The 72,089-nt window shown below is 43.9% G+C and overlaps 5 protein-coding genes and 1 pseudogene across 5 annotated transcripts; all 6 read right to left on the reverse strand.

Annotated features, from left to right (window-relative positions):
- Window positions 1-22,626: 22,626 nt before the first annotated feature.
- LOC124695253 lies at window positions 22,627-25,409 on the reverse strand (annotated as a pseudogene).
- A 659-nt stretch (window positions 25,410-26,068) lies between these two features.
- Window positions 26,069-26,893, reverse strand: LOC124702027 (17.9 kDa class I heat shock protein-like). Its single transcript, XM_047234118.1, has one exon. The coding sequence runs from the start codon at window positions 26,840-26,842 to the stop codon at window positions 26,354-26,356; it is 489 nt and encodes a 162-aa protein (XP_047090074.1). The 5' UTR covers window positions 26,843-26,893; the 3' UTR covers window positions 26,069-26,353.
- A 2,977-nt stretch (window positions 26,894-29,870) lies between these two features.
- LOC124702026 (17.9 kDa class I heat shock protein-like) lies at window positions 29,871-30,495 on the reverse strand. Its single transcript, XM_047234117.1, has one exon. The coding sequence runs from the start codon at window positions 30,399-30,401 to the stop codon at window positions 29,913-29,915; it is 489 nt and encodes a 162-aa protein (XP_047090073.1). The 5' UTR covers window positions 30,402-30,495; the 3' UTR covers window positions 29,871-29,912.
- Window positions 30,496-38,647: 8,152 nt separating this feature from the next.
- LOC124702028 (17.4 kDa class I heat shock protein-like) lies at window positions 38,648-39,103 on the reverse strand. Its single transcript, XM_047234119.1, has one exon. The coding sequence runs from the start codon at window positions 39,101-39,103 to the stop codon at window positions 38,648-38,650; it is 456 nt and encodes a 151-aa protein (XP_047090075.1).
- A 25,885-nt stretch (window positions 39,104-64,988) lies between these two features.
- On the reverse strand, window positions 64,989-66,538 carry LOC124702023 (lecithin-cholesterol acyltransferase-like 1). Its single transcript, XM_047234115.1, has 2 exons — window positions 66,039-66,538; window positions 64,989-65,949 (listed from the first exon to the last, which is right to left on the reverse strand). Exons 1-2 carry the CDS (start codon window positions 66,464-66,466, stop codon window positions 65,031-65,033), a joined length of 1,347 nt encoding a protein of 448 aa, XP_047090071.1. The 5' UTR covers window positions 66,467-66,538; the 3' UTR covers window positions 64,989-65,030.
- A 1,559-nt stretch (window positions 66,539-68,097) lies between these two features.
- On the reverse strand, window positions 68,098-69,005 carry LOC124702025 (17.9 kDa class I heat shock protein-like). The gene has a single exon (XM_047234116.1). The coding sequence runs from the start codon at window positions 68,812-68,814 to the stop codon at window positions 68,326-68,328; it is 489 nt and encodes a 162-aa protein (XP_047090072.1). The 5' UTR covers window positions 68,815-69,005; the 3' UTR covers window positions 68,098-68,325.
- Between the last annotated feature and the right edge of the window lie 3,084 nt (window positions 69,006-72,089).

Raw genomic sequence — 72,089 nt, forward strand, 5'->3', positions numbered from 1 at the left:
ACAACCTTAGAACTTTCTGACACTGTCCCAGATTTAATGGAGGCATGAACCCACTATCGAGCATAAATACTCCCTCTTGGAGTCACAAGTATCAACTTGGCCAGAGCCTCTACTAGCAACGGAGAGCATGCAAGAACATAAATAACATATATGATAGATTGATAATCAACTTGACATAGTATTCAATATTCATCGGATCTCAACAAACACAATATGAAGGATTACAAATAGATGATCTTGATCATGATAGGCAGCTCACAAGATCTAACATGATAGCACAATGAGGAGAAGACAACCATCTAGCTACTGCTATGGACCCATAGTCCAGGGGTGGACTACTCACACATCGATCCGGAGGCGATCATGGCGATGAAGAGACCTCCGGGAGATGATTCCCCTCTCCGGCAGGGTGCCGGAGGCGATCTCCTGAACCCCCGAGATGGGATTGGTGGCGGTGGCGTCTCTGGAAGGTTTTCCGTATCGTGGCTCTCGGTACTGGGGGTTTCGCGACGAAGACTACATGTAGGCGGAAGGGCAGGTCAAGGGGCGTCACGAGGGGCCCACACAATAGGGCCGCGCGGCCAGCACTTGGGCCGCTCCGCCCTGGTGTCTGACCACCTCGTGGCCCCACTTCATCTCTCCTTCGGACTTCTGGAAGCTTCGTGGAAAAATAGGACCCTGGGCGTTGATTTCGTCCAATTCCGAGAATATTTCTTTACTAGGATTTCTGAAACCAAAAACAGCAGAAAACAGCAGCGGCTCTTCGGCATCTCGTCAATAGGTTAGTGCCGGAAAATGCATAATAATGACATATAATGTGTATAAAACATGTGAGTATCATCATAAAAGTAGCATGGAACATAAGAAATCATAGATACGTTTGAGACGTATCAAGCATCCCCAAGCTTAGTTCCTACTCGCCCTCGAGTAGGTAAACGATAACAAAGATAATTTCTGAAGTGACATGCTATCATAATCTTGATCATACTATTGTAAAGCATATGAGATGAATGCAACGATTCGAAGCAATGATGAAGATAATGAGTAAACAAATGAATCATATAGCAAAGACTTTTCATGAATAATACTTTCAAGACAAGCATCAATAAGACTTGCATAAGAGTTACTCATAAAGCAATAAGTTCAAAGTAAAGGTATTGAAGCAACACAAAGGAAGATAAAGTTTCAGCGGTTGCTTTCAACTTCAACATGTATATCTCATGGATAATTGTCAACATAAAGCAATATAACAGGTGCAATAAGTAAACATGTAAGAATCAAGAGGCAATTACACTGGAAGTACATTAAGTTGGCTTGCGGGAACACTTTCATACAACAACATGTAAAATGTAATCAAGCGAACACTAAACTTGGCTTGCGGGTTCAGATTCGTCCAAATCTCTCTTGTCCAGCAAAATTGCGCCATCGTGGCACGCCACATCACCCGAGCCCTCACCCGAGGCGCACGTAAGGACCCAGGCACATACAGGGTCGATGACGTTTTTATGTTTATGTCCCCATTTGTTTTTCAGTGTTCTCTTCCGGCCCCTCTCCTCTAAATCCCTAAGCTGCCATGAATTGGGGTTCGACGGCGGCAGCCGCGTGTTTGGTCGTTTTCTGCGGTGTGTCTGGGTGTTGAAGGTTGCGAGCTGAGGGGAGGTGGAGGCGGCGTGGTGGGGGCGCCCGAGGTTGTTGCTCGACGGCGTGCTAGGGGGTGCCTAAGGTCGTTGCTCGGTGGCGTGGTGGAGGAGATACTAGTAGAACTGGGTGCCGGCGACGGGGGCGAAGGTCACGTCGGTGGTCTACTTCGTTTGCGGCAAGAAGAGTAACGCGAGCACGTCAAGGAAGTCAAGCAAGCCGCCGGTGAGTACTTCTATGCGCTTGACTTACTGGGGCAACAATGGTTGTGTACCTCTGCATTTTGGGGACTAACTCGATTTTTGTCAGGCAAGCACCTAAATGAAGTCAAGAAAGCTTGAGATGGAAATTAGAGAACGGGAGAAGAAAGGGACGCTGATGGGCATGATCCAGAAGGAACAGCTCAATGCAAAGGAAAAGATCTTAGGTTCAGTAGCGATGATGTGTTGTATGGTGTTAGCTGTCTTGTGTAATATGTAACTGCGATGAAATCTTGTCAGTGTTTTTGCTTGATAATATGATCAGTTCTGACAGATTTTTGGCATTACTTTGTCTGACAAAATCAGTGTATTGTACAAAACAAATGTTGGATATATTGTTGCCAAAATAGATATATTGCTGCCAAAATAAATGAGAAACTTAGCTATATTACTGCAAAAATAGTGCATAATCCTAGTGCATTGCTACATTGAACCAGACCAAATTAAAGGCATCAGTGCCTCATCACAGTAAGCTAGAGGATCTAGTTGATTACATGCATATAGATTTCCAAAAAATAAAAAGCATAGTATACTAGAGCACACCATCTTCAGTAGATGGTGCATTCTGGGTAAACTCAACTTCTTGAGTTTCCGCATTCACAAAGTCATCTCCAAAGAGCATGTAATAAGTTGACCCTGGCCCTGTTGCATATCCCCTTCCCCTGCCAGTTTCTATAGGTTGTTGTGCTGCCTCAACTCTTGGACCTATCCCTGCTGCATATCCCCTGCCCCTTCCAGTTGCTGCAGGTTGTTGTGTTGCATCAGTTCTTGATCTACCAACTATGCCTCTTCCCCTGTTACTGCCCCTGCCCCTGCCAGTTGCTACATCTTCTTCTCCATGTGCATCTGCTCCCTCTCTTGTTCTTTTGTTTCTTTTGGTTCCTCTTTCCCTGCCCCTGGTAGCACTAGTTTCCTGTGCATCCTCTTCTTCTCTCCCTCTCCCCCTTCCTCTTCCAGACCCTCTTCCCCTTGCCATTGTTGTTGTAACTCTGCCATGTGGTATTGACTCTCTATGAGCTGCAATGAACGATGATTCTGGCAATGGACCATGGTCTGCCTGTCTTGGTTGCCTAGTAGCTCCCTATTAAGCATTAATCCAAGTTACAAATGAAGCATAATTTTTTTAGGAATTTTAAAATGCAATCCTCGAAACGATGACTACTTCAATGGCATCCTCGGAATGAAGATTATTACAATTGTCAAACCAATCAGTACTATAGTCGAAATAGCTCCTGTTGATTCCCAATCCACAAAAAAAACCACCGTGATGTATCTCCACAGAAAAAAGTCCATCATTAACACCTGCATTGCCCAAATCAACTGTCTGTTTCAATATACATTGTCATATGATCCAACGCAGAAAAAAATTCAGTCCGTATCGACTTAAAAATAGAAACTTTGTAGTTCCAGTCATAGCTATACAATTCATGTGAACATATTACACAAAGTGAATTGCACACATGATCCCTAACTACCTAAAATCATTTAAATCAAACCTAAATTCATCGGCCAACCTAGCTGACACCGCACGTAGACATGATCTGGCGAAAAATCAAGCCCAACAGTATAAAAGCATGTGAAGGACTACTGCTAACCTAGAACACATGATAGTATCTGCATCACCCAGGTTATCATACGAGGCCTCTAAATAGATTGCACAAGACCATTACCGAAACCCCATAAGTTCTGCTCAAACCCTTGATAATTTCGGACAAGAACTCACTGTAGTCAGGTGCAGGCTCTCCCCTTATGCGACGCTCTGGGTCCTTCATCACTCCTCCGTAGAGGTCAACAATACGGTCCAAGTCACCGGCGCCGCCGCGATCGCCACAGCCGCGACGTCCTCGTGAGAGAGAAACCGTTTGGGAAAGAACTGGTAATGGAGATTCTAGTAAAACAAGGACCTAAACGAATTAATTCCATCCAGCCCGTGCGTTTCATGGTCTTCACGTGAGCCGCACGTGAGGACTCAGGTAACGTGGCATGCCAACCTGGCGCAGTTTTGCTGAGCAGATGTGATTTGGACGAATCTGAACCCACGGGCCAAGTTTAGTGTTCACTTGATTGCATTTTATAAGTTGTTGTATGAAAGTGTTCCCCCAAGCCAAGTTAATGTACTCCCTGTGCAATTGCCTCAAGAATCAATGCACACAGTTGATACAAGTGTTTGCTTCTAAGATAGAAAGAATAGGCAAACTGACTCAACAATAAAGTAAAAGAATGACCCTTCGCAGAGGGAAGCATGGATTACTATATTTGTGCTAGAGCTTTTCATTTTGAAAACAAGAAACAATTTTGTCAACGGTAGTAATAAAGCATATGTGTTATGTATAAGATATCTTATAAGTTGCAAGCCTCATGCATAGTATACTAATAGTGCTCGCACCTTGTCCTAATTAGCTTGGATTAACACGGATTATCATTGCATAGCATATATTTCAACCAAGTGTCACAAAGGGGTACCTCTATGCCGCCTCGTACAAAGGTCTAAGGAGAAAGCTCGCATTGGATTTCTCGCTTTTGATTATTCTCAACTTAGACATCCATACCGGGACAACATAGACAACAGATAATGGACTCCTCTTTAATGCATAAGCATTCAACAAAAGTTAATTTTCTCATAAGAGATTGAGGATTAGTTGTCCAAACTGAAACTTCCACCATGAATCATGGCTTTAGTTAGCGGCCCAATGTTCTTCTCTAACATTATGCATACTCAAACCATTGGATCATGAAAATCTCCCTTATTTCAGACAAGACGAACATGCATAGCAACTCACATGATATTCAACAAAGGTAAAAGAGTTGATGGCGTCCCCAGAAAACATGGTTACCGCTCAACAAGCAACTTATTAAGAGATAAGACACATAAGTACATATTCTTCACCACGATAGTTTTTAAGGCTATTTGTCCCATGAGCTATATATTGCAAAGGCAAAGAATAGAAATTTTAAAGGTAGCACTCAAGTAATTTACTTTGGAATGGCGGAGAAATACCATGTAGTAGGTAGGTATGGTGGATACAAATGGCATAGTAGTTGGCTCAAGGATTTGGATGCATCAGAAGAATTCCTCTCAATACAAGGCTAGGCTAGCAAGGTTGTTTGAAGCAAACTCAAGTATAAAAGGTGCAACAAATCTCACATATGAACATATTGTAACTATTATAAGACTTTACATTGTCTCCTTGTTGTTCAAACACCTCAACCATAAAATATCTAGACTCTAGAGATCAATCATGCAAACCAAATTTTAACAAGCTCTATGTAGTTCTTCATTAATGAGTACAAGGTACATGATCCAAGAGCTTAAACATGATCTATATGAGCACAACAATTTCCAAGTATCACATTATTCAAGACATTAAACCATTTACCACATGCGGCATTTTCCGTTTCCAACCATATAACAATGAATGAAATAGTCCAACTTTCTCAATGAACATTAAAGATAAAGCTAAGAACATATTTGTTCATACGAAACAGCGGAGCGTGTCTCTCTCCCACACAAAGAATGCTAGGATCCGATTTTATTCAAACAAAAACAAAAACAAAAACAAACAGACGCTCCAAGTAAAGCACATAAGATGTGACGGAATAAAAATATAGTTTCACTAGAGGAACTCGATAAGTTGTCGATGAAGAAGGGATGCCTTGGGCATCCCCAAGCTTAGACGCTTGAGTCTTCTTAAAATATGCAGGGATGAACCAAGGGGGCATCCCCAAGCTTTGACTTTTCACTCTTCTTGATTATATTGTATCATCCTCCTCTCTTGACCCTTGAAAACTTCCTCCACACCAAACTCGAAACAAACTCATTAGAGGGTCGAGTGCAAAATTCATATATTCAGAGGTGACATAATCATTCTTAACACTTCTGGACATTGCACAAAGCTACTGAAAGTTAATGGAACAAAGAAATCCATCAAACATAGCAAAACAGACAATGCGAAATAAAAGACAGAATCTGTCAAAACAGAACAGTTCGTAAAGAAGAATTTTAAAGTGGCACCAGACTTGCTCAGATGAAAATGCCCAAATTGAATGAAAGTTGCGTACATATCTGAGGATCACGCACGTAAATTGGAAGATTTTTCTGAGCTACCTAAAGAGAGGCAGGTCGAAATTCGTGACAGCAAGAAATCTGTTTCTGCGCAGTAATCCAAATCTAGTATTGGCTTTACTATCAAAGACTTTACTTGGCACAACAATGCAATAAAATAAAGATAAGGAGAGGTTGATACAGTAGTAACAACTTCCAAGACTCAAATATAAACAAAGTGCAGAAGTAAAATAATGGGTTGTCTCCCATAAGCGCTTTTCTTTAACGCCTTTCAGCTAGGCGCAGAAAGTGTGTATCAAGTAACATCAAGAGACGAAGCATCAACATCATAAGTTGTTCTAATAATAGAATCATAAGGCAACTTCATTCTCTTTCTAGGTAAGTGTTCCATACCTTTCTTGAGAGGAAATTGATATTTAATTTTACCTTCCTTCATATCAATGGTGGCACCAACAGTTCGAAGAAAAGGTCTTCCCAATATAATGGGGCAAGATGCATTGCATTCAATATCCAAGACAACAAAATCAACGGGGACAAGGTTATTGTTAACCATAATACGAATATTATCAATCCTCCCCAAAGGTTTATTTATAGCATTATCAACAAGATTAACATCCAAATAACAATTCTTCAATGGTGGCAAGTCAAGCATATCATAAATTTTCTTAGGCATAACAGAAATACTTGCACCAAGATCACATAAAGCATTACAATCAAAATCATTGACCCTCATCTTAATGATGGGCTCCCAACCATCTTCTAACTTTCTAGGAATAGAGGTTTCAAGTTTTAGTTTCTCTTCTCTAGCTTTTATGAGAGCATTTTTAATATGTTTTGTAAAGGCCAAATTTATAGCACTAGCATTGGGACTTTTAGCAAGTTTTTGTAAGAACTTTATAACTTCAGAGATGTGACAATCATCAAAATCTAAATCATTATGACCTACATCAATGGGATCATTGTCCCCAACATTTTGAAAAATTTCAGCAGTTTTGTCAATTTCAGCAGTTTTAGCAGTTTCAGGTAATTTTGCACGCTTTGCACTAGGAGTAGTAACATTGCCAACACCAATTATTTTACCATTGATAGTAGGAGGTGTAGCAACATGTGAATCATTAACATTACTAGTGGTGGTAATAGTCCAAACTTTAGCTACATTATTCTCTTTAGCAAGTTTTTCATTCTCTTCTCTTTCCCACCTAGCATGCAATTCGGCCATCAATCTAATATTCTCATTAATTCGAACTTGGATGGCATTTGCTGTAGTAACAATCTTATTATCAATATCCTCAGGTTTAGCAGCCATTTTATTAATTAAAGAGGATTGTGACGCAGACAGGTATGAGATTCGGTTTTCGGCATTTGAAATCTTAGTTTGCAAACCCGAAATCCCCATATTCAAATTTTCAAGTTGATTTCCTATATTTTTCAACAAGGTAGATTGTTCATTCATAGTTTTAGTAAACAATTGATTTTGCTCATATTGTGATTGCATAAAGCTCTTAGTTGATCTTTCAATTTCTAGCATCTTTTCCTCATATCTACCGTAAGAATGATCATTACCACTAGCAGGATATGTCCTATAGTTGTTACCCAAGTTATTCCTATAAGCATTGTTGTTGAAATTATTATTTTTAATGAAGTTCACATCAACATGTTCTTCTTGGGCAACCAATGAAGCTAAATGAACATTATTAGGATCAACATTAGATCTACCATTCACAAGCATAGACATAATAGCATCAATCTTATCACTCAAGGAAGAGGTTTCTTCAATAGAATTTACCTTCTTACCTTGTGGAGCTCTTTCCGTGTGCCATTCAGAGTAATTTGTCATCATATCATCAAGAAGCTTTGTTGCCGCCCCCAAAGTGATGGACATAAAGGTACCTCCAACAGCTGAATCCAATAGGTTCCGCGAAGAAAAATTCAATCCTGCATAAAAGGTTTGGATGATCATCCAAGTAGTTAGTCCATGGGTTGGGCAATTCTTTACCAAAGATTTCATTCTCTCCCATGCTTGAGCAACATGTTCATTATTTAATTGCTTGAAATTCATTATGCTACTTCTCAAAGATATAATTTTAGCGGGAGGATAATATCTACCAATAAAAGCATCCTTACATTTAGTCCATGAATCAATACTATTTCTAGGAAGAGATAGCAACCAATATTTAGCTCTTCCTCTTAAGGAGAAAGGAAACAATTTTAATTTTATAATGTCACCATCTACATCCTTATACTTTTGCATTTCACATAGTTCAACAAAATTATTGAGATGGGCAGCAGGCATCATCGGAACTAACACCGAGAAAATTGCTCTCTCATAACAAGATTCGATAAGCGGTGCTTAATTTCAAAGAATTATGTCTGTAGTAGCGAGGTGGAGCAATAGGTGTGCATAAGAAATCATTATTATTTGTGCTAGTGAAGTCACACAACTTAGTATTCTCAACAGTACCCATTTTAGCAGTAGTAAATAAAGCAAACTAAATAAAGTAAATGCAAGTAACTAATTTTTTTTTGTTTTTAATATGGAGAACAAGACAGTAAATAAAGTAAAACTAGCAACCAATTTTTTTGTGTTTTGATATAATGCAGCAAACAAAGCAGTAAATAAAATAAAGCAAGACAAAAACAAAGTAAAGAGATTGGAAGTGGAGACTCCCTTGCAGCGTGTCTTGATCTCCCCAGCAACGGCGCCGTAAAACAGCTTGCTGGCGTGTAGTTGACGTGAGAGTTAGAAATCTTTGTGGTGTATCTTTTCTTCGGTTCCCGAGCAACGGCGCCGGAAAACGAGTCTTGATGCGCGTGAGACACACGTCCGTTGGGAACCCCAAGAGGAAGGTGTGATGTGCACAGCAGTAAGTTTTCCCTCAGAAAGAAACCAAGGTTTATCGAACCAGTAGGAGCCAAGAAGAACGTTGAAGGTTGATGGTGGAGGAGTGTAGTGCGGCGCAACACCAGGGATTCCGGCGCCAACGTGGAACCTGCACAACACAATCAAAGTACTTTACCCCAACGTAACAACGAGGTTGTCAATCTCACCGGCTTGCTGTAACAAAGGATTAGATGTATAGTGTGGATGATGATGGTTTGTTTGCGAAGAACAGTAAAGAACAATTGCAGTAGATTGTATTTCAGATGTAAAGAATAGGACCGGGGTCCACAGATCACTAGTGGTGTCTCTCCCATAAGATAGCAGATGTTGGGTGAACAAATTACAGTTGGGCAATTGACAAATAAAGAAGGCATAACAATGCACATACATATATCATGATGAGTACTATGAGATTTAATCGGGGCATTACGACAAAGTACATAGACCGCTATCCAGCATGCATCTATGCCTAAAAAGTCCACTTTCGGGTTATCATCCGAACCCCTTCCGGTATTAAGTTGTAAACAACGGACAATTGCATTAAGTATGGTGCGTAATGTAATCAACACAAATATCCTTAGACAAAGCATCGATGTTTTATCCCTAGTAGCAACAGCACATCCACAACCTTAGAACTTTCTGTCACTGTCCCAGATTTAATGGAGGCATGAACCCACTATCGAGCAAGAACATAAATAACATATATGATAGATTGATAATCAACTTGACATAGTATTCAACATTCATCGGATCCCAACAAACACAACATGAAGGATTACAAATAGATGATCTTGATCATGATAGGCAGCTCACAAGATCTAACATGATATCACAATGAGGAGAAGACAACCATCTAGCTACTGCTATGGACCCATAGTCCAGGGGTGGACTACTCACACATCGATCCGGAGGCGATCATGGCGATGAAGAGACCTCCGGGAGATGATTCCCCTCTCCGGCAGGGTGCCGGAGGCGATCTCCTGAATCCCCCGAGATGGGATTGACGGCGGCGGCGTCTCTGGAAGGTTTTCCGTATCGTGGCTCTCGGTACTGGGGGTTTCGCGACAAAGACTATATGTAGGCGGAAGGGCAGGTCAAGGGGCGTCACGAGGGGCCCACACAACAGGGCCGCGCGGCCAGCACCTGGGCCGCGCCGCCCTGGTGTCTGGCCACCTCGTGGCCCCACTTCGTCTCTCCTTCGGACTTCTGGAAGCTTCGTGGAAAAATAGGACCCTGGGCGTTGATTTCGTCCAATTCCGAGAATATTATAATGTGTCAACTGGCTCTTCGGCATCTCGTCAATAGGTTAGTGCCGGAAAATGCATAATAATGACATATAATGTGTATAAAACATGTGAGTATCATCATAAAAGTAGCATGGAACATAAGAAATTATAGATGCGTTTGAGACGTATCAGCTCTTTTCACCATGTCACAGAGCTTTCCCAGACCACCCTGAGCACGCTCATGCCAATCCCTGGCACGCGAGAGGCCGGCATTGGCCAGCCCCGTACGTGCCCAGAGTGTCCAGGCCATGCCAGCCTGCGCGGTGAGCGCGTAGTGGACGCGCCAGAGCGGCAGCACGCGCCGCCGCATCCGTCCTTCCCTGCACCCCCTTCTCTGCACGCAGCATCTTCTCCCCAACGGCTACAAGCTAGACATGCTCGAGCGCCCGCGCCAGCTCTGTCACCGTGATACGTCTCCGACGTATCGATAATTTCTTATGTTCCATGCCACATTATTGATGATATCTACATGTTTTATACACATTATATGTCATTATTATGCGTTTTCCGGAACTAACCTATTGACGAGATGCCGAAGGGCCAGTTGTTGTTTTCTGCTGTTTTTGGTTCCAGAAATCCTAGTAAGGAAATATTCTCGGAATCGGACGAAATCAACGCCCAGCATCCTATTTTTCCACGAAGCTTCCAGAACACCCGAGAGCCGCCAGAGGAGGGACATGTGGGCCCCAGATGACAGGGCGGCGCGACCAGGGCCTGGGCCGCGCCCCCCTAGTGTGTCACCGCCTCGTCGCCCCTCCGACTCCGCCTCTTCGCCTATATAAAGGTCCCTGACCTAAAAACCTCGACACGTTCGACGAAACCAGAGAAAACCTTCCAGAGCCGCCGCCATCGCGAAGCCAAGATCCGGGGGACAGGAGTCTCTATTCCGGCACGCCGCCGGGACGGGAAGTGCCCCGGAAGGCTCCTCCATCGACACCACCGCCATCTTCATCAACGCTGCTGTCTCCCATGAGGAGGGAGTAGTTCTCCATCGAGGCTCGGGGCTGTACCGGTAGCTATGTGGTTAATCTCTCTCCTATGTGCTTCGAGTACAATAATCTCATGAGCTGCCCTACATGATTGAGATTCATATGATGATGCTTGTAATCTAGATGTCATTGTGCTAGTCAAGTGGATTTTACTTATGTGATCTCCGGAGACTCCTTGTCCCACGTGTGTAAAGGTGACGAGTGTGTGCACCGTGTGGGTCTCTTAGGCTATATTTCACGGAATACTTATTCACCGTTATGAATGGCATAGTGAAGTGCTTATTTATATCTCTTTATGATTGCAATGTGTTTTGTATCACAATTTATCCGTGTGCTACTCTAGTGATGTTATTAAAGTAGTTTATTCCTCCCGCACGGTGTAATGGTGACGAGTGTGTGCATCGTGTAGTACTTGGCGTGGGCTATGATTGTGATCTCTTGTAGATTATGAAGTTAACTATTGCTATGATAGTATTGATGTGATCTATTCCTCCTTTCGTAGTGTGAAGGTGACGAGTGTGCATGCTATGTTAGTACTTGGTTTGGTTATGTTGATCTGTCATGCACTCTAAGGTTATTTAAATATGAACATTGTATATTGTGGAGCTTGTTAACTCCGGCATTGAGGGTTCGTGTAATCCTACACAGTTAGTGGTGTTCATCATCCAACAAGAGGGTGTAGAGTCTAGCATCTATCTATTTATTCTGTTATGTGATCAATGTTGAGAGTGTCCACTAGTGAAAGTATGATCCCTAGGCCTTGTTCCTAAATACTGCTATCGCTGTTTGTTTACTGTTTTACTGCATCTTTACTTCCTGCAATATTACTACCATCAACTGCATGCCAGCAAGCACTTTTCTGGCGCCATACTACTGCTCATATTCATTCATACCACTTGTATTTCACTATCTCTTTGCCGAACTAGTGCACCTATTAGGTGTGTTGGGGACACAAGAGACTTCTTGCTTTGTGGTTGCGGGGTTGCATGAGAGGGATATCTTTGACCTCTTCCTCCCCGAGTTCGATAAACCTTGGGTGATCCACTTAAGGGAAACTTGCTGCTGTTCTACAAACCTCTGCTCTTGGAGGCCCAACACTGTCTACAAGAATAGAAGCACCCGTAGACATCAAGCACTTTTCTGGCGCCGTTGTCGGGGAGGAAAGGTAAAAGGCACTCATACTCCGGTCCCAGGTAAAGTACTTTTTTGTTGCCGTTGTGTGTGTGCTCGAAGCTATTTCCTTTAGATCCTGCAATTGCATCTTTTTGTTTCTTGTTTACACTAGTTTGGCATAATGGACAACAATGAGCTTCTTATTCTATTTCCTGATTTAAGACATGGATGGTTTGATGCGAAAATTAAAAAACCTATGGAACATATTAGTATGAACGCTTTGAACACCATTGTTGCTAATGATATGGAAAATTCTAAGCTTGGGGAAGCTGGCTTTGATGAGCATGATATTTTTAGTCCCCCAAGCATTGAGGAGAAAATTTACTTTGATGATACTTTGCCTCCTATTTATGATGATTATAATGATATTGGTCTTTTAGTACCGCCTTGTTATGGAGGATAAATTTGATTATGATTACAATATGCCTCCTATATTTGATGATGAGAATAATAATGATAGCTACTTTGTTGAATTTGCTCCCACTACAACTAATAAAATTGATTATGCCTATGTGGAGATTAATAATTTTATGCATGAGACTCATGATAAGAATGCTTCATGTGATAGTTATATTGTTGATTTTGTTCATGATGCTACTGAAAGTTATTATGAGAGAGGAAAATATGGTTGTAGAAATTTTCATGTTACTAAAACACCTCTCTATGTGCTGAAATTTTTGAAGCTACACTTGTTTTATCTTCCTATGCTTGTTACTTTGCTCTTCATGAACTTGTTTATTTACAAGATTCCTTTTCATAGGAAGCATGTTATACTTAAATTTGTTTTGAATTTTCCTATTGATGCTCTCTTTTACTTCAACTACTATTTCTTGCGAGTGCATCATTAAAACTGCTGAGCCCATCTTAATGGCTATAAAGATAGAACTTCTTGGGAGATAACCCATGTGTTTATTTTACTACAGTACTTTGTTTTATATTTGTGTCTTGGAAGTTGTTACTACTATAGCAACCTCTCCTTATCTTAGTTTTGTTGCATTGTTGTGCCAAGTAAAGTCTTTGATAGAAAGGTTGATACTAGATTTGGATTACTGCGCAGAAACAGATTTCTGTCTGTCACGAATTTCGATATGCCTCTCTGTAGGTAACTCAGAAAAATCTGCAAATTTACGTGCGTGATCCTCAGATATGTACGCAAATTTCACTCAATTTGGGCATTTTCATCTGAGCAAGTCTGGTGCCACTTTAAAATTCGTCTTTACGGACTGTTCTGTTTTGACAGATTCTGCCTTTTATTTCGCATTGCCTCTTTTGCTATGTTGGATTGATTTCTTTGTTCCATTAACGTCCAGTAGCTTTGTGCAATGTCCAGAAGTGTTAAGAATGATTGTGTCACCTCTGAACATGTGAATTTTTGATTATGCACTAACCCTCTAATGAGTTTGTTTCGAGTTTGGTGTGGAGGAAGTTTTCAAGGATCAAGAGAGGGAGATGATATACTATGATCAAGAAGAGTGAAAAGTCTAAGCTTGGGTATGCCCCCATGGTTCATCCCTGGATATTATAAGAAGACTGAAGCATCTAAGCTTGGGGATTCCCAAGGCATCCCCTTCTTCATCGACAAATTTATCAGGTTCCTCCCTTGAAACTATATTTTTATTCGGTCACATCTTATGTACTTTACTTGGAGCGTCTGTTTGTTTTTGTTTTTGTTTTTGTTTGAATAAATGCTTGTGTGGGAGAGAGACACGCTCCGCTGGTTCATATGAACACATGTGTTCTTAGCTTTTAATGTTCATGGCGAAGGTTGAAACCGCTTCGTTAATTGTTATATGGTTGGAAACGGGAAATGCTACATGTAGTAATTGGTAAAATGTATTGAATAATTTGATACTTGGCAATTGTTGTGCTCATGTTTAAGCTCTTGCATCATATACTTTGCACCCATTAATGAAGAAATACATAGAGCTTGCTAAAATTTGGTTTACATATTTGGTCTCTCTAAAGTCTAGATAATTTCTAGTATTGAGTTTTGAACAACAAGGAAGACGCTGTAGAGCTCATGGGACAAATAGCTTAAAAACTATTGTGGTATTGAATATGTACTTATGCACTCTATCTCTTATTAAGTTGCTTGTTGTGCGATAACCATGTTTCTGGGGACGCCATCAACACTTTGTTGAATATCATGTGAGTTGCTATGCATGTTCGTCTTGTCTGAAGTAAGGGCGGTTTTCACAATCAAATGGTTTGAGTATGCATACTGTTAGAGAAGAACATTGGGCCGCTAACTAAAGCCATGATTCATGGTGGAAGTTTCGAGTGTGGACAACTAATCCTCAATCTCTTATGAGAATTTTAACTCGTTGTTGTATGCTTATGCATTAAAGAGGAGTCCATTATCCGTTGTCTATGTTGTCCCGGTATGGATGTCTAAGTTGAGAATAATCAAAAGCGAGAAATCCAATGCGAGCTTTCTCCTTAGACCTTTGTACAGGTGGCATAGAGGTACCCCTTTGTGACACTTGGTTGAAACATATGCTATGCAATGATAATCCGTGTTAATCCAAGCTAATTAGGACAAGGTGCGGGCACTATTAGTATACTATGCATGAGGCTTGCAACTTGTAGGATATAATTTACATGATGCATGTGCTCTATTACTACCGTTGACAAAATTGTTTCATGTTTTCAAAACCAAAGCTCTAGCACAAATATAGCAATCGATGCTTTCCTCTTTGAAGGACCTTTCTTTTACCTTTTATGTTGAGTCAGTTCACCTATCTCTCTCCACCTCAAGAAGCAAACACTTGTGTGAACTCGTGCATTGATTCCTACATACTTGCATATTGCATTTGTTATATTACTCTATGTTGACAATTATCCATGAGATATACATGTTACAAGTTGAAAGCAACCGCTGAAACTTAATCTTCCTTCATGTTGCTTCAATACCTTTTACTTTGAATTATTGCTTTATGAGTTAACTCTTATGCAAGACTTATTGATGCTTGTCTTGAAGTACTATTCATGAAAAGTCTTTGCTTTATGATTCAGTTGTTTACTCATGTCACTACCATTGTTTTGATCGCTGTATTCATTACATATGCTTACAATAGTATGATCAAGGTTATGATGGTATGTCACTCCAGAAATTATCTTTGTTATCGTCTACCTGCTCGGGACGAGCAGGAACTAAGCTTGGGGATGCTGATACGTCTCCGACGTATCGATAATTTCTTATGTTCCATGCCACATTATTGATGATATCTACATGTTTTATACACATTATATGTCATTATTATGCGTTTTCCGGAACTAACCTATTGACGAGATGCCGAAGGGCCAGTTCTCGTTTTCTGCTGTTTTTGGTTCCGAAATCCTAGTAAGGAAATATTCTCGGAATCGGACGAAATCAACGCCCAGCATCCTATTTTTCCACGAAGCTTCCAGAACACCCGAGAGCCGCCAGAGGAGGGCCCTGTGGGCCCCAGATGACAGAGCGGCGCGGCCAGGGCCTGGGCCGCGCCCCCCTAGTGTGTCACCGCCTCGTCGCCCCTCCGACTCCGCCTCTTCGCCTATATAAAGGTCCCTGACCTAAAAACCTCGACACGTTCGACGAAACCAGAGAAAACCTTCCAGAGCCGCCGCCATCGCGAAGCCAAGATCTGGGGGACAGAGTCTCTGTTCCGGCACGCCGCCGGGACGGGGAAGTGCCCCGGAAGGCTCCTCCATCGACACCACCGCCATCTTCATCAACGCTCGCTGTCTCCCATGAGGAGGGAGTAGTTCTCCATCGAGGCTCGGGGCTGTACCGGTAGCTATGTGGTTAATCTCTCTCCTATGTGCTTCAGTACAATAATCTCATGAGCTGCCCTACATGATTGAGATTCATATGATGATGCTTGTAATCTAGATGTCATTGTGCTAGTCAAGTGGATTTTACTTATGTGATCTCCGGAGACTCCTTGTCCCACGTGTGTAAAGGTGACGAGTGTGTGCACCGTGTGGGTCTCTTAGGCTATATTTCACAGAATACTTATTCACTCGTTATGAATGGCATAGTGAAGTGCTTATTTATATCTCTTTATGAGTGCAATGTGTTTTGTATCACAATTTATCCGTGTGCTACTCTAGTGATGTTATTAAAGTAGTTTATTCCTCCCGCACGGTGTAATGGTGACGAGTGTGTGCATCGTGTAGTACTTGGAGTGGGCTATGATTGTGATCTCTTGTAGATTATGAAGTTAACTATTGCTATGATAGTATTGATGTGATCTATTCCTCCTTTCGTAGTGTGAAGGTGACAGGTGTGCATGCTATGTTAGTACTTGGTTTGGTTATGTTGATCTGTCATGCACTCTAAGGTTATTTAAATATGAACATTGAATATTGTGGAGCTTGTTAACTCCGGCATTGAGGGTTCGTGTAATCCTACACGAGTTAGTGGTGTTCATCATCCAACAAGAGGGTGTAGAGTCTAGCATCTATCTATTTATTCTGTTATGTGATCAATGTTGAGAGTGTCCACTAGTGAAAGTATGATCCCTAGGCCTTGTTCCTAAATATCGCTATCGCTGTTTGTTTACTTGTTTCTATCGCATCTTTACTTCCTGCAATATTACTACCATCAACTGCACGCCAGCAAGCACTTTTCTGGCGCCATACTACTGCTCATATTCATTCATACCACTTGTATTTCACTATCTCTTTGCCGAACTAGTGCACCTATTAGGTGTGTTGGGGACACAAGAGACTTCTTGCTTTGTGGTTGCAGGGTTGCATGAGAGGGATATCTTTGACCTCTTCCTCCCTGAGTTCGATAAACCTTGGGTGATCCACTTAAGGGAAACTTGCTGCTGTTCTACAAACCTCTGCTCTTGGAGGCCCAACACTGTCTACAAGAATAGAAGCACCCGTAGACATCACACCGCCGCCCCGAATAACTTTCGCCGACAGTACCGTCGCAGTCGAGACATGATCCTGAGCCATCTCCTCACCTTTTCTCTGCGCCAGCTAGCCGTTGAGCATCGCCATGATGCTGGCCATTGCACGCCGTCCTTGTCTGGCCCCTTCGCGCACTGGAACGGCCGCGCCATGCTCGACCTCCACAGGCACCCGCAGCTCCCCTTCGCCGCTATAAATAGGGCACGGAATTCTTCACACTCATCGCTTCTCCTCCCATCCCTGCTTCTCCTCGAACAAAGCTCTAGCCACATCCTCGCCGGAGTAGCGCCAATTTGACGCCGGAGCCCGCCAGTACCCGCAGATCATCGCCGTTGATTGGAGCCTCCTCAAGCGACGCCGCCGGTACCTGGAGCCTTGCCGTCCACGCCAACATCGCGACGCACCTCGCCAACGACCGCCGGAGCACCGGTCGGCTCTCCCACCCCCTAGCCTCGCCGCCAGAGACGCCAGATCTCGTCGGAGACGACGATGATCCACGGCCGCACGATCCCCTTCTAATCCTACGCCCCACATTCACCATACCGTTTCGCTGTGAAACTCTCGCTAACGGGTGGAGCCCCCCTGTCAGGCAGCCCACGCGTGCGAGCCACGCTGCTGGGCTGGCCCGATAAGCTTTCCCGCCTAAGCCCAATCGTTTGAAATTCGAATATTCTATTTAATTCAAATTGCTTGCAGATGCCCTATTCAAAATTAAATAGGATAAAATCTACTGCACCAAATTTGACAAATTTTGTACTCCCTCCGTTCCTTTCTATAGTGCATATAGATTTTTGGCATATGTTTCAGAATATAAGGTTGTAGCTTGGCTTTTTTCAATTACCCCCTCCACTGGTCAACTCCCACACAGCATGCATGAAAACAAATCCATACAAAATAGGAAAGAATTAATTGAGATTCCTAATGCATGACCCCAATGATTGCTTAGATTTAGGAAGCAATGTTTTTCTTTCCTTTATTAAACATGGCTGCACATATATGGAGAGTCAACCAGAGAGATCTGTGGGATTTGTTACGGTAAGTTAGGAAGTTATCGATTCAATAATTTTACTCTGATCTCAAATCGTTCAGCCAGGGGGTCTTGTGTAAAAATTACTCTTGCGCTAATTTCCGTGCCAAAAAACTATAGGCACTATAAAATGGAATGGAGGGAGTATATTTGGAAAGCCTGTAAAATTATCTATCTAGCCACACCAGTCTCAACCTTAGATGTGTTGTAGAAATAATGTGGCAAAAATAACAAGGCAGGACCTTTTCCAACTTCAAACATTATTTAAAAATTAACCATAAATGATTTTGAGTTGATTCCAACTCTCAAAAATCACATTTCATATTGTCTATCTGATTATGTAAAAATATGACATGAGTTATTCATATGATCATGGGCTAGAGCAAAATAATGGCTATGTGGCCATTTATAGTCCATTTAAATTATTTCAATTAATCTATGTAAATAGTATGAGAGTTACTCTCTCATTTAAATCATTATCTTGAGTAGTCCAATATGAGGTAATGACCTTAGTATGTAGCACCTCATATTAGACCACTTAATAATATTAAATTGTTCCATGGTAGTATTTAAATTGCATGAGATGGAGTATCTCATTTAAATCATTCTCTCCAAATGAGAATTATGAAGTGTTGACCTTGGTCAACATGTATTCATACTTTGTTTTTTGAGGAGATTAAATCTTATCAAGATATAATGAGAGGAGATTACTTCTCAAAGATAATAAATAGAAACTCTAATAAATATTATAATGAGAGGAAATTATTTTTCTTAAATAAGAAAACCAAGTCAACCACCATGTGAATAAGATTGTGATGTTAGAATAGCTTGTGTGAACCATTGGTCTGTTTAGTCTAGCCCTTAAGCATTGTTTGGTGATTGTATACCTCGTATCCGTTTATAGACGCTAGTACCGAGGAATACCAGGAGGAGGAGGTCTACGAGGAGGAAGAAGAACACTTTGATCAATACACCACTCAAGGCAAGCTATACTCTTGCAAGCTCACAAGTGCAAAGCTCTACTAGAGCAAGGCACCATTACACTTCTATTTTTGTTTAAGGATCCAATCCCAAGTTTTATTACTTGCAAGTCTTTACCTTACTTTTTAAAGCTTACTTTATTGTTAATCTTGGTCTAAGTATAGATGGTTACAAGAACATCAAAGGTAGCCTAGAGATATACAAGTTACATTAGCACCCCTCATGACTAGTTGCTAGTGCTAAACTAAAAATGACTACTCTAGATGGGAACATGTGAAAACCAATGACTTTGAAAACCTTGGAATGATGAGTCATTCTATTGAAAGATTTTGAAGGTGAATATGACATGAATGACATGGGGACTTTGGTGAAAATTGATGATTGGGTTCGGATGCGATACCATTCCAATTATTCAGTACCCCCACAATACCTGATTATGGGTAAAGGCTTAACTAGCAACTTATGCGCTTTAGTATGGGTTCCCTCTAAACAAGCGTCATAGGGGTTATGCCGAGGCTGCCTCCGTTGAAAGTGAAATGACGTGAAATGAGGTGAATGTACGACCCAAGCCCTGTGCAGTTCCCGGGATAACATTTGGCTATCACCGGGAGGCCAAACTCATGGGGAGAGGTGCCTATACTAGAGTTTATAAGTGAAAGGTTATGGTTGATGATCCGCATACTGAGTTATGATTATTCAGGGTTATCCCTGACGGATGTAATCAAATGTTGTGGCACAAGTGTGCAACCTCTGCAGAGTGTAAATCTATTCGAATAGCCGTGTCCACGGTTACGGACAATTGGAAAGGCCATACTGTTCCGTTGTCAAATATTTCTGAAAATGAATGGTGAAATTTAACTTGAACACAACATGGTTGTGGGAATGACACTAATGTTCCCACTTGAGTAAGTTAGGCAAATGAGGAGTTCTTTCATTTAAAATTGCTTATGAAATAAAATTGGGTTTATGCAAATAACCCTAGATCTTAGCACCCCCTTACTAAAATTGATAAGTACTTACACTAGTATTAGTTTGCGAGTACTTTAAAGTACTCATGGATGTGTCCCTGGCTATTCAAATGGCCAGACTATGAAGAGGAGCAACAGTATCAGGACGATGAACAGCAGGACGTCTACGATAATTAGGATCATCTTCTAACGTCAAGCGTTGCCTGTGGATTAGATGGACTACTACTACTTCGCTTCCGCTATGTGTTGTGTTTGTTGATCATTAGATCAACTATTATTGTAAGTGTGGATCATGTGATCCGTTGTTGTAAGAAGACTATGGTTTGTAATGAATGATGACTCTATGATATCAACTGTTATGTTTCGCAAAAACAATCTTCCTGGGATTGGGATGTATGGCATAATAGGCATCCGGACTTAAAAATCCGGGTGTTGATAATTATTCTTTTGTCCATGGTCACTTGGCCGACCCTTCTCAGCCTCTGGGTCACCCATCTCTAACATTCTCTTAGCACCTTGATTTGTTAGATCCCTCTTATTCAGGTCCATATTCTTCGATTTTCCTTGACTAGTAGCAGTATCATCAAGCTCAGTCTCCGAATTAGACAGACTCGTGGCAAAATTTGCATTATGACGCCATGGTACCACAGATCGGCCACGTCCACCAGGGGCACGTCCTCCTCTAGTGCCCATTCCTTCTCCAAACCGACCTGAACGACCACCCACACGTCCTCCCCCACGCAGCATGGTAGAGCTTCGACCGTGCCATGTCTCCCAATCAGCTTTTAGAAAGTCACCCCATTTAAGTTTTTCCTCACCATGCTCCCCAGAACCACACTCCAGGTGGCTATGTCCAAACATACCGCAAGCCCCACAAAAGCGAGGGACCTTCTCATACTGTATCTGATAAATTTCCCGTTCACCACCTCTCGCAACAGAGACAAACCTAGCCAGAACCTTTCTCACATCCAATCTTACTTTGACACGCACAAAATTACCCATACCTTGGACATTAGTTTCAACCTTTAAAACTTTCCCTACTTTACGGTATGTAGCCAATAGGCAACTTGTGAATTTGAAGCCAGGTATCAAAAAAGTTGAGGTCAATTGAATCAGGATTAACCAGCCCATCATACTCCTCCAAACAGACAATATTTTGACGAAATAACCACGGTCCGCCTTCTATAACCTTTAGCCAATCACCCAAACAAAAACACTGCACCGTAAAGAGGTTCCCTTAGAGGTGATTGAATTCAATTTGCTTCGCCGGAGACCATGCGTTCCGCATATGCTGCTCGAAAGCTAAGGGACTGAAGTTATTTGTTGTGTGTACCTTTGCTAGAGCCATCCACTTAATACCGTGGATTGGAGCAGAATCCTCCTCTTCAAAAACCAAGTCATCCAAGTCATCGTCCTCAATACCAAGCCGTTTCAGCATGTCGCCGATCGCCTCCTCCCTCTTACTACCAGAACCGCTGGCTAGATTGCTGGAGTTCGCTGGACTTGCCATGTTGCAGACGTCAATCAGATCAATCTCCGCCGAAACCCTAAAAACTGCCAGGAGACAACTCCCCGTCTAGGGCACAACCAACAGGACCAAAGAACACCACGAGCAGGAAACAAGACGAAGGCGGAAGGCCCCAGGGGAGATCTATCCACGAACTGGGTAGGATTAGTCCCTCGCTGGAGCGAACTCCGTCACCGATGCCAGAGAAACCCTAGCGCGCCGCGGGAGCGCCTAGGTCTTTTTTCACGCCTCAGATATATGTGTTCTGTCAGCTATATGTATGTTGGTAGAACTTAGTATACATAGATGTCTCTTTTTTTTGCGGACATAGATGTCTCATTTTTATATGTAGAGAAATTTGTATGTGTGGTCATGCCATAGTTTTCTTTCTTCCGTATATGGAGTATCATGGCAACTTGTGTGTGTGTCTTTGTGGATTAATTAAAGTTCCATTCTAGATATGATCATAGTCCTAAATATGTACTATGTTTTTTTTTTTAAATTTTCATCAACACTACGTGGGTTGATTGATGGTTTCTTGTCCTACCAGATGATAAACACCTTTCTTCGGTTCATCTTATCATAGGCAACTATCAATTTTAAAAGAAATAAAAATCACATTTAGTAGTTCTAGCATTTTATAGAAAACAATCCAGATGTAACCAATGATTTATCCCAAGAACGTGCAAAATATTAATTTCAAAATTTTGTATTCCACCTACACAAAAATGAAATAACTTGTCGATCTAAGTATGACTTTCAAATCTTCAAGTTTTATTAGATTTTGTCATTTTTGTGTAGCGAACAATAAAAGAATTCCGTATTGTGACTTTTCATATTGACTATGCCTAGATTTGTTTTTAGACTTTTCTAAAACTTAAAAATATAATTTTAGTTATGGTTTTAAAACGAAGAGATCGCTGAAGGTCTTGAGGCAAATACACATTCTGCAGAAGAATTCAACCTCCCGGTCCACATATACCGATACAGAACAAATAAATATCCATGAAGCAGAGCAGAATCTCACGGTGCTTGCTCAGTCACCGATCAGGCAATGTTATGCTTGGCAAGCTACATCACCGGTGTATGTGTATCCACGGCTCGAGTAGCAGCAAGAATCTCACCGATCAAACGCTGCAACGCAGTACTATCCGAGACAACACCGAGGTGAGACATGTTGGTGATCCTGACGGACTTGTAGTACTCCTGCCTCGGGTCTCCACCGATTCACCTCGTCAAGCGCCAGTATGCTCGCCAAGTTCACCACCCCGTCGCCGTCTCCGTACACCATATCGGGGGCGTTCCCGCGGCCGTCCCGGAACACCAGCATCTCTTATCTCTGGCGTCGGCACGCCGCCGCCATTGACGCGCGTGACGGGCACCACCGGCGCTCCGAGGTTCACTGCCACGGGAAGCGCCCGCGTCTCGTAGAGCTGCACCGAGTACGGCGGCTGCCCGGCCGCCGCCAAAAACGCCGGCATGTCGCGCGCGGCGTAGCTCCTGTTCCGCGTGACTACCAGCGGCGTGTCGTCGCGGAATGCTATGGGAGACGGCAGCGCCGTGAACGTGCTGGCGAAGGTCCTGCCCACGCTTGGCAGCGACAGGACGTCGGCCGGCGCCGGCGAGGAGACGGATGAGCTGGAAGAGGTAATGCTGTCGGCGAGGCCCTGCATTGACAACACGAACCCGCCGGCGCTCTTAGCCGCCGCCGGAATAGAGACAGCTCCCTGTTCGCCTGCCCCGCCGGGGTGGGAGCGTGCCGAAAGTCGTACGGAGCGCCAAAGAGGGTCTCGATCGCCGTCGCGGTATCCCTCTCGCTCCAACGCCTCCACCAGCTTCCCCATGCAGAGCTCCCTGGCCAACGAAACCGTTAATAAAATCGACCGGTGTGATGAACTGAATTGAAGTGCCAGTGCCCTGCTTTGCATTAGTTGTTGTGATGAACTGACGACATGAGAGGTTAATTAGTTTGTGATAATTATTTGTCGGCAGGGTCGTTGGCGAGGAAGCCGCGGGTGGAGCCGAAGGAGACGGCGCGGGTCTCAACGCCGGCGACTTGGTCATAGACCAGGCGGAGCTGGTCTGCGAAGCAGGGGGCTTCAGCATGAGGAGCGGTGATGTTCTTCCATAGCAGTGATCACCGGCCGTCGCCCTTCCGCGCCGCGCAGAACGCCGACGGCGGCTCGTAGGCGTCGGTGAGGCGGACCTCGATCTGGCTGCAGGTGTTACCCGGCAGCAGCACGACAGGGTGGACGCCAAGGCGTTGTCGACGACGTATGGTTCAGTGTATTGCAAGGCGGCGGTGTGGCGGACTCGGAAGAATATGGAAAGGATGAGCAGGAACCGTGGCCACCATCGGAGCTTTGCTGTCGTGGAGAAAGATCTGTGCCCGTGCGTAAGCTGCTGGTTTTGGTCGACAAAGGAAGATAGAACGGATAGTGGGCAGCAGGATTCGACTGTTCGAGTGGTTGGCTGTTTGTGTTTGAGTGTGTTTGCAGCGGAGCGACCTATTTTTTGATTTACAACATATTTAAGGGAAATGCACTTTGGCTCATAGGAGCATATGATCCCATTATGTGAATCCACATTTTAAAGTGTTAAAAAATTCTAAACTAAATTTTTACATGTACATCTAGACATTTTATGTTGTTACACAAGTTTTCAAAAGAAAAAACATTTTTCTACGGCTCATGTAAAAAAGACAAATTTTGATGCTGTAACCCGTACATGCCATTTTTTTTTGTCTTTTTTGTACACACCACACAAAATGTTGTGTTTCCACAAAAACTTGTGAACGAACATATGATGTCACGATGTATACCAAAAAATTTATGTCATATTTTTTTGACATTTTAAAAATTGTTTTTTATTATTTTCTATAATGGGTGCATATGCACGCGTGTGCCAAAACGCCATCTCCCATATTTAAAGAACATAGAAACTACTACACTGAAACTATACAAAGTAGTTGTAGAAGCTTAGATTATTTGCTGCCTGACGGCCCGGCCCCGTTGTTGCGTTCCTGCCTCGTCTGCTTCTCCGCCGCCTGCCGTGCGATCACTAGGGCTCGGTGCGCCGCCCCGTCCTCTAGCAGACACTGCCGCAGCCTCGCGTTCGCGGCATCGTCCTTGAGCGTCTCGAAGGACTCGACTAACGCTCTCTGCTCTGTCGCCTTCTCCTCCGGGGCAGGCGCATCAGGGTCATCGGAAGACCATGAGATGTCAGAGTCGTCGTCCTCTGCAGCTGCGGCGGCCACCTCTCTGTGGCATTCCATCTCGGCGTCAAACGCCGCGTGGGCCGGCCGCTCCTCCTCTGCTTCAGCCAGGGCCTTCGCGTCCCTGATCGAGTTGAGGAGGTCGTCGGTGTTGTTGTCGTTGTCGAACTCCTCGTCGGAGCTCGAGACCGGGGGAGGTGGAGTGGGATGTGGAGGTGGAGGCGCGACAGACTCGCCGCGGCCGGCGCTGCTCATGGTGGCTCCAGTGGAGGCTGAGCGACAGCGGTGCTACGGTGGAGGTTGTGCAGCGGCTAGGGTTTAGTGTGGGAGGAGATGAGATGCTCGCTCCCCTGTTTATATAGGTCGGAGGCAGGGCAACAGCCGTGGCACGCGTGGAATTACCATTACTTCGTGCGCAGAAGCAGGCGACGGTCGCGCGCCACGCGAGGCATCGCCATTTACGCGGCCGCAGACTGCCGAAGCGACGCCTTGACGTCACGCCGCTGAGAAGACGCATCGACGTTGGATCACTGCCAGGCGGGCCCGACAAAATGTCCGCCAAATGCGAACGGACACTTTGCGTCCGCGCAGCGTCCGTAGAGATGCATCCGAGACGCATATATGGGCCAGGTTTGCGTGCCGCTGACGGTCCGGTCACTTTGCGTCTGCCCGCTGGAGGTGGTAACAAACGCATTTTTTTCGACCCGGTAGACGCAAACGGTCGTTCAACGTCCGTTTATGTCGCCTCTTTGGAGATGCCCTCTTAGTGTACACTTGTCACACAAATATTTCGATTTTGTTTATTTTGGCTCACTGATCTCGTCACAATATTCTGACCACAAAGTGTTTGGCATGTACAGAAACTTCGGTTCAGAGATCAGAACTCATGTGTTATATTAGGGCCATCCAAATTCAGTACTAGCATAAACATCTGGCGAGATTTCAGTACATATATCTATATCGAAAGAAACTCTGAACTTGCTGCCATATAGCCGCATTTCTTTTCTAGCACGGAGTATTAGAATTCTGGAGAAGCCCACAGAACGGATTCGCGCAGTGTATCGGCAATTTGATGACAGAGTTCTAATTTCTAAAAGTTGGATGCCACGCTAGAACAGAGTTCCCGTGCTGTGAACGCGCTGGAATGGCATCATGGAGAAGTTCAACAGGGAGTCAGAAACCAAGTGGAGAACTCTTAAGCTAAAAGAGGACGATGACTCATTCGCAAGATCAAGCTTAACCAGCACAGAAGATAATTACAACACTTCACTTCAGACTCTTGCCTTACAGAAACAGGAACGACTGATACATTACTTCAGACTCGATGCTTGCCTTACAGGAAGAGGAACGACTCAACACATTCGACAGTCGACACAGACCCAAATCAACTCAGTACAGGAACATGAACGACTCAACGCATCCATCCAGCAGCGAACTGAACCTCTACAGCTTCAAAGCAGCCTAACCGGAGATCTGGATGGACTTGACCTCGGGCTTCTTGGCCTCCTCCTTGGGCACGGTGACGGTGAGCACGCCGTTCTCCATGGACGCCTTGATCTGCTCCGCCTTGGCGTTCTCGGGCAGCCTGAACCTGCGCAGGAACTTCCCGCTGCTGCGCTCGACGCGGTGCCAGGTGTCGGACTTCTCCTCCTGCTCCTTGTTCCGCTCGCCGCTGATCTGGAGCACGTTGCCGTCCTCCACCTCCACCTTCACCTCTTCCTTCTTCAGCCCCGGCACGTCCGCCTTGAACACGTGAGCCTCCGGCGTCTCCTTCCAGTCGATGCGCGCGCCAGGGAAGGCCGCGGTCTCAGAGGAGGTGCGCGGGAACGAGGGGAAGAGGCTGCCCCCGCCGCTGCTGCTGCTGCCGGAGCCGAAGGGGAAGCCGTCGAAGGGGTCGAAGAAGTCGAGGGAGAAGGGGTCGAACACGTTGCTGCGGCGAATCATCGACATGGTTGCTCGACTCGGGGGGAAAGGACTGAGAGAGATTGGGAAAGCTTTGTCAATTCAGGGACGCTTCGGATGTGTGTGTACCAGCTCGACAAGGCGCTTTGATTGCTTCGGTCTGGGCCGTGGCGACGGGGAGAGGCGAGAATTTATACAGCGACGGTGGGCGCCAGTGGGACGAAGGTCCGGAGCCTGCTCGTCTGTTCTGGAATGCACTGGAATCTGCAAAGAGCAAGTTTTGGAACCGTTCTGCTCAATGGCTGGGCTGGAATCGGGCCTGCTGGTGCAAACGAGTATCTTCTGTTGCTTTCTCGATCTTTCTAGGACTGCTGGGTCGGGCCAAATTCTGTTATTGAAGTCATCTCGTGCTTTCTAGGCCTAGTGGGTGTGGTCATCTAGTGCTTTCTTGAAGTCTTCCTTGATTTTCCATTTTTGCCAATTTTTTTTAGAGAACACGACACTTTAGACCATCTCCACCGGCGCGGGAACCATAGCAGCTCCGATTTGGGGGCCGGTGTGGTTTTCGGTGCGCTCTAAACGGCGTCGGCTAGTTTTCGAGCCCAAAAAAATCGCAGGCATCCCCGTGCTGGCCCCTTGCGTAGGGCGCGAATCTGACGCGCTGGCGCCTCGCGACACGTCAGAAAATGACCGTGGGCTCCACCTGGCAGCCAGACACACTGATTTCTCACGTCCTACCCACGTCCGAGCCGACTTCCACCCCTCTAGATCGCCACTGTCGCCGTCGCTGTTGCGCCCCTGCTTGCAATAGACACCGCCGCCTGTCTAGGAACCGCCGTCCATCGACACGGTCGCCACCTCCTCAACCGGCGGCCGCTGTTTCTCCCGGAACAGAGCTCGCCGCCTGTGGTGACCTTGCATACCACTGCATATTGTAGTATGTCAGTCGTTGATATAACATTCACGAAGTACCAATCCGCAAATGTTACATCCCTCAGAGTAGTACAACAGAACATAGTGATGGCGCGTAGTTGACACGTCCGTTGGGAACCCCAAGAGGAAGGTGTGATGCGCACAGCAGTAAGTTTCCCTCAGTAAGAAACCAAGCTTATCGAACCAGTAGGAGTCAAGGAACACGTGAAGGTTGTTGGTGGCGGAGTGTAGTGCGGCGCAACACCAGGGATTCCGGCGCCAACGTGGAACCTGCACAACACAATCAAAGTACTTTGCCCCAACGTAACGAGTGAGGTTGTCAATCTCACCGGCTTGCATGTAAACAAAGGATTAGATGTATAGTGTGGATGATGATGGTTGTTTGCGAAGAACGGTAAAGAACAATTGCAGTAGATTGTATTTCAGATGTAAAGAATTGGATCGGGGTCCACAGTTCACTAGTGGTGTCTCTCCCATAAGATAAATAGATGTTGGGTGAACAAATTACAGTTGGGCAATTGACAAATAAAGAAGGCATAACAATGCACATACATATATCATGATGAGTACTATGAGATTTAATCAGGGCATTACGACAAAGTACATAGACCGCTATCCAGCATGCATCTATGCCTAAAAAGTCCACCTTCAGTTTATCATCCGAACCCCTTCCAGTATTAAGTTGCAAACAACAGACAATTGCATTAAGTATGGTGCGTAATGTAATCAACACAAATATCCTTAGACAAAGCATCGATGTTTTATCCCTAGTGGCAATAGCACATCCACAACCTTAGAACTTTCTGTCACTGTCCCAGATTCAATTGAGGCATGAACCCACTATCGAGCATAAATACTCCCTCTTGGAGTTACAAGTATCAACTTGGCCAGAGCCTCTACTAGCAACGGAGAGCATGCAAGAACATAAACAATATATATGATAGATTGATAATCAACTTGACATAGTATTCAATATTCATCGGATCCCAACAAACACAACATGTAGCATTACAAATAGATGATCTTGATCATGATAGGCAGCTCACAAGATCTAACATGATAGCACAATGAGGAGAAGACAACCATCTAGCTACTGCTATGGACCCATAGTCCAGGGGTGAACTACTCACACATCGATCCGGAGGCGATCATGGCGATGAAGAGCCTTCCGGGAGATGATTCCCCTCTCCGGCAGGGTGCCGGAGGCGATCTCCTGAATCCCCCGAGATGGGATTGGCGGCGGCGGCGTCTCTAGAAGGTTTTCCGTATCGTGGCTCTCGGTACTGGGGGTTTCGCGACGAAGGCTTTAAGTAGGCGAAAGGGCAGAGTCGGGGGCGTCACGAGGGGCCCACACGCTAGGGCCGCGCGGCCCTAGTGTGGCGTCGCCTCGTCGCCCCACTTCGTATCTCCCTCGGTCTTCTGGAAGCTTCGTGGAAAAATAAGACCCTGGGCGTTGATTTCGTCCAATTCCGAGAATATTTCCTTACTAGGATTTCTGAAACCAAAAACAGCAGAAAACAGCAACTGGCTCTTCGGCATCTCGTCAATAGGTTAGTGCCGGAAAATGCATAATAATTACATAAAGTGTGTATAAAACATGTGAGTATCATCATAAAAGTAGCATGGAACATAAGAAATTATAGATACGTTTGAGACGTATCAAGCATCCCCAAGCTTAGTTCCTACCCGCCCTCGAGTAGGTAAACGATAACAAACATAATTTCTGAAGTGACATGCTATCATAATCTTGATCAATACTATTGTAAAGCATATGAGATGAATGCAGCGATTCGAAGCAATGGTGAAGATAATGAGTAAACAAATGAATCATATAGCAAAGACTTTTCATGAATAATACTTTCAAGACAAGCATCAATAAGACTTGCATAAGAGTTACTCATAAATCAATAGATTCTTAGTAGAAAGCTTTGGAGCAACACAAAGGAAGATATGAGTTTCAGCGATTGCTTTCAACTTCAACATATTTATCTCATGGATAATTGTCAACACAAAGTAATATAACAAGTGCAATAGGTAAACATGTAAGAATCAATGCACACAGTTGATAGAAGTGTTTGCTTCTGAGATAGAAGGAATAGGTAAACTGACTCAACAATAAAGTAAAAGATAGGCCCTTCGACGCATCCACCCAAGCAGCAAACTGAACATCTAGCTTCAGATCAGCCTAGCCAGAGATCTGGATGGACTTCACCTCGGGCTTCTTGGCCTCCTCCTTGGGCACGGTGACGGTGAGCACGCCGTTCTCCATGGACGCCTTGATCTGCTCCGCCTTGGCGTTCTCCGGCAGCCTGAACCGGCGCAGGAACCTGCCGCTGCTGCGCTCCACGCGGTGCCAGGTGTCGGACTTCTCCTCCTGCTCCTTGTTCCGCTCGCCGCTGATCTGGAGCACGTTGCCGTCCTCCACCTCCACCTTCACCTCCTCCTTCTTCAGCCCCGGCACGTCCGCCTTGAAAACGTGAGCCTCGGGCGTCTCCTTCCAGTCAATGCGCGCTCCGGCAAAGGCCACCGTCTCGGAGGAGGTGCGCGGGAACGAGGGGAAGAGGCTGCCCCCGCCGCTGCTGCTGCTGCCGGAGCCGAAGGGGAAGCCGTCGAAGGGGTCGAAGAGGTCGAGGGAGAAGGGGTCGAACACGTTGCTGCGGCGGATCAGCGACATGGTTGCTCGATTCGGGGGGAAAGGACTGAGCGAGATTGGAAAAGCTCTGCCAATTCAGGGATGCTTCCGATGTGTGTGGTCACAAGGCGCTTGATTGCTACGGTCTGGGCCGTCGAGGCGGGGAGAGGCGAGAATTTATACAGCGACGGTGAGCGCCGGTGGGAGGAAGGTCCGGAGACTGCTCCTCTATTCTGGAATGCACTGGAATCAGAAAGTAGCTAGTTTACGGTTCGGCTCGATGCTGGGCTGGAATCAGGCCTGCTAGTGATAGTGTTTTCTCGCCCTTTCCCGGCCTGCTGGATCGGGTCAAATTCTGGTATCGAAGTTATCTGGGGAGCTCCTATACACCGAGCTGGTCGGTGCGGGGAACGCACCGCACACCCCCGACGTGGCTTACTGGGCCCGGCCCAACAGAAACAGGTAAGCTTTTCTTTTTTCGTTTCTTTTCTGTTTGTTAAATTTTTACTATTTGAATATTTTTGAAAAATAAAAAATTATCAAAATCTGAATACTTTAAAAATTAAATTGAGCATCTATGCTTTGAACAATTTTAAAAGATTTTCGCTTTTTTTAAAAAAACTTTTGAACAATTTTCAAATTGGAACAAATTTTAAATTTGAACAATTTTAAGTTTCAACAATTTTCTAATCTGAACAATTTTAAGTTTAAACTATTTTCTAATTTAAACATTTTATTAATTTGAACAATTTTCTACTTTGAACAATTTTCGATGTGAACAAATTTTAAATTTGAACAAATTTTACATTTGAACATTCTTAAAATTTGAACAAATTTTAAATTTGAACATTTTAAAATTTTAAACAATTTTTGAATTTGAACAAATTTCATATTTGAACGGTTTCTAAATTTGAACGGTTTTTAGATTTAAACGGTTTTCAAATTTGAACATTTTTTAATTTAATTTTTTTTCAATTTGAACAATTTTTTAAAATTAAAATCTTGGAATCTAAAAAAATATAAACAAAACCGAAAACAGAAAAAAGAAAAGAAAACAGAAAACAGAAAAAGAAACCAGAAAAGAAAAAAGAAACAGCAAAAACAAACTGCACAGGCTAAACAGACCCAAATGGGCCTGGCCCATACCCGACCAGGGGGTGTGCGGTGGCCGGTAGCCACCGACCTGGTCGGTGTATAGGTTTTGCCATTATCTGGTGCTTTCTAGCCTAGTGGGTGTGGTTATCTGGTGCTAACTCTTCCTTGATTTTTTCTTTTAGCGTTGAAGACGCTATGAAGAGATCCTTTTTCGATAAGTTCTAAAGAAAAGGAGAGAGATTGATATGGATGGTTTTTTTTAAGGCGAACCCAAGGATCATCTCAACCTCGTCAATGGTATAATTTTTTCCCGAATGTAACTTTTTTCTCTATGGTACAACATAGAGAATTTTTCTGTATCATATACACAAAAAGTTATTGTACCACTTTGTTCATAGTTACACAACGAAAATAATGCAATCTATAACAAATCGCAACAATGTGTGTAACATCCAAAAAATCCCCAATTTTTTCCCTTGGTCAACGACCATAGAAGTAGTGCCATGGACGATTCGAGATCACCGACGATGAATCCGACATGCCCAAGGTCCGTCAAAGCTAGAGCAGAGGAGCCCCGGCCAATCTTCTCGATGATGTCATCTTCTCCGGGCCCGATATCCTGTGGCAAGCTCTTCCCACAACATCCTTGGCGAGGAGGTGGGAGCTTGAGCGTCGGTGGCTGGGTGCAACTTCAGCGGAGGAGCTGCAGATCGGCGACCGGACCGAGCGTGTGGAGGAGCAGTGGTGGCCGGCACATAGGAGGCCACAAGCAGCGGCCGAAGGAGCATCAGTTGGCGGCCGCCTGCGGAACAGTTGCAGAGATCGGTGGCCGGGAGGGTGTAGGAGCATCGGCGGTGGCCGCGCGCCGGAGTCCGCGGGCAGCGACCGAAGGAGAGCATCGACAAAAGAAGTGGGGAAGGGAAGGCAACTCGCCTGGAGTTGGTCTGCTCACTTCTCCTCCTCTCGCGAAGCGCCTACACCTTTTCCCCTTGAGAGTCGGTTATGGCCGGCCGGATCCAATACTTCTAGCCGCCGACGTCCACGCTGGAGGCCGTAGGGATGGAGTAGGATTTCAGCCTTCTCTGTACATTAGTAGTGATAGTTTTAGGTGTAGGTATGGTCTAGGTCTAGGATTGTTCCTTGTGGCGTCTGGCTTCATGCCGTCGGAGAGTACACCGCCGGAGGTGGTGAGAAGCCTCTTGTGGTGGGCGGCAGTCTGGTGGTCGGCTGCAGAGCTCCAACGGTCGAAGCCGAAGGTGGCCGGCGGCAGGATCTCTGCCTCCCCTTCAATAAAGCTTGGTAGCTATCAAGGATTGTTGGATTTAGTTCCTCTGCCTCCAATGTGTGGCCATCGTGGAGATGGAATCGTTGAAGGCGGGTGGATTTCGCCTAATCCTCAATATATGTGATGGGAAGCTCAACTTCTTGGCAAATCTGAAGGGGATCTGGCAAAGCATTAGCTTCCAATTTTATATTTGTATTTTCTCAAGGATTGGCGACCTGACGTTTCTGAGGTTGCACTCGGGAGATCTCACCCGCAATGGTGTTTATTTGGAAGCTACACCGCTCATGGTGGTGGTCGAAGGGTGGACTTCTCTGGAGGCTACATCGAACTCCACTTTGGTCGACTGGCAGTCTTCGTTGTTGCTTCTCCTGGTCGAAGGGCGACTGGAAGGACATGGATGCGGCCTAGAGGATCAATAGACGGTTAAAAACTTTTACAATTATGGCTTAACAAATGCGGAATAAAATTAGGGTTTAGTTTGTCAAGCACAAAAGTACAAAACATGTACAACTAGGGTTCACATATGTGCACCAAGAATTTATGCTAGGAAAGACAAGCAACTATGTGATAGCAAGATATATAACTTCAAGCATGATGGCTATCACAAAGTAAAATTCATAAGCAAAGAGCTCGGGTATAGGAATAATCGAGGTGAAGCGGAGACAATGATGTATCCGAAGTGCACACCCTTGTGAGTGCTACTCTCAGTTGGAGCGGTGTGGGGGCACAAGGCTCCCCGAACGCCACGAATGCCTCACCGTATTCTCCTCGATCCTTCCCACCAAAAGGGAAGTCCTTGATCCACTATGGAACCTTGAGGGTGGTCACCGAACCCGCTCAAAGCTTGGGGCTTTCTCCACAACTTAATTGGAGGCTCCCAACATACCACCACAAAGGCCTCACACTTGAGTAATCTACAAAACTTAATTGGAGTCCCCAAGAACACCACTAAGCCACAAAGCTACAAACTTAAGGCAATCCCCACAACTTAATTAGAGGCCCCAAGAACATCACAAAGACCACTAAGCCATCTAGGGTCCAAAGACCCAAGAGGAACAAACTCCGAGGACAAGTTCCCGAAGTGAATATCTCACGAACTTTCACCTCCACGTAAGTTAAACCGATCACCAAATGCAATGGATAGAACACCACAAAGATTCTCAAGTCCTTCTCTCTCAAATTCCAACAAAGCTACAAAAAACTTTTGGGGAAATAAGAGAGGAACAACAAATAGGAGGATGAACACCAAATTTCTCCAAGATATATATCTAGTGGATTCCCCACACAAAAAGAGGAATTTTTTTGGTCAAGGTGTAGATATAGATTTCCTCTCTATTTTTCTCAAATATGATCAAGATTCATGGAGGATTAGAGGAAGATGAAGCTTCTCAAAGTCAACAATGGGAAAGAGAAAGAGTAGGAAAAGCAACCGGCTCAATGGGGAAGAACGGGGTCATATATGCCCCCCAAAATGGAATCTAACCGTTGAAACGCACCTAAAAACAGCCCCCAGCCGGACCTTCCGGCCATGGCCAAACGACTCTGGCTGGCGGACTCGTCCGGCCATGGACAGACCATTCCGTGCAGGTTACTACGAGCAAAATCACTCACAAAAAATGCCGCCATTTTCACATCCAAACGGCAAATTTGATGATCTTGGACTCATTGGAATCACAACAAAAATCTCTACAAGATCATGCAGGGAAACATCATAGTCCAACCACAAACAATAAGATCAAATGTGGAAAGGTATAACCTATCTATAAGAGCCAAACCAGTAACACCTCCAATATGGAAAATGCAACAACTTGAGTTAAGAAACTCGAATTTAGGTGAAATCAATTTTGTTGAAAAGAGGATGACAAGAGATAACCCACAAGAAAATAAAATCTTAAGAACAGGTGGGATAGATTTTTTTCATGAATTTAGAGGTGAAACCTCTCAATACAAAGAACCGGGGAAAACTCCAATATAAAAAAACTCAACAAGTATTTCATGTGGAATCCGTTTTCGGTGAACTAGAGCTTGTCATGAGAATAAACACAAGCTTTAAAATACCATATGGATAAAACCCAAATAACAACCAAGAAAGATGATGCAAGGATGCAAAGGTTTGAGCTCTCACCAAACTTTACGATCGAGTTACTCCCTCGTAGGCGCGTGCTGGCAGGGTTGGTGGCAGCGTGGTGGCTTGATGAACTACCTGGCAGTCCAGGGAAAATTTGGCCAGGCCGTCCGACGCTTTGGAAATGAGACTAGCCGGACTGTCCAACACCCTCTTTGATAGTCTCGCTTGACACGCACCAGACTGTCTTGCGCTGCCCGCGACGGGCTATCTTACGGCATCAGTCGTTAGGTTTGCCAGCGACAACTGTGATTGCACGGTTAGCCGGTGGTGACGGCGATCGGCGCTGGCACGTACGTGAGATGACCCATTGTACCTCTCGTGTAAAACAAAGGTTTACTAGTTGAATGCCCGTGCGTTGCCACGATCTGTTTGTATTCTTATTGTTACACATATTTCGTTATAACAAAAAATATTCTAAAAGTGTTTAAATTTTCACTTTGCATAATTCAACATCATGTGCATATAAAGCTAAAAAATTAGGTGATTCTAATGGTACCTCCAAATCTCACTCACAAATTTCAACAATATTTACCAAATTGATACGACCCCAATGGAAACAATTTAATAATTGATACAACAACAAAGATGATTAAATAATTTATTGCTAAATTTAGGAACTGAATTTAACAGTTAATTACTCCATCCGTTCCTTGATATAAGGTGTATAGTTTTTTCAAAAAAAAACTCCAAAATATAAGGTGTATTGCCTAGAACTACTCATTTGGACATTTTTTTACGGGTTCAATTGTATTTTCTTAGCTCATGAAAACTTCTCTATTTTCTCATAGCAATAATTAAGGGGTAATCTTTCCTAAAACTCGTGTAGCTTGTTCTTAATTTCCGTGCTAAAAACTATACACCCTATATTTAGGAACGGAGGGATTATTATTTTTCTAAGCAATGAAATTCGAATTAAAAAAGTAGCCCTTGCTATAAATTCTCATGTGAACAAAATTTAATCAGAAAGTCGTCAGGTACTGGAAGTCACTTTTTCTAGACAGGGTATCAACCAAACATGCCTTAGTTTGAAACAGTTTTACATTAAAGAAACATCCTTTGAGATAGTGGTTATCAGAGATAATTCTATCAACTAATTAGATGAAATTTTAGAGAACATTTTATAGAGTAATGATTTGTTTTCTGATAATGACACATATATAAGAAGGGCAGCGTGTTTTTTGGGATGCCACTGTCATGTTTGAACAAAAATGAAGTGTATAGTTAGTCTTCAACTGTTGGTCGCGTACTACGATCAGCTACACAGCCCAGACATCTCAGCCTCAGCAAAATGCTTTGCCCAATCTGTTGCTCGCGTACACGGACAGCAAGCGGCGGCAGCCTCGCAAATTCGCAATCGCATCCCCCACGAACTTCGTTCGACCGGCGAGAAGCGCCTCCAGCTTGTCTCACACGTCCCGCACGCACACCTGCCCTGGACACACGCGCCGCTGAAATTCGATGAGATGAATTGGTCCAGGTCGAGGCGGCAAACGCAGGTACTCCCTCCGTTCTCTTTTAATTGACTCAAATTTAGTACAAAGTTGTACTAAATCTGAGTCAATTAAAAAAGAACGGAGGGAGTACTATATATTACGGCTGTCATTCGCTCTCAACTGAACCCACCTTCCTCGCGGAGCAGAGGACAGCCGGACTGGAAGGCCGCCTTCCTCGTGGAACAGAGGAGCGCCGCAGAGGGTGTCCATCGGTTGGCAAGGGCCCTCGGCTCCTGCCATGGGGCTTCAAATCGCGTGGGACAGGGTGAGCTCGAGGAAGGCGTTGTTCCCGTCTTGGGTAAAGGAGAAGGCGGATTTTGGGGAGGTCCCGATCTCGAGGCTGGAGCAGTGTGGTCGCCTCGTGGATTCGTGCTGGCGGCCGCGGCATCCCCCGACCCCGTCGTTCACCGCCGATCAGAGGAGAAAGAAGCGAGGAGATTGGGTTGCAGCCTCCCGTCGGTTGCCACCACTCAGAGGAGGAGCGCGTCCCCTGCCGTTCGCCGCCGCCCAGAGGAGAAAGGAGCGAGGAGACGGAGCCGCGGTCTCTCCAGTCGGTCGCCGCTGCTCCGAGTAGATCGAATGGTCGAGCCTCTTTGCCGAAGGAGGAGGCCAGCCGGTTCTGGAATATTGTGGAGGCATCGGCAATGTACTGTTCATGGCGAATCCAGTTGTCCTCAGCTGTTGGATTTAGTAGATCAACGGCTGCAATTGATTCTTTAGGTCCAATTCAAAACTGCTACATTATATAGGGGTATAGAAAAGTATGGTATACCTATACATGAGCATACGGGGTTTTGAATTTAGATTTAGGCATGGCTTTGATAATACGTTTAAGGGGAGAAACTTGTACTGCAACAAACCTCTTGCAAAACATTCAAAACTGGAAAACCAAAGATTCTCCACTTGGTACGACAACATTAACATGGAATACTGCCCATGTAGTTTAGTACAAGTGTACAAATAGGTAAAACTGTGAAACTCAAAACTGATCCTGATGTATATGTATTCGGGTAAAAAAACATATTTTAATACGTTAGAAAATTTAGAAAAAAAGTTTTGCATGTAGAGGAATATGTTCTATGTGCTTACATAAAGTTTCACATAAAATCTATATTTTCCAAGTCTCGTAAAAAAGACAAACAAATATCTCGAGAAATGGATTCTTTTAGCAACAAAATTGATCTTTTTTACACGGGGAACAAAACATGTCGGGTTTTGCTAATTTTTTGAGCATGTAGATACACACGGAACATTTTTTGTATTTATTTAATATTTTTAAATATGTTTATAATATATTTTAAATAAAGAATGCAAATGCACCAAATACCCTACCCGGTAAAACTAACCTAACTAAAACAATGTTTCTCGAAAATCATCAGCACAAAAGAGTATCTGGTAGACTATTCCTAACATTCTACATTGAAGAAGAATGGTTGAATCTCAGTTGCAATTCATCTCCCAACTTAGCAACCCATGTTGAACTTATCATTAGCACGAACTACGAAACAAATCTGACGGTTTGAGGGTAGTTTTCTGCAGCCTTACTTGCATTTAAAAGATTAATTGCAACTTCAATTTGAAAAATTAAGTTGCAACTTAACCTGTAACTTGAGTGCATGATGTAAATATGACGCTGAGCAGTAACTTAGCTTAGTAACAGCTGGCAATTTCCTTCCGATTTTTATATACAGAATCAAGAGGAGAGGGGAAAAGCTAGTTCTTTTTATAGAAACAGGAGGTCCTCCCTCGGCCTCTCGAACGGCAGTTTATGTTCGAAACCGTGAAGCGGAGCACAAATGTTCTGCTACTAGACACGAGGCTCAGGAGGCCTTTTGCTGGGGATAAAAATAATGGACAGCATCCGTCGCAGAGGAGAACTCTTGACCGAAATATGGTCGTTTTTCGACAGTAATATGAGGTGGCCTGCTTGCTAATATATTATGGTTTAAAAAAAAACTGAAGATTATAGGCACAAACAGAGTAATAAAACACAACACTTTAAACGATGCTCCTCTGCTGAACATAGCACAGTATACGTGATACAAAGCTCATTATGCTCACAGTTCGAAAAGAGACGAGGGAAATCTCATCGGGCTCACACGCAAAGCGGCGCCTACAGTCTACGGCACAGCGAACTATCAGCTAGGACGAAAGATGCAGCTTTACACAGCGAGCCCAACCTTGCACGCAAACGCAACACCAGCAGAAGTGCAGAACACACACCGCAGCGCCCATATCAGAGCTGATTTATTTAGGCTGTGAGCAGAGAGCAGCTAAGCCGGAGTCTCTAGCCGGTGATCTGGACGGGCTTGGCATCGGGCTTCTTGGCCTCCTCCTTGGGCACGGTCACGGTGAGCACGCCGTTCTCCATGGACGCCTTGATCTGCTCCGTCTTGGCGTTGTCCGGGAGCCTGAACCTGCGCAGGAACTTCCCGCTGCTACGCTCCACGCGGTGCCAGGTGTCGGACTTCTCCTCCTGCTCCTTGTTCCGCTCGCCGCTGATCTGCAGCACGTTGCCGTCGTCGACCTCCACCTTCACCTCCTCCTTCTTCAGCCCCGGCACGTCTGCCTTGAACACGTGAGCCTCGGGCGTCTCCTTCCAGTCGATCCGCGCGCCGGCGAAGGCCGCGGTGTCGGAGCTGGCGCGAGGGAAGATGCTCCCGCTGCCGGAACCAAAGGGGAATGGGTCCCAGAGATCAAGAGAGAAGGGGTCGAACACGTCGGCGCGACGAATCAACGACATCGTCGGCGGGTTGGCGATGAACTGCTGAATGTTTAGTGGAGTGGTTGTTGGTGTCTAAGAGCGAATGGCTGTCTCGGACGATCTATCAAGAAGCTGGCTTTCCTTGTTGCTTGTCTTGGACCTGTATCGATGCAGGATGGGATGATTTATAGGGTGAGGACGTGCAATGGAGACGAGGTTCCTGAGAGTTCTCGCTTCTTCGGGCACCTACCGGTAGAAGCCAGATTTGTGTAGCTGGGCCGGGAAGGCTTTTCTTGAGCCCATTCGCTGGACCCTGCGGAATGATTTGTGTAACCCAGTAGCACAACTTAACGGCAAATATCCAGAAAAAACGTGTAACCTCTGGAAGCCCAATAGCACACTCTGGAGCCCTCGAGAACCTACGGCCGCACCCTATAAAATGACACATTATGGTATATAAACGGTAGATGTGCATAGTTATAAATTTATTGAATAGAAATTTCATCAAAAATCAACGTTGAATTGTTTTTTTTATTGGGCTAGTTTTAAGTTAGACTACATTTTCTAGAGAGAAAGTTAGACTACTTTAAATAGTGTGATGATATACACATCATATATGTGCCCCTCATATGGAAACTATTTTTTTTATTTTGGTTTCTCCGGCTAGTAGCACATTTAATATTTGACCAATTGATCATAATTACTATGTATATGATGCATGTGTATATGATGCATGTGTTTCCAGTCGACCTGAGTGGCTAGTAGCACACGTACTTCTCTCAAAACTCAACAGAAGCATAGAGCATCACCAGTCCTTAATTATAGATATACAATAGTTGTAAACATATCTTTAGAAGACAACACACCAACCATAATTTCCATATATTTATTAATAAATTGAGATTAATTAATGAATATAACCCATTTCTAACTTATGATTCAAAACTTGGAATGACGTACCACAGACGTGTAAACTACTTGACACCTAGCTCGTCAGTTCATAATATATGTAGTGTCACCATTTAGGAACTAATCATGGATCAATCCAAAAACTGGCTTCAATGTTAAATAATAAAATATATAACATGTTAAGATAGGGATTTTAAGTAGATGTTATTGGCTTTATATGCTCTCTAAGCAAAATCAAATATTAGAAAATAAGCAGCATAAATTGGTAAATTGGTTGAGCGTTCGCGTGTGTGTCGACATGTCACATGTATTTTACTGTTTATGAACCTCGAAAACAAAACAGATTGAGTATTCTTTTTATCATTGATACGTCTCCAACGTATCCATAATTTCTGATGTTCCATGCTTGTTTTATGACAATACTTACATGTTTTGCTTGCACTTTATGATGTTTTTATGCGTTTTCCGGAACTAACCTATTAACAAGATGCCACGGTGCCGGTTCCTGTTTTACTAGCTGTTTTTGGTTCCGGAAAGGCTGTTCGGGCAATATTCTCGGAATTCGACGAAACGAAGACCAAACCTCCTATTTTTCCCGGAAGCATCCGGAACACCGAAGAAGAGTCGGAGAGGGGCCGGAGGGCCACCACACCATAAGGCGGCGCGGCCCGACCTGGGCCCGCGCCGGCCGTGGTGTGGCGCCCCGAGTGCCCCCGCGCGCGCCTCTTCGCCTATAAAATCCCTTTCGACCTAAAAACACCGTAACTCTTGACGAAACTCCGGAAAGACTCCGGGGCGCCGCCACCATCGCGAAACTCCAATTCGGGGGACAGAAGTCTCGTCCCGGCACCTGCCGGGACGGGGAAGTGCCCCGAAAGCCATCTCCATCAACGCCATCGCCTCCATCATGCTCCGTGAGTAGTTCCCCCATGGACTACGGGTTCTAGGCTGTAGCTAGTTGGTATTCTCTCCCCCATGTACTTCAATACAATAATCTCATGAGCTGCCTTACATGATTGGGATTCATCGATGTAATCGGTGTTGTGTTTGTCGGGATCCGATGGATTGTTACGTTATGATTGTCTATCTACAAAGTTTATGAAGTTATTGTTGCTGCAATCTTGTTATGATTAATGCTTGTCACTAGGGCCCGAGTGGCATGATCTTAGATTTGAGCTCTATACTTATTGCTTAGATTGTATCTACAAGTTGTATGCACATGTCACTGTCCGGAACCAAAGGCCCCGAAGTGACGAAATCGGGACAACCGGAGGGGATGGCGGTGATGTGAGGGACACATGTTTTCACGGAGTGTTAATGCTTTGCTCCGGTACTCTATTAAAAGGAGTACCTTAATATCCGAGTAGTTTCCCTAGAGGCCCGGCTGCCACCTGGCTGGTAGGACAAAAGATGTTGTGCAAGTTTCTCATTGCGAGCACGTACGACTATAGTTGGAAAACATGCCTACATGATTAATGATCTTGATATTCTGTCTTAATGCTATTTCAATCCTATCAATTGCCCGACTGTAATTTGTTCACCCAACACTTGTTATTGGAGAGTTGCCACTAGTGTAGATAGTCGGGAACCCCGGTCCATCTTTCATCATCATATACTTGTTCTACATGTCAAGTTGTTTTACGGTGCCATTGCTCTCATATCACTATTCTATTGCTGTCTGTGTTACTTGTTACTATTGCTCTCATACCACTTGCTACTTTCACATCACCCTTGTTGCTAGTGCTTTTCCAGGTGCAGCTGAATTGACAACTCGGTTGTTAAGGCTTATAAGTATTCTTTGTCTCCCCTTGTGTCGAATCAATAAATTTGGGTTTTACTTCCCTCGAAGACTGTTGCGATCCCCTATACTTGTGGGTCATCAAGACTATTTTCTAGCGCCGTTGCCGGGGAGGCATAGCTCTACTCATAAGTTCACCTGGGGAGTACACTCTACCTCTCTCTCTACTTTTATTTTATTTTGTTTTGCTAGTTTACTTTTGTCTAGTTTATTTGTGCTTAGTTTATTTCTGTCTAGTATTAGTTTGCTTAGTTTACTTTTGCTTAGTTTATTTTTGTCTTGTTTTATTTTCCTCATATACCCAAAAATCCATAAAAATTTGAAAACCAAAAAAATTAAAAACTGCTGTTATGGGAGAACCTACAACTTACTTGGAGCTTATAGAATGTTATAATTGTTATAGAGAATCAAGAACTGGTAAAATAATGAGTGCTATGATAGAAAAACTGAATACAATTGCTGAAATCTTGCTTGAACGCCATGATATAAACTGTTGCTCTCAACAGGATACTAAACATCTTAAATTTCAATGTGGCTTTAGTGAGGAATTTTTAATTAAGAACTATAATCGGAATTGCTATATTCATTATGGGTTCGAAGAGGTAGAACAATTTGTCTTATTTATGGGAGCCTCCGAGATAGAATCCTTCATGGTTGAGAATTATGAAACTTGTGTTGTTTGTAAGGACCTTAAAGATTATGTCTCTACTATCCTTAATTCTTGCATAGAATGCTACGGTAGGAATCTTTATATCCTTGATTATAAAGAGAGACACATTAATGCACAAGAATGCACTCACAATTTGCGGAGAACCGGTGGAAGAAGAAATTGATGAACCTGAAAGCTCATTGGATGAAAAAGAAGAGGAGAGCGACGAACAAAAGGAGGAAGAATGGATTAGCTACCCATGTCAACCTTCTAATGAGAGTAACTCTTTATCTCTTACACTATTTGATTGTCCTCCATGCTTACCGGAAGAGGTTGAATGTTATGTTCCTGTGGATTCTCTTGAAATAGTACCTATGATTAATACTTGTGAGAATGATTATGCTACTGTTATATATGATAATCCATGCTACTTTGATAAATCTTATGATAATGCTTTGTTTGTGCACGATGTCGAAATGCATGGTACTAAAGAATTTTGTTTGGCAAATGTCTATGATAAAGCTCTGGATGATGGTCCTATGTTACTTGATAATATTAATTGTACTACTAATGAAAATGGGATTGGAGAGTTCTTGACTTATTCTATGAGTCCCATATCTATTGAGATTGATCAACTACCTTGTTATATTATTAATAAAAGTAAGTTTGAAAGTTTTAATTTCACTATTCTTGAACTTGATAAAAATTATGTGTTTGGAAATCATGAAAAGTATGCTGCATGTGATAGTTATATTGTTGAGTTTGTTCATGAAGCTACTGAAAATTATTATGAGAGAGGAAAATATGGTTGTAGAAATTTTCGTGGTACTAATACACCTCCCTATATGCTGAAATTTTTGAAGTTATTCTTGTTCTATCTTCTTATGCTTGTTACTTTGCTTTTCATGAAATTGTTTATTTACAAGATTCCTATGCATAGGAAGCATGTGAGACTTAAATGTGTTTTGAATTTGCCTCTTGATGCTCTCTTTTGCTTCAAATACTATTTCTTGGGAGTGCATCATTAAAACTGCTGAGCCCATCTTAATGGCTATAAAGAAAGAACTTCTTGGGAGATAACCCATGTGTTATTTTGCTACAGTACTTTGTTTTATATTTGTGTCTTGGAAGTTGTTTACTACTGTAGCAACCTCTCCTTATCTTAGTTTTGTGTATTGTTGTGCCAAGTGAAGCCTCTAATCGAAGGTTGATACTAGATTTGGATTTCTGCGCGAGAAACAGATTTCTATCTGTCACGAATCTGGGCTGTTTTCTCTGTAGGTAACTCAGAAAAATATGCCAATTTACGTGCGTGTTCCTCAGATATGTACGCAACTTTCATTAGTTTTGAGTTTTCTGATTTGAGCAACGGAAGTATTTATTTAAAATTCGTCTTTACTGGCTGTTCTGTTTTGCAGATTCTGTCTCTGTTTTTGCATTGTCTCTTGTGGACTTTAAGCGAGGTTTTCTAGACGTAGAGGGCTGTAGCTAATGTTTTATTGAGTTCTTGCAATGTGCCACTACTGGACCAAGGTGGATTCAAATTTTTTGAGTACTAACCCCTCTAATGAAGTTTATGAGAAGTTTGGTGTGAAGGAAGTTTTCAAGGGTCAAGAGAGGAGGATGATATATGATCGAGAAGAGTGAAAAGTCTAAGCTTGGGGATGCCCCCGTGGTTCATCCCTGCATATTTCAAGAAGACTCAAGCGTCTAAGCTTGGGGATGCCCAAGGCATCCCCTTCTTCATGAACTTATCGAGGTTCCTCCCCTGAAACTATATTTTTATTCGGTCACATCATATGTGCTTTACTTGGAGCGTACGTGTGTTTATTTTTCGTTTTGTTTATGTTTGAATAAATTCGGATCCTAGCAATCCATGTTTGGGAGAGAGACACGCTCCGCTTTTTCATATGAACACTTGTTCTTCGTTTTACTTTTAATGTTCAATGAATAAAAGTTGGAAGCTACAATATTTATCTTTATTTGGTTGGGAAAAGAAAATGCCTCATATGTCTTGGATAATTTGACACTTGGCAATTGTTTTGAGCTCTCAAGTATGATTAAGTTTTTTCATGTAGTTTAAACCTATTAGTGGAGAACTACTGTAGAGCTTGTTGAAATTGGTTTGCATAATTGATCTCTCTTAAGGACTAGATATTTTCTGGTAAAAGTGTTTGAGCAACAAGGAAGATAGTGTAGAGTATTATAATGCTTGCAATATGTTCTTATGTAAGTTTTGCTGTACCGGTTCATAGTTGTGTTTGCTTCAAACAACCTTGCTAGCCTAAACCTTGTATCGAGAGGGAATACTTCTCATGCATCCAAAATACTTGAGCCAACCACTATGCCATTTGTGTCCACCATACCTACCTACTACATGGTATTTATCCGCCATTCCAAAGTAAATTGCTTGAGTGATACCTTTAAACAATTCAAAATTTATCATCTCTGATTTGTGTCAATGTTTTATAGCTCATGAGGAAGTATGTGGTGTTTATCTTTCAATCTTGTTGGGCAACTTTCACCAATGGACTAGTGGCACATCCGCTTATCCAATAATTTTGCAAAAAGAGTGGCAATGGGATTCCCGAGTCCCAAATTAATTAACAAAAATAGACACTCCTCCATGGTATGTGATTGTTGGACGGCACCCGAAGGATTCGGTTAGCCATGGCTTGTGTAAGCAAAGGTTGGGAGGAGTGTCATCATAATAAAACTAAAATAAAAGGGCACTCCTTCATGGTATGAGATTGTTGGCGGGCACCAGAGGATTCGGTTAGCCATGATTTGTGAAAGAAAGGTTGGAAGGAGTGCCACCCAAAAATAAAAATAATTCATGGGAGCCGCTCTTGAAGGTTTGTCTGGCAAGGGGGTTAGAGTGCCCACTACCATTCGTTGACAACAACAAACACCTCTCAAAACTTTACTTTTATGCTCTCTTTATGTTTTCAAAACCAAAGCTCTAGCACAAATATAGCAATCGATGCTTTCCTCTTTGAAGGGACATTCTTTTACTTTATGTTGAGTCAGTTTACCTACTTCCTTCCATCTTAGAAGCAAACACTTGTGTCAACTGTGCATTGATTCTTACATACTTGCTTATTTGCATTCATCATATTACTTTGTGTTGACAATTATCCATGAGATATGCATGTTACAAGTTGAAAGCAACCAGCTGAAACTTATATCTTCCTTTGTGTTGCTTCGATGCCTTTACTTTGAACTTATTGCTTTATGAGTTAACTCTTGTGCAAGACTTTTGATACTTGTCTTGAAAGTACTCTTCATGAAAAGTTTTGCTATATGTTATCTATTTGTTAGCAACTATAGATCATTGCCTTGAGTCACTTCATTCATTTCATATGCTTTGTAATAGTATGATCAAGGTTATGTAAGTAGCATGTCACTACAGAAATTATTCTTTTTATCGTTTACTGCTCGGGACGAGCGAGAACTAAGCTTAGGGATGCGATACGTCTCCAACGTATCCATAATTTCTGATGTTCCATGCTTGTTTTATGATAATACTTACATGTTTTGCTTGCACTTTATGATGTTTTTATGCGTTTTCCGGAACTAACCTATTAACAAGATGCCACGGTGCCGGTTCTGTTTTCTGCTGTTTTTGGTTCCGGAAAGGCTGTTCGGGCAATATTCTCGGAATTCGACGAAACGAAGACCAAACCTCCTATTTTTCCCGGAAGCATCCAGAACACCGAAGAAGAGTCGGAGAGGGGCCGAGAGGGCCACCACACCATAAGGCGGCGCGGCCTGGCACTGGGCCCGCGCCGGCCGTGGTGTGGCGCCCCCAGGTGCCCCCCTGCGCCGCCTCTTCGCCTATAAAATCCCTTTCGACCTAAAAACACCGTAACTCTTGACGAAACTCCAGAAAGACTCCAGGGTCGCCGCCACCATCGCGAAACTCCAATTCGGGGGACAGAAGTCTCTGTCCCGGCACCCTGCCGGGACGGGGAAGTGCCCCGGAAGCCATCTCCATCAACGCCATCGCCTCCATCATGCTCCGTGAGTAGTTCCCCCATGGACTACGGGTTCTAGCTGTAGCTAGTTGGTATTCTCTCCCCATGTACTTCAATACAATGATCTCATGAGCTGCCTTACATGATTGGGATTCATCTGATGTAATCGGTGTTGTGTTTGTCGGGATCCGATGGATTGTTACGTTATGATTGTCTATCTACAAAGTTTATGAAGTTATTGTTGCTGCAATCTTGTTATGATTAATGCTTGTCACTAGGGCCCGAGTGGCATGATCTTAGATTTGAGCTCTATACTTATTGCTTAGATTGTATCTACAAGTTGTATGCACATGTCAGCTGTCCGGAACCAAAGGCCCCGAAGTGACGAAATCGGGACAACCGGAGGGATGGCGGTGATGTGAGGGACACATGTTTTCACGGAGTGTTAATGCTTTGCTCCGGTACTCTATTAAAAGGAGTACCTTAATATCCAGTAGTTTCCCTAGAGGCCCGGCTGCCACCGGCTGGTAGGACAAAAGATGTTGTGCAAGTTTCTCATTGCGAGCACATACGACTATAGTTGGAAAACATGCCTACATGATTAATGATCTTGATATTACGTCTTAATGCTATTTCAATCCTATCAATTTCCCGATTGTAATTTGTTCACCCAACACTTGTTATTGGAGAGTTGCCACTAGTGTAGATAGGCTGGGAACCCCGGTCCATCTTTCATCATCATATACTTGTTCTACATGTCAAACTGTTTTCTGGTGCCATTGCTCTCATATCACTATTACTGCTGCTATGTATTCATTGTTACTATTGCTCTCATATCATCTGCTACTTTCACATCACCCCTGTTGCTAGTGCTTTTCCGGGTGCAGCTGAATTGACAACTCAGTTGTTAAGGCTTATAAGTATTCTTTACCTCCCCTTGTGTCGAATCAATAAATTTGGGTTTTACTTCCCTCGAAGACTGTTGCGATCCCCTATACTTGTGGGTCATCAATCATCACCTAACCAAATGGAAACAAATGACACAGCAAAAAACTTAGATCAGGCAATACATGAAACAAGATGCTAGAAGCCATAGCTAGACTGGAGAATGGGAAGTAATTACGTGGCATTGAGTCTTATGCAACTGAAAATAGTAAAACGTAATTTTTTGTTTAAAATAAACAAAGTGATTAGCAAGGTGATGTCAACTTGGACATGGACTTTTCTTATTTTTATGTTTATGGATCACATGAGTAATAATAATAATAGTTAATGTGTAATAGTATTCAAATGGATGTTGGACTTCAAAGTCAAAAAAATGGAAATTGAACTACAATACAAGTACTTGTCCATGGCCCTAGACCCTAGTAAAAAAAGCACAACTAGGTGCAGGGAGCCACCACGGGAGGACTAGTAAGCGCAGGGCTCGTGGGGATGCGCTAAAATGTCCGCACACAGAAGATGTGGTGGGAGAGATTGGCATACGAGTGAGTTGTGGGTATGGATGGACATAAAGCTCGAAGCTCGGTGAGCTTAATGAGCACTCATTTGGTTAAATCGTTTAGCTAGGGTCGTTTTACTAACAAACCGAGCCAAACATCACTTTTTTTCTCTTTAACGTTAACAAGATAAACAAGCAAACTTGTGAATCTAGCGAGCTACTTGGTAAGCTTGTTAATTTGGAGCACATCTTACTGAGCCAGTTAAAATAGACCAGTATGTACTAAGCCCAGCTAAACCGCCCTTATGGGGTATAGGAGCAACCAAGACAAGCGAAATTACCGTAACCTTTCCCTGAATCTTCGTGTCGTAGATTTCTCGAAGTCATGCATGCATTGAACTTCTTAACGAGGTTAGTGAGCAGCTCGTGAGCATATATTGAACCGAGCCAATCCTTATTTTTAGCTCATCAAGTATAACGAGCTTAATGATTCGAGTCTTAGCAATCACAAGCCTTAATGGACCAAGTATTAATGAGCCAATTCTTAATGAGCCAAGCTGCTTGTTAGTCCAGCCCTATCTCGTGGGCGGAAGTCACGAACGGCAACTTGTTCACGCGTAGTCTTCCATCTCATAGAAGTTATTCATGTAAGTTACAATAGAAATTCAAGAAATTGATATTGAGCATTTGTAAGTACATTGAAAGTATTCAACGTGTCATGACATGACATAAATGAAGAAACTGGCCTAGCCCATTTTTCGTAGATTGACCTGTACCTCCATATGAAAGTGTATCCTCGCAATTATTTTGGTACTACAAATGTTTGTTTTATGGTGGTACATTTTATTTGGTTATGTTGGTAGAACTTAGTATACATAGATGTCTCTTTTTTTGCGGGTATAGATGTCTCATTTTTACATGTAGAGAAATTTGTATGTGTGCTTGATGACCCACAAGTATAGGGGATCGCAACAGTCTTCAATGGAAGTATTACCCAATTTATTGATTCGACACAAGGGGAGACAAAGAACACTTGAAAGCCTTAACAGCGGAGTCGTCAATTCAGCTGCACCTGGAAACAGACTTGCTCGCAAGAGTTTATCGATAATACTGAGTTTTATAGCGATAGCGGTAGTGAAATAACAGCGACGAGTAACAAAGACGGCGGTAGTGATTTTAGTAAACGACGGGATTAAAATACTGTAGGCACGGGGACGGATGACGGGCGTTGCATGGATGAGAGAAACTCATGTAACAATCATAGCAGGGCATTTGCAGATAATAAGTAAAACGGTGTCCAAGTACTAATCAATCAATAGGCATGTGTTCCAATTATAGTCGTACGTGCTCGCAATGAGAAACTTGCACAACATCTTTTGTCCTACCAGCCGGTGGCGGCCAGGGCCTCAAGGGAAACTATCTGGATATTAAGGTACTCCTTTTAATAGAGTACGGAGCAAAGCATTAACACTCACGTGAACACATGTGATCCTCACATCGCTACCATTCCCTCCGGTTGTCCCGATTTGTCACTTCGGGGCCATTGGTTCCGGACGGCGACATGTGTATACAACTTGCGAGGTAAGACCATAAACAATGAATATCATGATGAAATAATAACATGTTCAGATCTGAGATCATGGCACTCGGGCCCTAGTGACAAGCATTAAGCATAACAAGTTGCAACAATATCATAAAAGTACCATCTACGGACACTAGGCACTATGCCCTAACAATCTTATGCTATTACATGAGCATGTAGTATTGCTCCCTTTCATCTCCAACGTAGGTGGTTAAGCCCGCCCTGTTGACAAGGGTGAAGAAATCATCCAATATCCCTGCATTTGTCAGAAAATCATAACATGGGAAGGATGAGGCATTAGGAGCCCCATTGTCCTCTTCGGGCGCGAAGCTAGGCGCGATGATGTCCTCATTGTACGACCGCCTAATTTGGGTGGCGGTCCTAGAAGGCCTCCCGGTGCTTGGTTGTTCCTTTCTTGAACAATTCTCCAAATTTGAACTTCTTCATTTTCTGAAATTTTTCAACAAACAATATAAAACTTGATTTGATGACATATAATTGAGGGAAACTACTTTAGGAACTTGCTAGAGTACTAATCATGCATCAAAACTAATTTCTACCACTTAGAACAAGCATGCAAGCTCACTCAACATGTTACCTACAGCAGCAAAATATTCAAGATATACTCAACCAAACAAAATTCTACTTGGATAAGCGGAGGAGTCACATACCGGAGAGCAAATATGCCAAATTTCAAACAGAAATCTGGGCTGAGCAAAGAGATCGAAAAATCCTGAGCTCTTGAGCAAAAACGCGAGTGAGAGAAAATTGGTTCGAGTTTTTTCGGGAGAGAGAAGATGCTGGGAGGAAGAGATGATGTAGTGGGGCAAGGAGGGGCCCACACCACAGGGTGGCGCGCCCCCTCCTGGCCGCGCCGGCCTGTGGTGTGGCACCTGTGGTGCCCCACGGGTCATCCTCCGGTGCTCCCAGTGCCTCGTCGAAAAATAGGACCAACGGTGTAATTTTCGCGAATTTTTGAAAACTTTGAAAAATGCACATTTACGGGTATTAAATTTATTATTGCTGGCCAGGAAATTTTTGAAATCTCAAATCAACTAAGGAACTTTGAAAATTAAAAATGCTACAGCAACTAAAGCAAGTGGAGGAAGAAAGAGATGTTGTTTACCTCCTCTATGCATATAAAAGGTATTTGTTAACAAGGTTGATCAAGTCTTGCCACCAAATAAATTTTACATAGCATATGAAGAAATAAACCTCAAATCAATCATGTTACCTTGAATTGTATTGATATGGATCCAATCACAAGAGTTTGATATTCTTCTTTAGGCTCATATATAGGGCAATCAATAGTTCCCACTTTGATAGTTCTCACATTAGAAATAGTATTAACTCCGCACGCTTTTCAATCCTCTTGGGGAAATAGACGGTGTGTTCCTTATCATCAACATTGAAAGTAACCTTTCCTTTATTGCAATCAATAACAGCCCCTGCGGTGTTAAGAAAAGGTCTCCCAAGAACAATAGACATATTATCGTCTTCAGGCATTTCCAACACAACAAAATCAGTTAATATCAAGCAGTTATTAGTAACTTGAACAGGAACATCCTCACATATACCAACAGGAATAGCAGTAGATTTATCAGCCATTTGCAAAGATATATCAGTAGGTATCAATTTATCCAATTAAAGTCTCTTATAAAGAGAAAAAGGCATAACACTAACACCGGCGCCCAAGTCACATAGAGCAGTTTTAACATAATTATTCTTAATAGAACAAGGAATAGTAGGTATACCTGGGTCACCCAACTTCTTTGGAACTATGCCATTGAAAGAGTAATTAGCAAGCATAGTGGAAATTTCCTCATTGGGGATTTTCCTTTTGTTAGTAACAATATCTTTCATATACTTTGAATAAGGAGGCAATTTAATAGCATCGGTCAAAGGGATTTGCAAGAATAAAGGTTTCATCCAATCACAAAATTTATTATAGTGTTCTTCTTCCTTTGATTTTAGTTTCTTAGCAGGAAAAGGCATTTGCTTTTGCACCCAAGGTTCTCTTTCATTACTATGTTTCTCGGCAATAAAATCTTCTTTAGTATACTTTTTATTTTTAGCATGCTTTTCGGGTTCTTCTTCAACCTCTTCTTTATCGGGAGTATCATTCTTATCATTATCTTTATCATGTTCATTACCACTTTCGGTTTCAGCATCGAAATAGAGATACTATTAGGATCATTAGCAGGTTCAGAGGATTCTACAACATTCTTATGTTTCTTTTTCTTTTTCTTAGATGGAGTACTAGTTTTAGTTCGTTGAGAATCTTGTTCAACTCTTTTGGGATGCCCTTCAGGATATAGAGGATCCTGGGTAGAGACACCACCTCTAGTTGTTACTTCATAAGCATGTTTTTCTTTAGCATTATTTCCTAACAAGTCATTTTGCACTTTAGTGAGTTGATCAATTTGAGTTTGAACCATATGAAAATGTTTAACAAGCATCTTAACATCATTGGAGGTTCTTTCCACAATATCATGCAATTGACTAATAGCTTGAGAATTTTCCATTAGATGATTCTCTACTCTCATATTAAAATTTTCTTGCTTAACAATATAATTATCAAACTCATCTAAGCATTGCGCAGGAGGTTTTGAATACGGAATATCTTCCCTAGTAAAGCGTTGAAGGGAATTTACCTCAATCATGGATGAAGGGGGAATTATCTCACATATATCTTCTATGGGAGGTAGATTCTTCACATCTTCGATTTAATACCTTTCTCCTTGAGAAACTTCTTGGCTTCCCTCATATCTTCATCATTCAATTTAATTAAACCCCTCTTCTTCACTATTGGCGTTGGAATTGGTTCAGGCGTAGTCCAATCATCATAATTCCGGCCGATTTTAGCCAATAATTCTTCAGCGTCGTCTGGAGTTCTTTTCCTGAAAACACAACCAGCACAACTATCCGGGTATGCCCTAGACTCAATGGTTAGTCCACTATAAAATATATCAAGTAGATCATGCTTTTCTAAATCATGGTCGAGCAGAGCTCTAATAAGAGAGCAAAATCTCGCCCAAGCCTCGAGGCAATTTCTCTTCATCTCCACTGATCAAAATTATAAACTCTCTGCAAAGCGACATGTTGAGCACTAGCGAGGAAAGTATTTCGAAAGAAAACAGACAAGCAATTCTTTTGGACTTTTAATAGAGCTAGGTGGCAAACTATTATACCAGGTTTTAGCGTCATCCTTTAATGAGAATGGAAAGATTTTAGCAACAAAGTAAGTACGCATCTTAACATCATCGAGAAAACAAGCTACTCGAAGTAGATAACTCGGTCATGTGTTCAACGAGCACTTTCTTTTTCGAGTACCACAAAAGGGTGTTTTCTCAACAATAGCTATATGAGATAGATCAAGAGAAAAATCATAATCTTTATCCCTAATGTTTATAGGAGATGTGGCAAATTTAGGATCAGGAGACAATTTATATCTAACGGTATGTTACGCAAGCAACTTTTTAATCTTTCTTGCATCGGTAGTAGCATTGCATTTTTCAATAAAATCATCATCAAGTTCCACATAATCTTCATCAAGATCATCACTAGAGTATTCAAGTTCGGGTGAATTAACGGGTGTAGTAACATCGGGAGTTTCGGTATTTTCAATTTGTCTAGATCTAGCAATGGAAGCATCTAGAAAAGTTCCCAATGAACCACTATCATCAAGCACGGCAGAAATATTATCAATATTATGAGAGTTTTCGGATTCAGCGAAGTACCGACATTTGAAGCATGTGGCGGTGAAACAAGTTTATCAATCACGGATGGTGAATCAAGAGCAGCGAGAGGTACTCAGAGTTGTACCTTTTCTTGTAGTGGATGGTAATATGGCGACCTTAGTATCGCGAGTTTTACCCATGATGGAGACGAGGCCCGGTCACGAGATTTTGATGGCCGGGCGGCCGGAATCTAAGGCCCCTAATACAAGTATAAAAAAATATTTTTATTTGACATGATAATATTTAATCCTCAAAGTGGATCGATCGTCGCAAAATATAAGGCTCCCTTTTATTTTGTTGACCAACAACTTAAACCGTGCATCCAAAACCGTGCAAAAAGAGTGGCTTTTATTTTGGATGGAGGGAGTATGAAGTAATAATGCATAATGTTACCTCAAAATAGCTTAGTATATCGCATTGCTTTCCGGTTGACATGACGACATTGACATGTAAAGAAATAATTAGTAAATTGGAAACAAGTGCAAAGATGCACTGATTACTTGTTTAAGTCAACAAATGCTTACTAATCCTCACGTGTCACAAACCCAGCGATTTCACGATCCGATCGATTTCCACGAGCGACTAGCGTACACGGTGCGGTACTTATATACGAGTACCGATCCGATCTCGTGATTTACGAACCCTTCGCCGTCGCGGCCTGTGGTCCTCTCTTACTTTGCGCTGATCTTACGCCTACAGGCACTTCATGCACCTGAACGCCACCAGACGGGCCTTGTAATGCAAAGCCCAAAAAATGGGCCCTTAAATTTTCTGGGCCCAGGGCGGCCGCCCCGCTCGCCCTACCCCAGGGCTGGGCCTGGATGGAGAATTTGCAGCGAACAATATCAATCCAAGTGAACTTCCAAATAAAGCTATGCTCCCCGGCAACGGCGCCAGAAAATAGTCTTGATGACCCACAAGTATAGGGGATCGCAACGAGTCTTTAAGGGAAGTATTACCCAATTTATTGATTCGACACAAGGGAGACAAAGAACACTTGAAAGCCTTAACGAGCGGAGTCGTCAATTCAGTTGCACCTGGAAACGAGACTTGCTCGCAAGAGTTTATCGGTAGTAACGAGTTTTATAGCGATAGCGGTAGTGAAATAACGGCAGCGAGTAACAAAGACAGCGGTAGTGATTTTAGTAAACGGCGGGATTAAAATACGTAGGCACGGGGACGGATGACGGGCGTTGCATGGATGAGAGAAACTCATGTAACAATCATAGCGAGGGCATTTGCGGATAATAAGTAAAACGGTGTCCAAGTACTAATCAATCAATAGGCATGTGTTCCAATTATAGTCGTACGTGCTCGCAATGAGAAACTTGCACAACATCTTTTGTCCTACCAGCCGGTGGCGGCCGGGCCTCAAGGAAACTACTTGGATATTAAGGTACTCCTTTTAATAGAGTACCGGAGCAAAGCATTAACACTCCGTGAACACATGTGATCCTCACATCGCTACCATTCCCTCCGGTTGTCCCGATTTTTGTCACTTCGGGGCCATTGGTTCCGGACAGCGACATGTGTATACAACTTGCAGGTAAGACCATAAACAATGAATATCATGATGAAATAATAACATGTTCAGATCTGAGATCATGGCACTCGGGCCCTAGTGACAAGCATTAAGCATAACAAGTTGCAACAATATCATAAAAGTACCATCTACGGACACTAGGCACTATGCCCTAACAATCTTATGCTATTACATGACCAATCTCATCCAATCCCTACCATCCCCTTCGGCCTACGGTGGGGGAATTACTCACACATGGATGGGGGAAACATGGCTGGTTGATGGAGAGGCGTTGGCGGTGATGGCGGCGATGATCTCCTCCAATTCCCCGTCCGGCGGAGTGCCGAACGGAGACTTCGGCTCCCGCGACGGAGTTTCGCGATGTGGCGGCGTTACGGAGGGTTTACGGCGACTTCGACTTCCCTCCTTGCGTTTTTAGGTCGAGGCGAATAAGTATTCCGAAGGAGGGCGTCGGAGGCCGGCCGAGGGGCCACACCACGCGGGCCGCGCCGCCCTATGGTGTGGGGCCCTCGGGCCTCCACCTTACTTGTCCTTCGGCTCCGTCGGTATTGCAGGGAAAATAGGCCCTTTCGTCAAAATCCGGAGGTTTTCCTGAAAGTTAGATTTACTGCACAAAAACGAGACACTAGAACGGTTCTGCTGAAAACGGCGTTAGTCCGTGTTAGTTGCATCCAAAATACACAAATTAGAGGCAAAACAATAGCAAAAGTGTTCGGGAAAGTAGATACGTTTTGGACGTATCAACTCCCCCCAAGCTTAGCTTATTGCTTGTCCTCAAGCAATTCGGTTAACAACTGAGCGATAAAAGAACTTTCACGAACACATTTGCTCATATGATGTATATATTCTCATGATATGGCTAATACTTGAGCAGTTCATAATAAGGTACATGCAAATAAGATCATCTAACAACTATGTCAATCATGAAGAGGTACCAACAATTAATAATAAGCATCATGAATCATGTATATAGGCAGGATTGCAATGTTCATAAGAGGATATGATAGAGTGGTATCTCGCTTGCCTGTATTTGATCGGCAAAACATAAATGCCCGGGCACCTCTGGAGTTCATACAAAGACTAGAAGTAGTGATTGTCAAAGACAAAAGCATCAAAGTTATACCACAATCAATAATATTCTGAGACAAGCATATTATACTAAGAATGACAGTTGTGCTCTCAAGAAAGTGCTCAAAGAAAGGATGGAGACACAACATAAAAGTAAAAGATTGACCCTTCGCGAGAGGGAAGCGAGGGATTAACATGCGCTAGAGCTTTTCATTTGTAAAGCAGGAGTAAAATTATTTAGAGAGGTGTTTGTTGTTGTCAACGAATGGTAATGGGTACACCAACTACCTCGCCAACCGGACTTTCAAGAGCGGCTCCCATGAATTATTTGCATTTTTATGTGGCACTCCTTCCAACCTTTCTTACACAAACCATGGCTAACCAGAATCCTCGGGTGCACACTAACAATCTCATACCATGAAGGAGTGCCTCTTTAGTTTAATTTTATTATGATGATGACACTCCCCCCAACCTTTGCTTACACAAGCCATGGCTAACCGAATCCTTCGGGTGACGTCCAACAATCACAAACCATGGAGGAGTGTCTATTTAAGTTAATTAATTCGGGGCTAGGAATCCCATTGCCGGCTCTTTTTGCAAAATTATTGGATAAGCGGATGTGCCACTATTCCATATGAGAGTCCGTCAAAAGTAAATGACAAGGTTGAAAGCTAAACACCACATACTTCCTCATGAGCTATGAAACATTAACACAAATTAAGAAGCATTTTGAAGATTTTAAAGGTAGCGCATGAGAATTTACTTGGAATGGTTTGAAATGCCATGCATAGGTATTTATGGTGGACACTCTGGAATAACTTGGGTTTCATGTGTTTGGAGGCATGAGCAGCGTTCCCGCTCAGTACAACTGAAGGCTAGCAAAAGACTAGGGAGCGACAATTCAAGAGAGCGATGCTTGTCATAATCATGCTTGCGGCAAAATAAATTAGCTGAGGCATAAAAGTGATACAAGAACTGCGAAGCAATGTAAATCATGGAGGCTTAATTGACTTTTGTTCAGTCATATGCATGCGTGAGCATGTGCCAAGTCGATATAAATGAATTATTCGAGAGGAGGATACCACAATGCCATACTTACTTATGAATAAAACAATGCAAGCAAACATCCATGACATGCTACTCATATTAATAAATTGGAGCTAATCATGAGAGATCATGAACTACTAGACTTTCTTAAATAACATATACCTCACATGAACCAACTAAGCATGCTCACATGGATGAGTATATGTACAAAAATGAAAACAAATAGAGTTCATACCAGCCTCTCACCACAATCGGATTGTCGTAGATCGTCATTATTGCCTTTTCACTTGTGTAGCTTGGATAATATGAAATGAAAACCACGCTCCAGCCACCGAAGACCATTGAACTCATAATGAACTTTACAAACCAAAGAAGAACAGCAAATATTTTTGGTGTTTTCGAATTTGAGAATAAGAACAAAAGGAAACAAGCAAACAAAGCAAAATCTTTTTGGGTTTTCTTATAGAAAACTAGCAATAGCAAATAAAGCGAAACAAATGCAAGAAACCAAGATAAACAAATGATGAAGAGAAACAACAAAAATATTTTTGGTATTTTTGTGTTTTAGGAAAGAAACAAAGTGGAAACAAGAAATAGCAAACTAAAAGAAACACGGAAAAGCGAGATGGCAGAAATCTGCCAAAACCTGACAGCAGTACAGAAATCGATTTTTACAAAAATCTTACGTTGCTCAGTTCAAAAAGTGTTCAACTAATGAAAGTTAGATAACAACCTGGGGAACCCGCACAAAAATTTGCAACTCAAAATAACGTTCTGGCTGTGCGCACGAATTTTTACGGTAACAGCCCAGAATCTGTTTTCAGGCAGCACTTCCCCAAATATCATCTTCCTCTCATTAGAAAACCACTCAAACAAACTAAACAAGTATATACAAGTATCCAGCAACCATAATATGCAAAGAATGAGTGATGCCGGTATATCTCCCCCCAAGCTTAGGCTTTTGACCTAAGTGGAGTTCAACCCCATCGAGACCATGAGGTAGTATCTCCGTGGTACGACGAAGATGGATCATATTCCGGGTATGTGCTAGAAGAAGCACCCGGATACGTGACGGTGTAATCGTAGGAGGGCTCGGCTTCCTCGGAGTCATGATGCTGATGGAAATCTTGTATCTTCATATGTTCGTCCACCTCCTCCTTAGTGCGCGACCATGGTTGCCTGTCAATATCGAACAAACCTGGCTGTGGAAGAGGGATTTCTTTCTCATCCCCGTCAGCAAACAACATTCTATAGGTCATATTATCTAAAGTAGACTCGGTGGTAACAAATTGGTGGCTTTTCATAGCAATGATATCAAGCCTCCTAGGGGTTAATGGCACATCATTAAGATCAATAGGAAGCTCTAAATGTGTTAAAATGCACAGTGCAATAGTTCCTCCAAAAATAGGCCCCTTGGTAGACAAGCGGCGAGCAATAAGAGAACCAAGATGATAAGATGTCCGTCCAGTAAGTGCAATATTCACGAAAGCAAGATGGTAACTAGAAATATTGCTAGTGTTCTTCCTACCAAGTATGCTAGTGGCAACGTAATATGCAAAATATTTAATGGCAGGGAGTTGATTGTTCCTTATCTTGCCCCGCTGAATGGTGCGACAATCATCGTTGGTTATCCCTCGATAGAGCTCCAACAAGTCCCGGGGGTTGTTATCGATCCTCCTTGCTGTACCTACGGGGCAATATCCAATGCACGACAAAATTCTTCCAATTCCATAGTAACGGGAGTACCATAGATCTTGAATGCAACTGTCGGATTATATTCCGTGTTTTGGAACTTGAAGCTCTCGACAAAAATTTTGGTGAGCATGTAGTATTGCTCCCTTTCATCTCCAACGTAGGTGGTTAAGCCCGCCCTGTTGACAAGGGTGAAGAAATCATCCAATATCCCTGCATTTGTCGAGAAAATCATAACATGGGAAGGATGAGGCATTAGGAGCCCCATTGTCCTCTTCGGGCGCGAAGCTAGGCGCGATGATGTCCTCATTGTACGACCGCCTAATTTGGGTGGCGGTCCTAGAAGGCCTCCCGGTGCTTGGTTGTTCCTTTCTTGAACAATTCTCCAAATTTGAACTTCTTCATTTTCTGAAATTTTTCAACAAACAATATAAAACTTGATTTGATGACATATAATTGAGGGAAACTACTTTAGGAACTTGCTAGAGTACTAATCATGCATCAAAACTAATTTCTACCACTTAGAACAAGCATGCAAGCTCACTCAACATGTTACCTACAGCAGCAAAATATTCAAGATATACTCAACCAAACAAAATTCTACTTGGATAAGCGGAGGAGTCACATACCGGAGAGCAAATATGCCAAATTTCAAACAGAAATCTGGGCTGAGCAAAGAGATCGAAAAATCCTGAGCTCTTGAGCAAAAACGCGAGTGAGAGAAAATTGGTTCGAGTTTTTTCGGGAGAGAGAAGATGCTGGGAGGAAGAGATGATGTAGTGGGGCAAGGAGGGGCCCACACCACGGGGTGGCGCGCCCCCCTTGGCGGCCGCGCCGGCTTGTGGTGTGGCACCCTGTGGTGCCCCACAGGTCATCCTACTGGTGCTCCCGAGTGCCTCGTCGAAAAATAGGACCAACGGTGTAATTTTCGCGAATTTTTGAAAACTTTGAAAAATGCACATTTACGGGTATTAAATTTATTATTACTGGCCAGGAAATTTTTTGAAATCTCAAATCAACTAAGGAACTTTGAAAATTAAAAATGCTACAGCAACTAAAGCAAGTGGAGGAAGAAAGAGATGTTGTTTACCTCCTCTATGCATATAAAAGGTATTTGTTAACAAGGTTGATCAAGTCTTGCCACCAAATAAATTTTACATAGCATATGAAGAAATAAACCTCAAATCAATCATGTTACCTTGAATTGTATTGATATGGATCCAATCACAAGAGTTTGATATTCTTCTTTAGGCTCATATATAGGGCAATCAATAGTTCCCACTTTGATAGTTCTCACATTAGAAATAGTATTAACTCCGCACGCTTTTTCAATCCTCTTGGGGAAATAGACGGTGTGTTCCTTATCATCAACATTGAAAGTAACCTTTCCTTTATTGCAATCAATAACAGCCCACTGCGGTGTTAAGAAAAGGTCTCCCAAGAACAATAGACATATTATCGTCTTCGGGCATTTCCAACACAACAAAATCGGTTAATATCAAGCGAGTTATTAGTAACTTGAACAGGAACATCCTCACATATACCAACAGGAATAGCAGTAGATTTATCAGCCATTTGCAAAGATATATCAGTAGGTATCAATTTATCCAATTAAAGTCTCTTATAAAGAGAAAAAGGCATAACACTAACACCGGCGCCCAAGTCACATAGAGCAGTTTTAACATAATTATTCTTAATAGAACAAGGAATAGTAGGTATACCTGGGTCACCCAACTTCTTTGGAACTATGCCATTGAAAGAGTAATTAGCAAGCATAGTGGAAATTTCCTCATTGGGGATTTTCCTTTTGTTAGTAACAATATCTTTCATATACTTTGAATAAGGAGGCAATTTAATAGCATCGGTCAAAGGGATTTGCAAGAATAAAGGTTTCATCCAATCACAAAATTTATTATAGTGTTCTTCTTCCTTTGATTTTAGTTTCTTAGCAGGAAAAGGCATTTGCTTTTGCACCCAAGGTTCTCTTTCATTACTATGTTTCTCAGCAATAAAATCTTCTTTAGTATACTTTTTATTTTTAGCATGCTTTTCAGGTTCTTCTTCAACCTCTTCTTTATCAGGAGTATCATTCTTATCATTATCTTTATCATGTTCATTACCACTTTCGGTTTCGAGCATCGAAATAGAGATACTATTAGGATCATTAGCAGGTTCGAGAGGATTCTACAACATTCTTATGTTTCTTTTTCTTTTTCTTAGATGGAGCTACTAGTTTTAGTTCGTTGAGAATCTTGTTCAACTCTTTTGGGATGCCCTTCGGGATATAGAGGATCCTGGGTAGAGACACCACCTCTAGTTGTTACTTCATAAGCATGTTTTTCTTTAGCATTATTTCCTAACAAGTCATTTTGCACTTTAGTGAGTTGATCAATTTGAGTTTGAACCATATGAAAATGTTTAACAAGCATCTTAACATCATTGGAGGTTCTTTCCACAATATCATGCAATTGACTAATAGCTTGAGAATTTTCCATTAGATGATTCTCTACTCTCATATTAAAATTTTCTTGCTTAACAATATAATTATCAAACTCATCTAAGCATTGCGCGAGGAGGTTTTGAATACGGAATATCTTCCCTAGTAAAGCGTTGAAGGGAATTTACCTCAATCATGGATGAAGGGGGAATTATCTCACATATATCTTCTATGGGAGGTAGATTCTTCACATCTTCAGATTTAATACCTTTCTCCTTGAGAAACTTCTTGGCTTCCCTCATATCTTCATCATTCAATTTAATTAAACCCCTCTTCTTCACTATTGGCGTTGGAATTGGTTCAGGCGTAGTCCAATCATCATAATTCCGGCCGATTTTAGCCAATAATTCTTCGACGTCGTCACGGAGTTCTTTTCCTGAAAACACAACCAGCACAACTATCCAGGTATGCCCTAGACTCAATGGTTAGTCCACTATAAAATATATCAAGTAGATCATGCTTTTCTAAATCATGGTCGGGCGGAGCTCTAATAAGAGAGCAAAATCTCGCCCAAGCCTCGAGCAATTTCTCTTCATCTCCACGATCAAAATTATAAACTCTCTGCAAAGCGACATGTTGAGCACTAGCGAGAAAGTATTTCCGAAAGAAAACAGACAAGCAATTCTTTTGGACTTTTAATAGAGCTAGGTGGCAAACTATTATACCAGGTTTTAGCGTCATCCTTTAATGAGAATGGAAAGATTTTAGCAACAAAGTAAGTACGCATCTTAACATCATCGAGAAAACAAGCTACTCAAAGTAGATAACTCAGTCATGTGTTCAACAAGCACTTTCTTTTTCGAGTACCACAAAAGGGTGTTTTCTCAACAATAGCTATATGAGATAGATCAAGAGAAAAATCATAATCTTTATCCCTAATGTTTATAGGAGATGTGGCAAATTTAGGATCGGGAGACAATTTATATCTAACGAGTATGTTACGCAAGCAACTTTTTAATCTTTCTTGCATCGGTAGTAGCATTGCATTTTTCAATAAAATCATCATCAAGTTCCACATAATCTTCATCAAGATCATCACTAGAGTATTCAAGTTCGGGTGAATTAACGGGTGTAGTAACATCGGGAGTTTCGAGTATTTTCAATTTGTCTAGATCTAGCAATGGAAGCATCTAGAAAAGTTCCCAATGAACCACTATCATCAAGCACGGCAGAAATATTATCAATATTATGAGAGTTTTCAGATTCAGCAGAAGTACCGAGCATTTGAAGCATGTGGCGGTGAAACAAGTTTATCAATCACAGATGGTGAATCAAGAGCAGCAGAGGTACTCAGAGTTGTACCTTTTCTTGTAGTGGATGGTAATATGGCGACCTTAGTATCGCGAGTTTTACCCATGATGGAGACAGGCCCGGTCCTGAGATTTTGATGGCCCGGGGCGAAACTGGAATCTAAGGCCCCTAATACAAGTATAAAAAAATATTTTTATTTGACATGATAATATTTAATCCTCAAAGTGGATCGATCGTCGCAAAATATAAGGCTCCCTTTTATTTTGTTGACCAACAACTTAAACCGTGCATCCAAAACCGTGCAAAAAAGAGTGGCTTTTATTTTGGATGGAGGGAGTATGAAGTAATAATGCATAATGTTACCTCAAAATAGCTTAGTATATCGCACTGCTTTCCAGTTGACATGACGACATTGACATGTAAAGAAATAATTAGTAAATTGGAAACAAGTGCAAAGATGCACGAGTTACTTGTTTAAGTCAACAAATGCTTACTAATCCTCACGTGTCACAAACCCACCGATTTCCCGATCCGATCTGATTTCCACCGAGCAGCTAGCGTACACGGTGCAGATACTTATATACAGGTACCGATCCGATCTCGTGATTTCTGAACCCTTCGCCGTCGCGGCCTGTGGTCCTCTCTTACTTTCTGCGCTGATCTTCCGCCTACAGGCACTTCATGCACCCGAACGCCACCGGACGGGCCTTGTAATGCAAAGCCCAAAAAATGGGCCCTTAAATTTTACGGGGCCCGGGCGGCCGCCCCGCTCGCCCTACCCCAGGGCTGGGCCTGGATGGAGAATTTGCAGCGAACAATATCAATCCAAGTGAACTTCCAAATAAAGCTATGCTCCCCGGCAACGGCGCCAGAAAATAGTCTTGATGACCCACAAGTATAGGGGATCGCAACAGTCTTTAAGGGAAGTATTACCCAATTTATTGATTCGACACAAGGGGAGACAAAGAACACTTGAAAGCCTTAACAGCGGAGTCGTCAATTCAGCTGCACCTGGAAACAGACTTGCTCGCAAGAGTTTATCAGTAGTAACAGTTTTATAGCAGTAGCGATGAGTGAAATAACAGACGAGCAGAGTAACAAAGACAGCAGTAGTGATTTTAGTAAACGGCAGGATTAAAATACCGTAGGCACGGGGACGGATGACGGGCGTTGCATGGATGAGAGAAACTCATGTAACAATCATAGCAGGGCATTTGCAGATAATAAGTAAAACGGTGTCCAAGTACTAATCAATCAATAGGCATGTGTTCCAATTATAGTCGTACGTGCTCGCAATGAGAAACTTGCACAACATCTTTTGTCCTACCAGCCGGTGGCAGCCGGGCCTCAAGGGAAACTACTGGGATATTAAGGTACTCCTTTTAATAGAGTACCGGAGCAAAGCATTAACACTCCGTGAACACATGTGATCCTCACATCGCTACCATTCCCTCCGGTTGTCCCGATTTTTGTCACTTCGGGGCCATTGGTTCCGGACAGCGACATGTGTATACAACTTGCAGGTAAGACCATAAACAATGAATATCATGATGAAATAATAACATGTTCAGATCTGAGATCATGGCACTCGGGCCCTAGTGACAAGCATTAAGCATAACAAGTTGCAACAATATCATAAAAGTACCATCTACGGACACTAGGCACTATGCCCTAACAATCTTATGCTATTACATGACCAATCTCATCCAATCCCTACCATCCCCTTCGGCCTACAGCGGGGGAATTACTCACACATGGATGGGAGAAACATGGCTGGTTGATGGAGAGGCGTTGGCGGTGATGGCGGCGATGATCTCCTCCAATTCCCCGTCCCGGCGGAGTGCCAGAACGGAGACTTCTGGCTCCCGCGACGGAGTTTCGAGATGTGGCGGCGTTCTGGAGGGTTTCTGGCGACTTCGACTTCCCTCCTTGCGTTTTTAGGTCGAGGCGAATAAGTAGTCCGAAGGAGGGCGTCGGAGGCCGGCCGAGGGGGCCACACCACAGGGCCGCGCCGCCCTATGGTGTGGGGCCCTCGGGCCTCCACCTTACTTGTCCTTCTGGCTCCGTCGGTATTCGGGAAAATAGGCCCTTTCGTCAAAATCCCGAGGTTTTCCCGAAAGTTGGATTTACGCACAAAAACGAGACACCAGAACAGTTCTGCTGAAAACAGCGTTAGTCCGTGTTAGTTGCATCCAAAATACACAAATTAGAGGCAAAACAATAGCAAAAGTGTTCGGGAAAGTAGATACGTTTTGGACGTATCAGTGCTCATGCGATAGTTTTCTTTTCTTCCGTATATGGAGTATCATGGCAACTTTTGTGTGTGTCTTTGTGGATTAATTAAAGTTCCATTCTAGATATGATCATAGTCCTAAATATGTACTATGTTTTTTTTAAATGTTTTCATCAACACTACGTGGGTTGATTGATGGTTTCTTGTCCTACAACATGATAAACACCTTTCTTCGGTTCATCTTATCATATGCAACTATCAATTTTGAAAGAAATAAAAATCACATTTACCAGTTCTAGCATTTTATAGAAAACAATCCAGATGTAACCAATGATTTATCCCAAGAACGTGCAAAATATTAATTTCAAAATTTCAAAACATAACTTTTCGTAGTAACTATGCCTAGATTTGTTTTCAGATTTTTTTTGAAACTTATAAATATAATTTAGTTATGTTTTTAAAACGAAGAGATCAGAACAATAAATATCCATGAAGCAGATCAGAAACTCATGGTGCTTGCTCGTGCAGGCAATGTTATGCTACATCACCCGTGAATCCACGGCTCGAGTGGCAACAAGAATCTCACCGATCAAACGCTGCAACGCAGTACTATCCGAGACAACACCGAGGTGAGACATATTAGCGATCCTGACGGACTTGTAGTACTCCTGCATCGGATCTCCACCGATCACCTCGTCAAGCGCCAGTATGCTCGCCAAGTTCACCACCCCGTCGCCGTCTCCGTACACCACCTCGGGGGCGTTCCGGCGGCCGTCCCGGAACAACAGCCTCTCTGGCGTCGGCACGCCGCCGCCATTGACGCACGTGACGGGCACCACCGGCGCTCCGAGGTTCACTGCCACGGGAAGCGCCCGCGTCTCGTAGAGCTGCACCGAGTACGGCGGCTGCCCGGCCGCCGCCAAAAACGCCGGCATGTCGCGCGCGGCGTAGCTCCTGTTCCGCGTGACTACCAGCGGCGTGTCGTCGCGGAATGCTATGGGAGACGGCAGCGCCGTGAACGTGCTGGCGAAGGTCCTGCCCACGCTTGGCAGCGACAGGACGTCGGCCGGCGCCGGCGAGGAGACGGATGAGCTGGAGGAGATAATGCTGGCGGCGAGACCCTGCATTGACAAGACGAACCCGCCGGCGCCCGTGGAGGCCATGACGAAGTGCTTGACGAACCTCCTGCTCCAGGGCAGCGGGCTCCATCTGAGGAAGTCCAGGGCGAAGTAGCCGCCCTGGCTGTGCGAGACGAGGATGACAGGCTTGCCCCCGTTCGCCCTGCTCGCGCGCTCCACGAGCGCTCTGAGCCGCCGCCGGAATAGAGACAGCTCCCTGTTCGCCTGCCCCGCCGGGGCGGGAGCGTGCCGGAAGTCGTACGAAGCGCCGAAGAGGGTCTCGCCGTCGCGGTATCCCTCTCGCTCCAACGCCTCCACCAGTTTCCCCATGCAGAGCTCCCTAGCCAACGAAACCGTTAACAAAATCGACCGGTGTGAGGAGCTGAATTGAAGTGCTCTGCTTTGCATTAGTTGTTGTGATGAACTGACGACATGAGAGGTTCTGGGTCGTCGGCGAGGAAGCCGCGGGTGGAGCCGAAGGAGACGGCGCGGGTCTCGACGCCCGGCGCGTTGCCGTAGTCGCCGGCGGCTTGGTCATAGACCAGGCGGAGCTGGTCTGCGAAGCAGGGGACTTCAGCATCAGGAGCGGTGATGTTCTTCCATAGCAGTGACCACCGGCCGTCGCCCTTCCGCGCCGCGCAGAACGCCGACGGCGGCTCGTAGGCGTCGGTGAGGCGGGCCTCGATCTGGCTGCAGGTGTTACCCGGCAGCAGCACGACAGGGTGGACGCCCAAGGCGTGGTCGACGGCGTATGGTTGGTGTGACTCAGTGTATTGCAAGGCGGCGGTCTGGCGTACTCGGAAGAATAAGGAAAGGATCAGCAGGAACCGTGGCCACCATCGGAGCTTTGTGGCCATGGAGAAAGATCTGTGCCCGTGCGTAAGCTGCTGGTTTAGGTCTACAAGGGAAGATAGAACGGATAGCGCGCAGCAGGGTTCGAGTGGTTGGCACTTGGTAGCAGGCGGCCAGGCGTTAGTGTACACTTTCACACAAATATTTCGATTTTGTTTTATTTTGGCTCGAATACTGATCTCAGCACAATATTTTGACAACAAAGTGTAATCATTTTGGCATGTACAGAAACTTTGGTTCAGAAATCAGAACTCATGTATATTAGGGCCATCTAAATTCAGATCGGAAAATGGCTGGCGCACAACAGAGCCATGTTTTACAGGTTCGGTTTGAGGGCTCTGTTCCACGACAGCAGCATCCGAACCCGTATAACCAAGGTTTTTACAGAATCACTATCATCGCCCTCGACCCCACCTCATCCTCCTCGCCTTCATCTTCATCCCCTCCATCGTTTTCACTGTCATCCTCCTCCCCGTCATTGTCTACCTCTTGGGAGTCACCCTTAGCCGAACAGAGCGAGTGGAGGAGCAGCAATGTCAACCACCTCTAAGAGGTCCATGAAGGAAAGAATCGGCATTTCTACAAAATTGGGCTTAATTTCCGCGCACAAATTCAACCGACTCGAGGATAGATTTCCTTTACCTTGTAGACCCATCGTCGAGCATGATGGGGGCGATGTTTGCGTTGTCACCTTCTTGCAGCGAGAGGGCGCCGCAGATGGTCTTGTTCTTCCACTTCGTTCCCCTCGGCCCCGTTGACCGAGCTTTGGGGCGGGAGGGCTGTGGCCGATGGCTAGAGGGCGCCGCAGATTGTCTTGTTCTTCGACTTCGTCCCCTCAGCCCCGTTGACTGAGCTTTGGGGTGGGATGTCTTCGTCGGTTGTCGTCGGTGCCCGGACGGGGACCGCCTGCAGAGCACCGGTGCCCACATCATGTGCTTGCGTACCCGAGCGCCTCTGCTTGTTGATGCTCGTCACCGCAGCCATGGTCGCAACGTCATCGGTGGTCGGCAGACCTTCGCTCGCACTGGGAGACACGGTCACCACGTGAGAGGGTGGGGGAAAGTGCGAGCTGGCTCCGGCGGGTGATAGGATGGAATTGTGGCTCGTCGGGCCAAGATCCAGCGACGGTGGGGGCACGTAGATCGGCAGCCGGGGAAGGGGGGAGGAGCTGAAAACTACCTCGAGCAAAGTAGGGGTGGAGACCGGGTCGCACTCACTCAGTTTCGCCTTCCAACCCCTAAAACTACGGCCCGGCCCGCTACGGTCCGAGTGGGGGTTTTGGGTGGGGCATGTAGAACTTTTTACAGATCATTTGGTTTATAGTAACTGATATGCGGTTTTTAAACCGAAGCCATAAACTAATGGTTATTTTTTACATTTTTCACGTGTTCATAGGGTCCGTTAGAGATGAAGTCTCGGCCATATAGCGCATTTCTTTTCTAATAGAATTCTAGAGAAGTCCAGAGAACGGATTCACTCAGTGTATAGGAAATTTGATGGTAACATTGGCAAGAGTTCTAAATGTTTGCTGCCACGCTAGAACAGAGTTCCCGTGCTGTGAACTCGCTAGAATGGCATCATGGAGACTGAAAATCGATCAACAGGGAGTCAGAAACGAAGTGGAAAACTCTAAAGCTAAAAGAGGACGATGACTCACTTGTTAGATAAAGCTTAACCAACACAGAATATGATTACAACACTTCACTTCAGATTCAGACTCGATGCTCGCCTTACAGGAACAGAAACGACTCAACACATTCGACAGTCGACACAGACCCAAATCAACTCATTACAGGAACAGGAACGACTCAACGCATCCATCCGAGCAGCGAACTGAACATGTAACTTCAGTCGTCAGATCAGCCTAGCCGGAGATCTGGACGGACTTAACCTCGGGCTTCTTGGCCTCCTCCTTGGGCACGGTGACGGTGAGCACGCCGTTTTCCATGGACGCCTTGACCTGCTCCGCCTTGGCGTTCTCGGGCAGCCTGAACCTGCGCAGGAACTTGCCGCTGCTGCGCTCGACGCGGTGCCAAGTGTCGGACTTATCCTCCTGCTCCTTGTTGCGCTCGCCGCTGATCTGCAGCACGTTGCCGTCCTCCACCTCCACCTTCACCTCTTCTTTCTTCAGTCCGGGCACGTCCGCCTTGAACACGTGCGCCTCCGGCGTCTCCTTCCAGTCGATTCGCGCGCCGGCGAAGGCCGCGGTATCGGAGGAGGTGCGCGGGAACGAGGGGAAGAGGCTGCCCCCGCCGCTGCTGCTGCTGCCGGAGCCGAAGGGGAAGCCGTCGAAGGGGTCGAAGAGGTCGAGGGAGAAGGGGTCGAACACGTTGCTGCTGCGGATCATCGACATGGTTGCTCGATTCGGTGTGGAAAGGACTGCGCGAGATTGGGAAAGCTCAGGGATGACTCGGATGCGATTTGTGTACCAGCTCAACAAGGCTTGCGATTGCTTTTGATCTGGGCCATGGCGACGCCGGGAGGCAGAATTTATACGGCGACGGTGGGGGAGGTCTGGAGTGCGCTCGTCCGTTCTGGAATGCACTGGAATCTGGAAGAAGTTAATTTTGGAACGTTGGGCCGTTGGCTGGGTGGAATCGGCCATGGTGCAAACCAGAATCTTCTGGTGCTTTCCTATCTTTTTGTGTCTGGTTGGTAAGAGTATCTCTAGATATCTCGGAACTGAAAACGTTGAGTTTAGATGATTTTTGTCACAGCAAGGTAGATTACAAATCGAACTCGTGAATTAAAAAAGCGAAAATCAAACGTTACGGGAAAATTAAACTCGCGATCTTGCGATATCGAACCCATTTTGCTCTGATCAAGCTTCATTCGTCAATATTTTACATTAAACTAGCCAAAATACGGAGCAGTTCAAGCTATATTCGATAATTTAAGATCTAAACTACTAGATTAGGCCCCGGATTGTCAACGGGGTAGTTCTTGCGGCGGCGGAGGGTTTTTCCTCGCCGGCGACTCCTACGCGACATGAGCGCCGCCACCTGGAACGCCGCTGCCTCCGCCAAGTTCCCGTAGCTACAGGCGGCCTACGTCGTTGTCGTCACCGCACGGGGGTAGCGTCGGCAGCGGCGTGCTGCATGAGCCGGTGGGCCGCGCCTCGGCTTCTCCTTCTTCGCGCGCCTCCTCGCGCGCTGCCCGGCGCCCGAAAGCACGCGGCCACTTCCGTGCCGCCCGCTTCCAAGCGTTGTCGGAGCGCGCCCACCTCATGCGGTCCGCCTTCGACCATACACCCGGCGGACGCGGTGGTTGCTTCCCGCCGCCGATTCGGCCCCCTCCCCTACCTACGCGTCTTAAGCGCCCCATTGCGGACGGAGGGGTGGTGGCGGAAGCGGCGGAATGGCTCGCCGGAGAGGAGGCAGGCGGCGGCGGAGGGAGTGAAAGCGGCGGAGGGGAGTAGGGTTTGGAAACCTAACTCCCCTCCGTGCCCTTTTAATAAGAGGCGGCCGTTGAGTTTCTCGAGCCCCCGAACTCGTTTTACGGGCCAGGCCGCGAATTCGGGCTCTGTTCTAGCCCACTCTCGGCCTGAACCCGTATGTTAGAGTTGCTCTAAGGGCATCTACAAAGTGACGACGCAAACGGAAGGGTGCTGGCGTGTAGTTGACGTGGGAGTTAGAAATCTTTGTGGTGTAGCTTTTCTTCAGTTCCCCGGCAACGGCGCCAGAAATTTTCTTGATGCGTGTAGTTGACACGTCCGTTGGGAACCCCAAGAGGAAGGTGTGATGCGCACAGTAGCAAGTTTCCTCGTAAGAAACCAAGGTTTAATCGAACAAGTAGGAGTCAAGAAGCACGTTGAAGGTTGATGGCGGAGGAGTGTAGTGCGGCGCAACACCAGGGATTCCGGCGCCAACGTGGAACCTGCACAACACAATCACAGAACTTTGCCCCAACGTAACAGCGAGGTTGTCAATCTCACCGGCTTGATGTAAACAAAGGATTAGATGTATAGTGTGGATGATGATGTTTGTTTGCGAAGAACAGTAAAGAACAATTGCAGCAGCTTGTATTTCAGATGTAAAGAATAGGACCGGGGTCCACGAGCTCACTAGCGGTGTCTCTCCCATAAGATAGCAGATGTTGGGTGAACAAATTACAGTTGGGCAATTGACAAATAAAGAAGGCATAACAATGCACATACATATATCATGATGAGTACTATGAGATTTAATCGTGGGCATTACGACAAAATACATAGACCGCTATCCAAAGATGCATCTATGCCTAAAAAGTCCACCTTCGAGGTTATCATCCGAACCCCTCCAGGTATTAAGTTGTAAACAACAAACAATTGCATTAAGTATGGTGCGTAATGTAATCAACACAAATATCCTTAGACAAAGCATCGATGTTTTATCCCTAGTAGCAACAGCACATCCACAACCTTAGAACTTTCTGTCACTGTCTCAGATTTAATGGAGGCATGAACCCACTATCGAGCATAAATACTCCCTCTTGGAGTCACAAGTATCAACTTGGCCAGAGCCTCTACTAGCAACGGAGAGCATGCAAGAACATAAATAACATATATGATAGATTGATAATCAACTTGACATAGTATTCAATATTCATCGGATCCCAACAAACACAACATGAAGGATTACAAATAGATGATCTTGATCATGATAGGCATCTCACAAGATCTAACATGATAGCACAATAAGGAGAAGACGACCATCTAGCTACTGCTATGGACCCATAGTCCAGGGGTGAACTACTCACACATCGATCCGGAGGCGATCATGGCGATGAAGAGACCTCCGGGAGATGATTCCCCTCTCCGGCAGGGTGCCGGAGGCGATCTCCCGAATCCCCGAGATGGGATTGGCGGCGGCGGCGTCTCTGGAAGGTTTTCCGTATCGTGGCTCTCGGTACTGGGGGTTTCGCGACGGAGGCTTTAAGTAGGCGGCATGGCAGGTCAAGAGGCGCCACGGGGGCCCCACACAACAGGGCCGCGCGGGCCCCTTGCTGGCCGCGCCGCCCTGTTGTGGCGGCGCCTCGTGGCCCCACTTCGTCTCTCCCTCGGTCTTCTGGAAGCTTCGTGCAAAAATAGGACCCTGGGCGTTGATTTCGTCCAATTCCGAGAATATTTTCTTACTAGGATTTCTGAAACCAAAAAACAGCAGAAAATAGCAACTGGCTCTTCGACATCTCGTCAATAGGTTAGTGCCGGAAAATGCATAAATATGACATATAATGTGTATAAAACATGTGAGTATCATCATAAAAGTAGCATGGAACATAAGAAATTATAGATACGTTTGGGACGTATCAAGCATCCCTAAGCTTAGTTCCTACTCGCCCTCGAGTAGGTAAACGATAACAAAGATAATTTCTGAAGTGACATGCTATCATAATCTTGATCATACTATTGTAAAGCATATGAGATGAATGCAGCGATTCGAAGAAATGATGAAGATAATGAGTAGACTAATGAATCATATAGCAAAGACTTTTCATGAACAATACTTTGAAGACAAGCATCAATAAGACTTGCATAGGAGTTACTCATAAAGCAATAAATTCAAAGTAAAGGCATTGAAGCAACATAAAGGAAGATAAAAGTTTCAGCGGTTGCTTTCAACTTCAACATATATATCTCATGGATAATTG

This window comes from Lolium rigidum, chromosome 3 (assembly GCF_022539505.1).
Source record: "Lolium rigidum isolate FL_2022 chromosome 3, APGP_CSIRO_Lrig_0.1, whole genome shotgun sequence".
NCBI classification, from domain to species: domain Eukaryota; kingdom Viridiplantae; phylum Streptophyta; class Magnoliopsida; order Poales; family Poaceae; genus Lolium; species Lolium rigidum.

What these genes read in the sequence shown, in the direction of transcription:
- LOC124702023 (XM_047234115.1), bottom strand. Translation starts at nt 66,466, where the DNA reads ATGGCCACAAAGCTCCGATGGTGGCCACGGTTCCTGCTGATCCTTTCC. An exon ending in GACCCAGAACCTCTCATGTC is followed by an intron (nt 65,950 to 66,038) that starts GTCAGTTCATCA and finishes TTCGTTGGCTAG; the next exon opens with GGAGCTCTGCATGGGGAAAC.
- LOC124702027 (XM_047234118.1), bottom strand. Translation starts at nt 26,842, where the DNA reads ATGTCGATGATTCGCCGCAGCAACGTGTTCGACCCCTTCTCCCTCGAC.
- LOC124702028 (XM_047234119.1), bottom strand. Translation starts at nt 39,103, where the DNA reads ATGTCGTTGATTCGTCGCGCCGACGTGTTCGACCCCTTCTCTCTTGAT.
- LOC124702026 (XM_047234117.1), bottom strand. Translation starts at nt 30,401, where the DNA reads ATGTCGCTGATCCGCCGCAGCAACGTGTTCGACCCCTTCTCCCTCGAC.
- LOC124702025 (XM_047234116.1), bottom strand. Translation starts at nt 68,814, where the DNA reads ATGTCGATGATCCGCAGCAGCAACGTGTTCGACCCCTTCTCCCTCGAC.